This window comes from Macrobrachium nipponense, chromosome 20 (assembly GCF_015104395.2).
Source record: "Macrobrachium nipponense isolate FS-2020 chromosome 20, ASM1510439v2, whole genome shotgun sequence".
Taxonomy (NCBI): Eukaryota; Metazoa; Arthropoda; class Malacostraca; order Decapoda; family Palaemonidae; genus Macrobrachium; species Macrobrachium nipponense.
The window spans coordinates 56288443-56350942 of NC_061089.1; the positions used below are offsets into that span (position 1 = coordinate 56288443).

Below are 62500 nucleotides of genomic sequence, written 5' to 3' on the forward strand. Positions count from 1 at the left end.
TAGAAATCTGATCTGATAGGATCACATTACAAGACTGGCAAAGAATGACTAAAAGGGGCAAACTACAGTATTTCATTTGCAATTTAACTTCTTTGATTAGTCCTTCTGATTTATATGTGGAAATTTCTCTTCTTTGTAGTCTATTCTCATATCAGGGAAGGCTCTTCACAAACAAATCCCACTCTTGTACTAGTTGCTCATATGGAACTCTCCAATCCCTCCAACCCCGTAATGAGGTTATTTTCTCCTGTCTAATTGAGAAATACAGGATGGCAGTGACAAAATAGGGGATAAAATATTTTTTATAATCCCTCTTATCACTCACTCGCAGAATCTTGACTGCTCTGTTTTTTTTCAGTAATTCTTTAATCATTCATCCTTCATCATTTCAAGAGGTGTTTGTCATCTAATGAAGGGATGAAGTCCAATTATAAACTTTTGTTTAGTCGGAGTAGGATTATTTTGAGCAACCTTGCCTGTTTCAGTCTGTATGCCATTAAAACCAAACTTTAAATACAGTACTGCATTAAATGACTGCATATATTCTATGATAACCAACTTATAAATACAAAGTAGTATGTAGTTTATCAGCTCAAAAAGCTGGCTTGAAAAATTTAACGAGCAAAAATGTAGCAGGAACAATGGAAGTATACTTTTGAAACTGTACTTCACCAATTAATGCATACATAATTTTTACTCAAACAGTAGTACTATATCTATTTTCCATTTAACTGTAAGATTTGATATATATGTAAAATGTAACGCCTTTACCAATACATTCACTTTGGTTCACTGTAAACTTGATACAGTAGATTTGAAAGGCCATATTGGCTTTAAAAGATTGATATTAATGAAATTTAAAATTTAACATAAAAAATAATGGAAATATTCAATAAAACTGAACAAAATATACCATAAGACATTTATTCAATACCTTACATACTTTTGAATCACAAAATATAATGATCCTAAACACAACATATTTGATAAAAGATTTTAACTTTAACTGGTGCTTTGCCAAAGGTATAGTACTGACATAGTGTAATAGAGTAATGTATATGTGTTTTGCTCCAATCATCTGTATTTATTATCCTTTCAACGTATAACATGCACAGATAATCTTCAATATTCATTTAACATTACTTTTTTTCCAGTTTAGCATGAGGGAATATTATTTTATATAACAATCAGTGAAAGTCACCATCACAATATAATGACTATAATTACATTTCAAACTAGCAGAACAAAATGTTGATTTAAAACATGCATTAAAAATCAGAAGTAATATTTTGTAAAAAAACCTCACCACTGAAAACAATTCTATAAACAACACTGTCACCAATAATCTATTTTCACAAGTTATAAATCCTAACTTACATCAATCTCTGCTATTTTTTCCAGTTTCAAAATGACACCTGAGCCTGTCCTATACCATATCAGCTAACTAAAGTGAAGTTCATTGAGATTAAATTAAAGATGAAAATTTTCCATGCACTTCTAATCTTATAGCACTTTTTTCTCGTCCAAGATTTCTCTAACTGCTAAGCAAACCAAGTTCACTGAAACTTGGCAATCATCCAAGAACTTACGGTGTTATATGTAATAAACTACAATTTGGAAGATCATTTTTCCAGGTTCTCTCCAAATATTATAATAATAATAATAATAATAATAATAATAATAATAATAATAATAATAATAATAATAATAATAATAATAATAATATGATATTGTTATGATACAATAAAGTTTCATACATACTTACCTGGCAGATATATACATAGGGGACGACGGAGTCGATAGCTATGTATATATCTGACAGGTAAGTTGAATGTATGAAAAATAATAATAATAATGATAATAATAATAATAATAAAAATAATAATAATAATAATAATAATAATAATATTGCTGGGTAATTTTGTAAAAATTAAAATCTATCTTTCATGGATCTCTTTGCTCCTTATAACATCTTGAGATTAAATCTAAAGCATAATGGAAAGAAAATGTATCTCTCTGGCAAGAATCATAAGACTACACAAAACATTGCCAATATTCCTAAGAAAAAAAGACTTAGGATGTGATTTAAGGTAATAAAGACCTGTAAATGTTTATAAAATATACAGAATAAGGAAAGTCTTATGTATATTTTTTTTTCAAAAAAATGAAATTCTTTCATTTTAACTGGATTATGTGAAAAAGTAGGAATGTTTAAATGTGTTACACATTTACTTAGTGCAATCATGCATTTGAAAATATTGACCAATTTATGAAGAAAAAGCAATACATTTCTATAGGCCAAAGAATCAACTATCTGCTACATAACTAAACAAATGATATAAATATACCTCTCCCCATTCATTTAAATCTATCTGGTCTTCAGTTATGAAAATAGTAAGCTTGTAACCTTCCTCTATAGTTGTTTTCTCATGTACTTTCATTGGGATATCTTTAAAGAACCTTTTATAACCCTTTTACTAAAATACTTGGCCAACAAGTGCAATCAACTTAGCTAGCAAGAAAACTTTGCAGCAACAAAACACTACAATTAATTTTTTTTACTTTTTTTTTTACATTATTTTGATGGTCTGATCAGTTAAGAGTTTAACCTTTAAAATTTACAGTTTAAAATAACTACAGCATGAGAACAATTATGATTGGTAAATATCACCTCACCCATGAAATATTCATCATCAGTTACCCTGTTAATTGCCATGGCAGACAACTTGCCAAGCAATTGCTGATGAAATAAGAGCAATAAAGAAATGGGTAAAGGAAACAAACTCTTGAGAACACATTTCCATAGCATGAATTTTTCAGCCTGCTCAAGTTACATATCATACTTTTGAATGGTTTTTAAGTTACTAGGAACACTCACAACATTATTTACATCAGTTTGAAAAACTGACAGACTTCTCCTCAATAAAAGATTATTATTTATTTTTTCCCCTTCTCTACATATACATTAATCTTTCTTTACTACCATAAAAAGGGGTACAAATCAAAGTATACTACTGTACTGATAACAGAGAAATGCAAGGAATTATCACATGAGACAAAACCCACCCAATAATTGTTATTATATAGCTATCTACAAATTCCATATTTCCTTTAATATAGTGGGGTTATATACAAGTGAATACAAGAAATTATACATAATAAAATAAAATTCTAAAACAGCATCATGATATGAAAGTGCTGGTTTCTTATACAATAAAGAATACCTATATATTTGCCTTTACATACGTAAGCTGTACAAATTGTTCAATTGATTTCATTATCATTAAAACTCCTCACAAGCAACTTAACAACCATTTAGTTTCATACCCCTTTCAACTAGAGTTTCACAACCATTTGGTACTAACCCTTAAGCCAAGCTAATTCACTTAGACTTAGATAATGGCCTAAGCCCCCTTGAGACAAACCAAACAGCACCATAAATTCAATCCACCATACCCTTCCAATATCTGGTAATGAAATCTAATCAAACAGGATCCGGAATACCAAGAATGATTGCACAAACCTCAATAAGGATCAAAATAATGATGTAACTAATGCATGAAATGACTCACTGACGCCAGATGTCTAACAAATGTGATGGTGAGGAGAACTGTTTCACAGAAAAGAAAGGCTTCACTGGGACTTTTTGGTGGCAGCATCATATGATGGTGGTGATTCAGACTGCAAAAGACAATTACTACTTTATTCCCCAATGTGAGATGGCATGTAATATGACAAACATTTTTCCTATGCTCTATATAGTGTACAATGTTACAAGCAATGAATTATATAATTGAGAAAAAGTTAATAACTTTTCATTTTCATTATTATTAATACTTTACTGAACTGGACTGCTACTTTGCTCTTGTTAATTTTTTCAAATGCTTTTTATTTTTCTCTACCCTTGTACAGGAGGGGTAAATAAGGCCTCTCCGTGCACTTATGTTTTACTTGTGCTACAAGCTAAGCTTTCATTACGCAGTAGTCATTTTTCATTGAAAAATAAGCTAAAGGAAGATACACAAACATTTACATGAGAAACCTGGATTAAATATGCTAAAGGAAGATACACAAACATTTACAAGAGAAACCTGGATTAAATATATGTTCATTTGAAAGAAGTAACAAGAAGATAACATTAAATACATAAATAAAAGATCTAAAGTTATTGTAAAAGAAAAAATAATTTAACAAATTAATAAATAAGTACATAAAAATACAAATTACTAAAATACAAAGAAAAATAGTTTTGAAGTAGTAATATGTTGCATCTTCACCTGGACCTTTGAGGTTCCAATTAATTGAAATTTTACTACTTTTAAGCATGATACTTGAAAGTATTAACTCTGATAAAAAAAATAAAACTAATTACAATGACAATACAAATAAACGACATCTTCCCATGAAATATAACTTTTACACTCCAATTATTATACAAACTGTAAATATAAACAATACAATTACTTTCAGTATTATGACAAGGACAACATTCATCCAAGCAAAAATTAGGGTATTTGCAGAGAAAATCTACCATGGCCTGAGTGAGACGAACACAGGATCTACATAGTATTTATGTAGATCCTGATGCCACAACTGAAATTTCTTCATGATTTTTTGTAGTTTCCTACCAGTCTTTAGCCTAATATTTTCATGTCTACTCATTTTCTTTATGCAGCTGCTTCCATTACTACTATTCATTTTTTTGCCTTGCTACTTTCATTTCTACTAATTTTGTTCTCTCTGCTTATTTCTTATCTACTCACTTTTATGCCCTGCTACTTTTAAATATACCCATTTTCTTCTCTCTGCTACTTTGGAAGTCTAATACCTTCTTTCCCATGCAACTTTCATATCTACCAATCACTTTCTTCATCCCAATAGGTAGTACTTTCTTATCTACACTCTTCCGGTTTCTTGCTACTTCCATATCTACTCACTTTCTTCATCCCATTACTTTTATTTATTTGTCCTGCTACTTCCTGATCTACCAATTTATTTATCATTCTACTTCCATACCATCTAACTTATTACCTATGTTGCTTTCAAATCTATTCAATTCATCTGTTGCTTCGTCATTACCTTCTAGTTTTCTGATGACTTGCTCTTCTTTTTTTTTTTCTTATCACTTGTCCAAACCATCTCATGGTGAGCATCAATGGTACGCGCCATCGATTTCAAGGAATCAAGTGGGAAAGAGTTTCCATTACTTCTATAGACCATAAATTCACTAATGGCAACTTTTAGATTGGCTAAAATCAAGAAGCAGGTGGCTCTCTCTCTCTCTCTCTCTCTCTCTCTCTCTCTCTCTCTCTCTCTCTCTCTCTCTCTCTCTCTCTCTCTCATGGTGTCTTTTGTCTTTTTATAAATTTGCTTATAAATACTGGTTTTAGTTCTTGTCTTTTATGATACTATGTCAATTCTAAGCGTAATTTACAAAGAAAAGAGCAAAGAAATATTAGAAAAGACATGTATAATCTAAAAAAGGTACTGCAGCTTTGATCTCAGTAAATTTGTGTAGATATTTTACTACAAATATACTCAGAATTTGTTACTAATTTTAGTTCTTATATGTTTTGATACTGTATGAGCTGTAATTATTTTACAAAATAAAATTGATTTCATTATTCTAAAAAACTTTTATGTATAAATTGGTAAAATTTACAAGTGTCTTGTAAAAAGAGGCCCCACAAGGGGTTGTAAATACAGTCATTTTCAACTACTCATAGAATGTAGGGACATTTTTTTAGAATTTTTTTCTTACACCTGTGCATTTGCATATCATCCTCTTACCATTTGTCTTTTTTTTTTTTTCAAGATTGGCCAACCTAAAAGTTTACCCAGCCTGGGGTGCTGCATATTGATTTTTAAGCCCAGCTCATAAGGGTTAATGTAGATTAAAATTTTCATAAAGGAATGCCTATTATAAGGCTCTTACCCATATGGTGTAAAAATCTACCATTTTGTCCCTTTCCCTTTAGTGATAATTTGCAAAGATTTTTGTCTGAAATATCAGTAAAGTGGCTGGCAAGAGTACTTGCCTCTATTTGAGATTTCAGCCAAGTTTTCACTGCACATCATCAAGGGACAGGGGAAAAGTGAGAGCAAGTCTTAGTTAATTTAGCCAGAACTACTACTGTACCTTCACCCAAGTACTACTAATAATCAGATTTCAGATGCAGTGCTCTGATGCTCCCTAAACATAAGGAACTAAAAATCTGGGGTTATAAATAATAAAACTCCATGATGCATGTAGTACAAGATTTCAAGGAAGCAGATACACAAGCATTTACAAAGCAAATGAGAAGATTCTGAAGAAGCATGTACCTAAAAGCGTAGCAATTCATGGATAAGTCATTGAGAAAGCCACAAATGTGAGAGAAGCAATTAGTCAGAAAAAAACAACAGATATGAAAATAACATGTAGAAAATGAGTATGAAGAGAGCTAGAAAATCACAGGAAAAGGGCATAGACAAATTCTGGACCACATGGGATTCTGTTAGAAAGTGCACATGACGAGTGGAGAGAACTCATTAAACATCTTGACCTGTAATATTTTGTGAACTAAAAGGCCTTTTCTTCAGAACAAAACTACTGACAGACTAGTACCTAATTTTAAAGCAAAGAACATCACAAGACTGTTGAAAAACTTACGTAAGCTGGAGGAGGAACATACGCGTACTGAGGGGCAGATGGATCATAATAACCACTCTGAGCTGCACTTTGAGCTGCTTCCTGGGCTTTGGCATCTGGGGGAAAAAAAAAAGTAAACTGGGATATACATAATATATGCCCTGATGATATCAATACGTTATATATATACATATACCATTTCAGCAAGTTTACATACTGGAATTTATATATATACTGTATATCTAATCTAATTAGTTGCAAACTGATGATTTTGTTACTGTACCTGCATCACCATTTCTTTACTACCTACATCCAGGACAATTCAAAATTTATACCTGCTTCATATTTTAACTTGTAGAAAGACTTCTTGGTCATTCACTGATATTATGGATAGTCTCTAGCAATTTATTTCTTGCTCATAGAGGTGCTCTATACAGCAATAACTGAACTGATCTAACAATGCCCATGTTGGATAAGAGCAATTTTAAACATCTTACCTCTGCTTTTGACGATCATTTTTGCTGTGCATAAGTCTTTCCTGTTCACATTTAAATGATCAAGTCTAAAACTTTAGTCTGACAGAAAGGTATCTGGTATTTTCTAGTGTTTGGTTTAATATCTGCTATTATAAGTTTTGTTTACATTTTATAACCTTGTAAAACATGACTGCATTTATTTTTTTTATTAGAAACTGGAAGCCTACTGGTGATGTTGCAAAACCAACATAAATTTTCATAATAAAATTTATTATTTGGATACTAACCTACTGTTAAAGTTAGCATGTATCTCCATGCTGACAGGTGAGTCAGTATTCAAACAAAAGATCGAATGGCTACCTGGATGACTGTCTAGTTCACCTGTTCTCCACCAGGTGTTCTGAATGTTTTAGCTCGTCAGACTTCTCCTTGACAGACAACTAAGTTGTGAGGAGGCTGGATGGGGTCTACTTTAACAGTATCCAAATAATAAATTTCACTGAAAATATATATTATTTGGGATGAATCTTACCTACTACTAAAATGAGCTGCTTCCCACATTGAGAAGAGGATGGTGGGTAGTGCAGCTAGACAAAAATCCAATCAGCCAATCGAGCTAAAGTTTTCTTGCATGAAACTCAAAACATTCTACCTGATCTGGAATCAGAATCCTTTCTGGATCTTACTACAGTTAAACCTCTAGTAATACCAACAGTGCAGTATAGAGCATTTCTTAATAAAACTGCATGTATAGTACATAGTATATGTCCATTCCGTACGAAACTTATGAAACGAAAGCATAAATTAATATCTTATGTTGAAAAGGTGGAGTTACTGGAGATATGGAAAAGAAACGTCTATAAAGAGTTTGTGTGTGCACTATGGCATAGGAGCGTCCACTGTACTATAAGATTTAAGTGGCTGTATCGCAAGAGGCAGACTCTGCAACGTCATAAAAAACCCGAGGGGAAGCCCCGCCAGACCTAAAGGGAGCTCTGAGCATCCGAGTACGAGAAGTTATGAAATGCACTCTAATTGAAGGAGAAAGCTTGGGTTCTTTTCTCCAAATACTTAAAGGGCACGGAAATACTAAAAGACAAGCGAGATATATTCTCTATGGGGCCTCTTTCCTTAAATAAATGAGGATAGAGTGAAGGGCAATTTTCCAGCAAACACTGAACAAACTGAAGGAGATCCTCTGATTCAAACTCCTCTCCTGCCTGAGATCAACAGGAAACAGCTGGTGACACATGGCAAAGGGAGGCAACAGCAGCTGAATACTGCATCGCTTCCACAACTTGATGAAAGGGCGAGTCTGAAGCGACTCAGTTGAGTTGACACGAGTACACTAAATGAAAGAAAACAAGGAACCAAAAGAAAAGGGGAAATGCAGGGAGGTGGGGAGAAAAGGAGTTACGACGACTCTCCCATCTCATTCGAAAGCAAGTCAACATACTTGATATTCCTATACAACACATCCTTTGGAAGCTATGTAGCTAAACAACAGAAGACACTTTAACAATGGTAGACTTGGAAAAAGAAACATTAATTGAGGCAGAAGTAAGAGAATTACCAATAGCTGAAGAAAATGCATGCAAAGAACGAACAGTGCATTTCAATGAATAGAGGAATATGTAGGCTATGACAAGGATTTAGAATGAGCAAAAGATGAAGATTGGTTAAACAACTAAGATGACATAATATCAGAATAAGTAAGACTCGCTACAGACATTATTTGTAATAAAGATGTCTATACCTATATAATTAAGTCCTATAGGTACTAAAACCTTATACTATTAGGTGCCGATGACGGCAGAAGTTGCATATATATCGAAGATAAACATTTGCCAGAATGATCTCTTGGCTAACGCATTATACGAGATCAAGAGTGTGAAAAATGGAGACACATGTGACATGAGAACACAGAACCACATTCCCTCGAAACCAACCCACTTCTCTGGCAGCAGACTTCTCCAACTGTTGCAGGGCAATCCTGGGCTTGGGCACCAATACCTTATCTCTTATAAGGGAACACAAAAATGATCGCACACTATGGGAGAACCCAGAATGGTTCTCTAAATAATTCAGACAAATGTTGTATTGACCCAAATAAGGTTTACAACCAGTTCTAAATTCTCAATATATTTTCGTAAACCAAAAGGGGAACAAAAGGCGGAGCTAAGGAGGAAGCCTAAGTATTAACTAAAGAATTAGTGAAGGAAAATTTTAGGAACCCTCTCTTCTTTTCCTGTATTAACGAACTTAAGCAGAAAGTCCTTCAAAAATCCCTACTTCCTCACATCTATTCTCAAGATCACACTTATACCATTGCAGCCAGTGAAAACAGTGTACCGTATACACTCGCATATCATGCGACTTTTGAAGCCCCAATTTTGGAGCTTATTTTAAGGGGGTCGCATCTTATATGAGATAAAAATCCAGTATGTAATAATCACATATTAGTAGTATCGTATGATAAAATACAAACATAATGGATATGCACCTTTGGCATGGATCTTTTAAAAAGCTATTCTCTACTTCACTGCCTCCAATAATATTATATGTATTTTCATATTACTATTTGTTTGTATTTTATATAATATAAAAACAGCAATCAATGTTTTAGTTTAGAAATCAGCTGAGGGCGATTGCAAGGTAAAATACCAAATTTGTAACTAATTTGTATTTTTCATAACTAACAAACCTGAGGTCTTAACAGTTAAAGGCCCACCTCGAACCACCCCTCTAGCAGTCTAAACTGGGTTAGAAATATAACTGATGGGTCACAGGTAGCCGTGGGCATTCTGGGTATACATGCCCCGTGACCTGGTATAGATGCCATTAGTCCCTGGATCTCACAAGTGTAATTTTAATTATACCGGTTTCCAGCTTGGCGCTAGTAAATCCTAATGTTAAGACCTCAGGTTTGTTAGTTATGAAAAATACAAATTAGTTACAAATTTGGTATTTGTTCATACACGAAACAAACCTTCGGTCTTAACATTAGGATAGACTTACTATTGGAGGGAGGTAAGTCTCTACAACTGACTGGGAGTTTGCCACCTTATCCATTTCCGAATATATAGGGAAATTCTAAGAGAATGGACAATGAACCTAGGACCAAAGATATAAGCGGATCTATTGGTTTTCTCCCACTGGGTGTAGATACCATTCTACTGTTTACTCTTGTCCCTTGCAACTGGATCCACCTTCACCCCTCTTTTCCCTATTATCCAGAGGGGTGTGTTGCTACTGAAAAGTATATCATCAGCTAAGATAGCTTCACAGTATGGCTGACCATCTCACCTGCATCTAGTCCGTTCCAGCACATGACGGTACTCTCCTTCATATTGCCCGTAGTTAAAGGAGTAGGAAGAAAGTAGTAAAGAAAAAAGACCAGTCATCCCATTCATTCTACTTTCATACCTTCATCTTAGACTAGACGCAAACTGACCCGCCAGGGGCACTGGATGAACTATATCACTTGTTGGGCCGCCACCACTGGACCCAAGGAAAAGGTGTCCAAGGATCTATGGGCAACATCTTTCAAATAAAATGAGGTGAAAGTTGTTTGGCGCTTCCACACACCAGCTTTCAGAATTTTATCCACAGACATGTTCTTCTTAAATGCCAGGGAAGCACTCACACCCCTGATGTCATGAGCTCTAGCTCCCACCTGGCTATCTGACCCTCTGTCTTCTGCCGTATAAGCATCTCTGATCGTCTCCCTTAGCCAAAATGATATTGTATTCTTGGACACTTCCTTCTTGTTCCGTCCTGTACTTACGAACAACCTCTGGCACCCCGGTCTGAGGTGCCTTGTTCTCTTTAAGTACTCCCTTAGTGCCCTGACGGGGCACAGGAGCATCTCAGCTTTGTCGTTGTCTACAAAGTCTGCCAAGGAAGGTATGGTAAAGGAGTCGAATCTGCCGTCTACTATTGTTGGATTTTGGGTCTTGGCCACGAATTCTGGGACAAACTCACATACCATTGATCTCCAACCTCTCGAGTGCTTTATGAGATATGAGAGGCCATGTAGCTCCCCCACCCTTTTGGTTGAAGCCAGGGCCAATAAGAAGACTGTCTTCAGGGTCAGGCTCCTATCCGTGGACTGCCTTAGTGGTTCGTAGGGGGGTTTTGTCAGACTACTCAGTACCTTGGTCAGATCCCAATCTGGGGCTTTTAGCTCCTTTGGTGGGCATGACTGTTCAAAGCTCCTCATCAGCATGGCCAACTCCCATGAAGACGATATGTCCACTCCTTTCATTCGTAAGACTGAGGCTAGAGCCGCCCTGTACCCCTTTACTGCAGATACAGACATATGTTTTTCTGTTCTGAGATATATCAGAAAGTCTGCTAACTGCTGAATAGTGGTACCGAGTGGAGACACGTTCCCTCTACGACACCAATCACAGTATGCTGACCACTTTCCTTGGTATACTGTCGCAGATGATTTTCTGATATTACCTGCCATCTGAGTTGCTGCTTTCTGCGAAAACCCTCGCTCTCGGAGGAGATACTTGACAGTCTCCACCCGTGAAGCGATAGGGACTTCACCGACTGGTGGTACCTCTCCACGTGAGGCTGACACAGAAGGTTGCTCCATGGAGGTAACTCTCTTGGCACATCTACTAGGAGTTCCAGTAGGTCTGGAAACCACTCTGCTTTCGGCCATAACGGGGCTACCAGGGTCATCTTGAGGTTCTGAGACCGCATTACCCTGTTCAGAACCTGACGGATTACACAAAATGGGGGAAATGCGTACACGTCCAGATTGTCCCAGGGGTGTTGTAGCGCATCTTCTGCTACTGCCTCTGCGTCCGGAACTCAAATCAGAGCGACTTTCTTACTTCTAGTTAGCGCAAATGAACCTCAATATACATATACTCTATTTATATGGGACAATGTTATTTTACGTTATATGAAGTGTTTTCAAGTGGAAATATCACTTAAAAATGTATAGTTTGTGAAAGAAATTTTGTTATTTTTTCATTAGTAGATGTTGCTGAGGGCATGTTTATTGCGCAAACAAAAATCAACAGATTATGTTCAATATTTTCCTTTCATCTCATCAGGATACTACGAGCTTTACATATTTATCTTTTATTGGAGTGAAAAGAAGTAAAACATGTTCGTTCATGTCCAATAGTTTTGATTATAACAAGTTTCTCTCAAATTTTGTTTACGGTCGAGTTTACTGGTACTACCGAAGTTTGCTTGAGTTTCATCCATGTTGCCGATGCAGGATAACAGTCGTTAGCAGATCAACATATTTTCCTCAACTTCAGCTAAAACTAAAAGTATAATTTAGCAGTATATGCCCTTGCCGATTTTTTATCCATTTCGAGTAAGGATATACAGCTAGTTGTCAACTTACGACCTATGCGAGTTACGACTGATCGATTACGACCATCCACAACTAAAACGACTGGGAAGCGACTTGAGCAAGAAAGAATAGTGTCCAGCTGAACATACGACAGTTTTTCCCAAGTTCCCGCCACTCCACACACGCAGCTCACTTTTCATGCTGCTAATGACTATTATCATGCATCAGCAACAATGATATAACTCCAGTAAACTTCAGGTCTTGAAAAAGAACACAATTTCCTGTTGTTTTCACGCCGATAAAAGATAAGTAACGTAACTAACTGTAAAGCTCATACTATGAAGAAATCAAGTGAAAATACCGATTGGAATCACGTAATATTTTTACACAATAAACATGCCCACAACGCATTCTGTTAACGAAAAAAATAATTTAGTTCATAAGACGTATTAAATTCATATTTCGACTTAAAAACACATCGTTTAATGACAAATTACCTTGGCTCACATCAGTAAAGTATCTACATATTTTATACTAACTAGAAGCAAAGCAATTCGCTCTGAATTGAGTTGCATACGGCAAAATAAAACGTAAACAAGGCGATCTAAACTCGTATTTGCCATCAGCTAATTTCCAATCCAAAACATTGACTGCTTTGTTAGTATTTTTAATAATATGAGAATTCATACAATATTATTAGATACAATAATGTACAACTTTTTAAAAGATTCACGGAAAAGTTGCATGTTCATTGTATTTTTAATTCATAAATATACGTAGCTGTCAGCAGCCTGACATTGGATTATAGAATACATCCCTAAAAAATGAAGCCTTTTGGAAATTCCACATACAAATAGCCTAGTTTCCTACTTAGCCTACTACTCGCTACATTCTGACACTGCTTTTTATCATTTTATTATTCATATATTTTAACTTCATCATTTTTAACTTTATATAGTATAAATTTCTTTAAAATAGTGTACTTTTACACATTTACCCGACATTCCCGAGTTAGCCTTCCCAATCAAGTCTAAATACAGTACTAACTTCTCAGAATCTGCACTTTATTATCGGTCACTTTCATATCCGAAATTTTGTAGCTTCATAATTATTACTATTAGTTTCTTAGTTGATTTTTATTGTAGAGGATAAAGAGATGAACAAAATAATGAATGAATTTCAGCTTTAACTGCATTTGAATGTCATCGTCAATGTCGCCGTCAAACAATAAACAAAGCACACCAGCGCCATCTATTGAGGAAAATGAACAGTAAACTATTCCCTAATGAATAAAGATTTTCTAGCATGGATAAAGATTTATGCTTCCACTTTTTGCCTCTAGCATCATACGTATAATCTCATGGATGGCATATTGCATAGGTAAATACAGTTACATAAAAGACATTATCAAAATGGTCTCTCAAGCACATACAGGGTAAGGAATTTGTGCTTGACAAATGTCTATTTGTTTTGATTAAAAGTTAAAAGGTTTGACTTTGTTGAGCATTCTCAAGTGGAATATTTAAAATATATATTTTTTCTTCCAAGGTAAATATCAAAAACATATTTGACTTCACATATTTACATTACTAACAACTATTTTCATACAAACAAAGGATATATGGCATAATTTTTGGGGCCTTGAAGTTGAAAACAATACGTGGCACATCCCAGGTGGCGGCAGAACAATTTAATGGCTGCTGATTTAAAATCAAGCCAAACCATGGGAGTTTCCGGACCATAGAATGCCGGTTTTAAGATATTCAACTGCATTAATAAATTTCTAAATTATATTGTATATGTAGCATACAGTATACTGTAGGCTAGGTTACTGTATTCGTATATATACGATATATGTACAGGCAGTCCCCGGTTACGACGGTCTCGGCTTACGACGTTCCGAGGTTACGACGCTTTTCAATTATATTTATCAGAAATTATTTCCAGGGTTACGACGCATGTTCCAGAGTTACAACGCCTACAAATGCTGATCTGGCAGATGCAAAATAATCAATATATAAGGGTTTTTTTTGATGAAAAATGCAATAAGAATGCAGTTTACATAGTTTTGAATGCACCTAAAGCATTAAAAGTAAGGTTTTCTTAGGATTTTTGACAATGTTCCGGCTTACGACGCGTCTCAAGAACGGAACCCCTGTCGTAACCCGGGGACTGCCTGTACCATGAAAACATCATCGTATATGTGAGGCTAACTTGTTAAATGTTATTCTATTTCTCTTTGTACTGAATTATCATAAGCCAATGTGCATTGAACCTGGAGGATTAACTGAAATTAATAATTACTATGCCATGTATGTATGAAGTAATGCTGTGTAGTGTTGGCTAGGCTACTCTATTATATGTAAAGATGGTACTGATTACCCTAGTGTAGGCTAAGCTAGTATAATATTCTTACGGTCAATTAACATGGGCCGACTTACGTCCAATTCGATTTATGACCGGTTGGTCGGAACCAATTGCGGTCGTAAGTCGACAACTAACAGTAGTAATATAAAAATATATCAGTCCCATTATCCCGAACGTCATTTGTAACATAACTACGGTAATTTTTTACTATCGTACGATGGTTGAAATGCAAGCAAAAAGGCTGTTGTTATCGGACTGGTTGTTCATAGCAAATCTGCTGTTTCTGGCTGCACGCATTTTCAAAACAAGTATATCATTACTAACAATACCTTTAGCATTCTCTTACTTTTTTAAACTTGACTAGAAGATGGGATAGATTAAGAGATGGAGGAAAAGGCTAAACAACTAAAAAAGGAATAAATAAAGAGGAGGAAAAGAAAAGCTAAACAACTAAAAAAGGAATAAATAAAGAGGAGGAAAAGAGGTTAGTCTATTGTTATTTGGTCTCGTAAATTTAACTCGCATGATATGTGAGATACGTGATAAAGTAATTTTTTAGGGGTTAAAATTTGGGGGTCTCATGGTATGAGATCGCTTGTTATGGGAGTATATATGATATGGTACATATCTCTTAATTTATCAGCATCCTGCTAACACAGGCTGCTGTTCATAGCCTTGATTCCAAAGGAGCCATCCTAGGAAAAATAAATGTACAGTACTGTGATAGTAGCAAACAGCCATGAAAAATACCAAGAAGTGCCTACACACAAAGGGGGGCAAGGAGAATTCTGACAAGCTAAACCTTCGAAACACACCTGGTGTTGAACAGGTGAATAGACAGTCATCCAGGCAACCATTTGATCTTTTGTTTGAATGATGACTCACCTATCAGTGCAGAGATACAGGCTAACTTTAACAGTTGGTAAGATTCATCCCAAATATTGAACTTTATTCTTGTAGACTAATCAACAAAGAAGAACTAGGAATTTGTCTTTGAAATGGAGACAGAAATAAAAGGATTGCAAAATGGGTTTCTTGGGCAAAAACTGATGTACGTGATTTTCTTGATTTCTGGTATACATAACTATCCCATTTAAGATTTTTCCTTCCAAGAGTATCTGGGACACTTCAATCAACCACTCCAAGATAACCATTAAATACACACCTGCAGCAGACATTCCAGTTGCACCAGTAAAGCCATACCCATTTTGGCCGCTGATTCCAGGATATGGAGGTGGGGCATCATACATGAATACACCATCAGCTAGGAAAAACAAAGGAGAACATTATGAATTAAATCATCTAAATCTAATAATTTTGATCTTGACTAAAGATAATTATTTGTTGCCAAAAAATACATCACTCCATTTAGTATAACACTAACAACATCTGGTGTTATAATATTAAGGTAATACAGATCCTCTTAATAATGGCAATGGTCAATATTCTTCATCATAGTCCTCAACACTTATGGCATTCAATAATTAAGCACTCAAATAGCTTCACCATATAACATAGGCAGGAGATTAAATATGCAAAAATTTTTTTATCAAGACCCACAACATTTACTTAACTAACCTAATGAAATGTTATGGAATACAGAGTTTAGGCCAAAGGCCAAGCACTGGAATCTATGTGGTCATTTCAGCGCTGGAAAGGAAATTGAGTAGGTCGGTTTGAAAGGTATAACAGGAGGAAAACCTCGCAGTTGCACTATGAAATAAATGTTAGGAAAGGGTGGCTGGGATGAAAGAAAGATGACATGAATGGAGATACAGGGGTACAATCCTTTACCCAAAATCCTTAGGGCTAAATACATTTTTTTTTTCGGACTTCGGAACTGGGATCATGAGCATGATCAAATATCACTACTGAAGCAAAACCATAATTTTTCCTTTTTCATTTTTTTCTTAAATATACTAGTTATTTATTCATTATAGTTTACTATTACGTTTTTATATTAATATATACAGTTAAATGAATGTGATATAAAGATCATCAATCATAAAACAGTGAGAAAATTAAGACCATATGCTCACTAACACATTTTATTTTTAACATTTCATAAAATGCAAAAAACACACAAAAATAATTGCAATTTAAATTACGAATTTTAACAATAAGTACGACAATAAAATACATTTCATCATATCAATCTTGGAGAGGATTGATCTTTATTGTTACTAACATCATCATCAGTTTGCTGTTGTACATTTGAGGATGGTCCAAGAACAGAACAAGATTCGCAAGTGATGACACATCACTACAACAAACTGTGTGGGATTTTTCATACCACTATATTAAAGTTGAAATTATTGTTAAATTCTTTTTTTCACGAATAACTATAAAGCAAATTATTGAGTAATTTTTGCCATCAACAGTCAAATAATCACAACCATGGCAACATTCAAAATTACTTTGTGATCAAAATATACCTATAAATAGAACAAAAAAGGGCTGTTGTTGGCTAACAGCTCTTCATGGCAACCAGCCAGACTATGAGGTTTTAGCTGTATTCTGCCTGAGAAGGAATGTTTTCTCATGAGAAGCTGACAGTAACATAAGTACAAGTGTTTTGAATACATTATGTACTTTTTAACAGTGTATGTATTTTACTGATTACATGATTGGAATGAATTCCTTCCCATTACTTTGAGTGCAAAATTATTGGTTCAGAGATTCTTCAGCAACAAAATAATTTTTCTTCTGCTTCAGAGGATATTTACAAACTCTGCGTTGGGACACACACATCTTCAAAACAAAATTCATCTCCGTAATCTCTTGAGGAATGTTAATTCATTTCTGTTTACCTATTGGTCACAACCTTTATAGTCAATGTAACTTATAATTTTTTTTGTCTTCCAAAGATATATTACCTATACTACAAATTTTAAGAAAAATTATGAACACAAACAGTGTGTGCATACATATGTGCTATTACCTACTAGTTAAGGGGCCTGGCTAACCCCCCATCCACCCAAATGATCAGTGCATTCATCTCCCATCTTCGTGAGTATCCATGGATACATTAAACATAATCTCTTGGAATATTTTTGGCCTCAAGCGGAACATTCCACTCCTAAACATGTTCTGCAAAAACTTCAAAGGCATAATTGCATTGCAAGAAACGCTCCTCTGGCCACTTGACCTTGTCATCTGCGATTCAATACATGAAGACTTCAGAACCTTCTCGACTTCATCGATGCAAGTTACAGATCAAATCATAGCCACTCGCCCGAAAGGGGGTCTTTCTTTCCTGTGGTACAAATTGTTAGACAATATGATAAAGGTGATGACCTACAAGAGTGACAGTTTGCTGGGGCTTCAAGTGACAGTAGGGAACTCTAAAATCATAATAATTAATGTTTACATGCCAGGGAAAATAACAATAATTTTGATCATTACTGCATGATCCTAAGGGAGTTACACAGTATTATTCGCGATTCTCCTGCTGATCATATTTGTATAATTGGGGACCTTAATTCCCACCCCACAAAAATTTTTTATAATGAACTTACTCGCTTCTGTCAAAATCATGCTCTCCAAATTAGTGATGTAATGCTCCTCCCTCCCTCCTATTCATATGTACATAATAGAGCGGACGCAATTACAGCCTCCAGGCTGGAACACTGCATCATATCTCCACAACTTCATGATTCTATTATGACCTGCAATATTCGCTACGATCTTGCAACAGGCTACGATCACATCCCATTACAGGTGTCATTCAGTAACCCATCCCTCCCTACCGTGAACCCCGTAACTGACCACCCACCAGCAGTAAACTGGGATTTTAAAAACCAACAGAATTCCAGATACATTAGGGTGACCACAGAAACCAGGTTGCAGTCAATAGTTCAACTGGCAGACACCTTACTTTGTACTAACACAAGTTGTAGAAATGACCACCACAGGAGGGATCTGAATGAATTCTATTTTAACATAATCTCTGCTATACTTGCTTCAGGCAGGGCTGCCTATAGATTTCATCAAAGTAATTCTCGTAATATACCTGGACAGAATGACTTTGTTAACGATCTGTATACATAGTTACGAGAAATGTTTTTAGTGTACAGGCAAAATGGTAGCCCGAGGGAAGGACACACTGCATTACTAATGAGGCAGGCGAGAGCGCAGTTCAAACTTGCTCTTAAGCACTGCAGATTAAATGAAAAACAACTATGAGCCGATGCAATGTCTAGAAACTTAGAATCTGGTGATTATCCTCATCTCTGGAAAGATATCCAGTCCTGAAATCCCAAAACTAAAAAGCTATCATAGAGATTGGGGGAGGCAGTCAGAGACGAGGCTATCGCAAGTATGTGGGGGCGATCACTTCAAGAACATTCTGGATTGCATAAATGATCAACATTCCCGAAGGGATGTAGATAATCTCCTTACTGACAACATTCAATTTCATTTTGCAGACCGTTTTACGCCAGGTAACATCAGCGATGCCATAAACAGCCTACCTAATAATAAATCGCCCGGTTGTGATGGTCTTCCCACAGAGGCTTTCAAATTCTGCCATCTGATAATTTACATTTTGCTAGCTGGCCTATTCAACGCGTGCATAATTCACCAATTTCTTCCAGACTCCCTACTCTTAGTTCACTTGATATCATTAATCAAAAATAAGCTAAAGGATGCAGCTGACCCTGGCAACTACTGACCGATTGCAATCACAACGATCGCATCGAAGATACCTGACCAACACCTACATCTACATACTGAAAGAATTGCTGAACTACTACCTATCATCAGCCTCTCCTGTTTTCCTTTGTTTTGTGGATGTGAGAAAAGCATTTGACAGAGTAAACTACCTGAAGCTCTTCCTGAAGCTGCATAAAAGGGGCACACCCCTATATCTAATTGGCATTTTACATTGCTGGTTCTCCACACAGCAATTCTGTGTCAAATGGGCTAACGTACTATCGTACACCTTTGGCTCCCTAAACGGGCTTCAGCAAGGGGGCATTCTCTCTCCATATTTGAATGTCAAACTGAACTCACTCCCAATTGGATGTACTATCAATGAAACAATTATAAACAACCTCTGTTACCCCGGTTCTGATTTCCCCATCAGTGCAAGGTCTCCAACAACTCATTGACACTTGCCGCCAATATGCAGAGGAAATTGATATAATTTACAACGAAACCAAGACCCAGTGCATGTCGCTGCTCCCAAGATTGCTTAAGCATATCGCAGAACCACAAATTTTCATTGGAAACCATCGGCTAGAATTTGTGCACAAATTTCAGCACTTGGGTCACATTATCACCGACAACCTAAAAGATACAACAGAAATTGAACAGAGGCATCGTAAGCTATGTGCAACTGGCAACATGATTGCAAGGAGGTTTGCCTTCTGTCACCGAGACGTGAAACTGCTGCTCTTCCTCTCATACTGCTACAGTATCTATGGGTGTTCCCTCTGGACAAACTATACCCGAGAGACCATGAGATGTACCACTGTTGTGCACAATGACATTTTGCAACGCCTCACAAACACTCCCTGCTACCACTCCATCACACAGATGTTCATAGAAAACCACCTGGACAATTTAAAAATCATTGTAAGGCGAACAATGTCCACTCTGGTAACCCGAGTGAGAAACAGTAGCAACTAGCTCATACAAAGCATCCTAAGGAATGAAGCAAGATCTAAATTGTGGGAAAGATGGGAAAATGAGACCTTTGTCCCCTAAAGGACTTAATCTCTGTATTGGCAAGATGTCATCTGCAGATTCTCTCATTATTAATATATTTATTGCTGATATTTTACTTTTTCATAATTACTGTGAATACTATCAAGTTAAAAGTTTTTTTGCACTCAATTTCCGTATTTAGCCCTCTGGACCTGACTAAGGTCTCTAACTGAAATATAAGTTATATAATTTGTGCACTAACTATTGTAACTCTCAATGCATTTTTTTTCCTCACCAATATTATTACTGTTATTACCAGTATTATGATTACTATCTTTTATGCTACCTCAGCTATTTTGTGGATAAGTGCCGACTATTAATTTTTTTTTATCATGTTGTCACAAGTACCTAGATTGTGTATGTTACTGTCTGTATTTTGTATATTCCATGTATATGGCCCTGAGCTGAAATAAAGGATATTATTATTATTATTATTATTATTATTATTATTATAAGGCCCCATTATGTATAAGGTAAGTGCTTCATTCTATCTTATGATTGAAGGGATTTGCTTAAAATTTTTACCACTTATTATAAACTAATCCCAAAAATAGAAAATACAGGCAGGGAAACAAAGATATTCAACCTCTTAAGTTCATAAATTTTGGAGTTGAAAATACAATTTAGACATTTTTCTACAATAATACAGTAATGCACCTTGCGTGCATTCACGGATAGACAAACTTTTCATTGGAACCTAACTAATTGTCATGTGCGAGTTTTTCCACAGACACGCTAACATTTGCAAATCCTTGAGAAGCCTTGCAAAAGTGTTTGTTTAATTTTTGTATGTAATTTAGAAGTTTTCAAGCTTTTATATTTAAATTAAATAACATTAATAAAAATAATAATTTTCTCTCTCTTTTTTACTAAATTAAATAATATTAATAAAAATAATTTTTTCTCTCTTTTTTTACATGTATCGTTTATTTAGTTTTGTATAATAAATAAATGATTTACATAATAATATTACTAAGATTAAATACAATAATAGTAATCTAACTACTAATTACAAAATTCGTAAGATACATAAAAAAAAAAAAATCTTTCTCTCATCTTTTGATGACTGTTGAAGAAAACAATCTTTCTCTCATCTTTTCTTAACCGTTGAAGAGAAGCATGAAGGAAAAGCTGTCAAGTATGTTAATTTAATATGACAAGACGGTGAAGTGTTATCTACTATACAGACATATACGTACAGTGTAAAACGTGTGTGTAAGTGCTAACAGAGAGAGAGAGAGAGAGAGAGAGAGAGAGAGAGAGAGAGAGAGAGAGAGAGAGAGAGAGAATTATTTAGGCTTGGCAGCTGTACAATTATTTTATCTTGGGATTGTTTTATAATCTTTGGATTTTCTATGGTGAATTCTTGGGATTTCATAAGAAAAATAACTTGAGTAGCAGCACACACCCAAACGACTCAGGTCAGCAATTAGCATGCCATATCACCAACCTTATGAATTAACGCTCTTCTAGTTTTTAGAATTTTGGAAAAAGGATTGCGTACCTGTACAGTAAGAGGAATGAAAGGGGTTGCAGCACAGCTAGGGGATAAATGGACACTGCAAAGAAGTCTTCGAAACTACACCCCTACAGGGATAATTAGCCTAATGATGGTCTTCCCATAAAGGCAGACTCCTCCAATAACTGCGAATGACAAAGATTCCATATGTGACCCAGGGACACTCTTTACAAGGAGAGAGAAAAAAAAAACTCACACATACAGGAACAAGGAGGCCTGTCTAATAGCCAGGGAACTATCTTGAAGGTACCCTTCCTAAACATCAAAGGACATAATCAAAGCAGCAAAACCAAGTTTCCTCAAGATCCTGGATACCTGAATACTTAGAAAAGGGTCAGTAACATGAACAAAACCCTGTTAGGGTATAGAGTACCATCATACAACAGCAGCATCATGGTAGAACAGTTAAAGACCACAAGAATGGTATGCTGTTCTATGAAACGTGCGCGCACATTCAACAACAATTACAGCTGTAATTACACTATTGAAACCCGGGTAAAAAACAATGACAAAAACTAAAGCAGAGATGAGCCCAGTAACTGAGTCATGTAACTTGATGCTAAGCAATAGTCGAATTCGAATGAATATCAGATTGAACAATATGGGACTGCGACACATGGGACCAATAGCTAACAACAGCATACACACTAAAACATCTACATGGTAACAGGAGTTGAGGCAGCAGCAATGTAAACTGGGAGCAAAACACAATGAGGAGTGACACTTGTCAAGATACATAAAACGGTGAATCACCAGCACAAGCACAGGTAGCTGTATATGAGCAGCAACAAGCAAAAACACACACAGACATGGTAAGCTGAACAGTAAATAGAATTTAGCTGAGCATCTTAGTAAAATGTAATCCAATGCCACCCAAAATTTTGGCAGACCACTTAAGACTATAGCAACAAAAGTTACCATATTTCTGATTAAGAGGGGTATGGTAGTCTGAGCCTATCTTTAAAAGGTATCATTCATGAACACAAGTAGCCCTGCAAAAGGCAACTGTAGTAACTACTTACAATTACAATTCTGAATCCTAACCAAACCAAGCAAAACTGGAGTTGTTCTAACCACTGAGAAGAGGTTCATAGGTGTCCCTATGAATGGCAACAGTCCTAGCGACTAAACACAGCGCAAGGGCTTGGACAGATGCTGAACCTAGAGGGAAACATTAAGTGGGTTAAAGAACCTTAGCTGCTCAGTAACCTACCATGAAATACTGAAATCAGAACTGGGTGATTGAGAGGGAGATCAAAGACTGTAACTACATGTGCCTGAGGACCTAAACACTACGGTTGCATATGGAGCCAACCATTGCTAAAATACCTCTGAAGATACACCAAGGAAAGAACAGGCCCAGGCCACGAGAGAGTTCTAGTCAACAGTTAACCACAAAAACTGATGACAACTATCAACAGCTCGCTTCTGTTCAGAGCAAAGACAGGAGTTCCTCCTTCAAGAGAAAAGACCCTACCAGGGAATGCTAAAGGATAACCCCGAGAAAACTATGAACACTCAAAACCTTAATACGCAACAAGCCATCATAGAGAAGAGAAGATGAGAAAGTCAGAAAAAGACCTTGGAGATGACAATGAGGGAGAATGTTGAAAAACCATTCCCATTCCATCTCCCTCAAATTCCACCCCTCATGCATCCATCACAAGTAAGACATCCTGAAGAGAGGCAGTAGTAGGTGTAACAAATGGGTTAACTAACAAAGCAAGCCCTTGAAGGTAGAGTTCTTGGCTGAAACATAAAGAACCCCGGAAGGAGAATTACTGGTCTGCCCTACAATTCACCAGAGAATCCAGCAACTCCCAAGATTTTTTAAGAACATAATCAAACTGGTGTTGTAGAGGCACAAGCAACTAGACAGATAAAATCATATTAGTGTCAAGCATGGAACACATTGTGATTAAAACTGGCAACCCTATCCTGGTGCTTGGATCCCAAAAGTGAAGACCAGTGCCTTGCCTACAGGAGAAGGAACACTAAAGGGGGTCCAACAGAAAAACCCAGGGAAGGAATCCCCCACCACCTTTAAAAGCTGAACAGTTCAAAGGCCAAGGGCTCCTACTGATGAACACAGGTGGTGCACAAACACACAATACACGAGAAAAATTTACTGTAAACCGCATTTCTCTGATATACAAACCTTTCTCAGGAACTATAAAGTATTGTCTTAAAAGTAGAAAGGCAATGGTTAAATATACATCTGAAGTCTTCAAGGCTAGAGACAAAGGTTACATATATTGTATGAACAACAGTGCAAAAATTTTGAAATAAACCAAAAGAATTATTACAAGTGTACTGGCTTTCAAGAAATACAGGTGAGAGAGACTCAAACCTTGTTCTCATAGACAGAACACAAAATGGATACAATAATAGTTTCGCAACCAAAGTCATAATCCAGGAACGCATCACAAAAACGGATAGTCAAATTTGCTAAGGACAGCCAATTCTACCAGGTAAATGGGAGGGGTCTCTCCCTCACTCCTTAACTAATATGTTAATGGGCTTCAATTAATGAATCAGTAGTTATCATAAGACATCCCCTTGTATCACAAATATCTAAGGACTGCACTCTCATAGGAACAAATTAAACTGATACACTAACCTGGAGGCCTGTCAGGGAATGTATTTGTTGGAGGTACCCAGCCATAATAACCACCAGCAGATGGCGCATAGGCAGGTGGTGGAGCCTGTGACCACCCGGCTGCAGGTGGTGTGTATGGAGGGGGAGCATCTTGGAAACTGGAGTTCATGTTGCGAGAAGCTGTAAAACAGGTTTTGGTTAATATTTCAAATGCCCAAAAAGATCTTGTACAATTGTCAATACAAGAAAAACAAAGAACAGCATTTTCAATCTCAAAAAATATGACAAATTTTTTTTATCAATTTGTATTTTTAATAATTATCAAACCTTCGGTCTTAACATTAGAATAATCCTCTAGTGACAGCTGGAAATCCGGTAAAAAAAAAAAAAAAAAAAAAAAACAAAAAAAAAAAAAAAAAAAAAAAAAAAAAAAAAAAAAAAAAAAAACTTGGGATAATCAAGGAACTAGCATTGGCATCTGTGCTTGATCACGGGGTAATTGGGAGCTCCCACAATGCCTTGGGCATCCTGTAAATGCATCAGTTACTCCTTTCTGCCTTTAGGAGAGGACGTGATTACTCTTATCTCTTTAAAGCAAGCTTAGCTTGCCACCCCCTTTTTTTTTAAATCTTTTCTCTGGGTGTGCTCAGTGTGTGAGATCTGTAGGTTTGTATAAGTTGTGAGATATCATGGAGTGTTTTGCCTCACCAACAAACCTTTATTCGGGATCTTGCAAGAAACAGGAAATGCCCTGGCGTGAGTCAGTTTCCGTGTTCGAGATTTTTATCTTCGATATCTACGGATCCTCACCAAAACATGCAGTAGGTGCAGAGAAAACGTATGTACAATTACTAATCCATGTTCATTTAGTCGTCGTTGGTCGGTGAAACAATGGAAAAATGACAATTTGTCGAAAATTGCATTTTCCTAACTATACAAACCTGAGGTCCTTTAACAATAGGAAGTAGCTAGCGGCAGCTGGAACGGTCGTAAGCTTCGAACAAGGGGAGAACGGTAGTTAACTGCTTGTCCGATCGTCGCGCGCCGCGCGACTGGGAGGTAAACAAATCACTTTTGCTTTTGGCCCATGCAAAATACGCAGAGTGAGGGGTGGCATGAGGAGGGACTTTATGTTAAAGGACTCAGGTTTGTATAGTTAGGAAAAATGCAATTTTCGACAAATTGTCATTTGTTCCGATACGTTAATACAAACCATCGGTCCTTTAACAATAGGAAGACTCACTTCTTGGTGGGTGGAATCTGAGTCTTTGATGAACAGACTGGTGTTCGTCCATCCCTGGAATGCCTCCCTGGTCGTAAGAGCGAGGGAGGGATCCAAGCCTCTGTCCGATTGATCGGGGTGTGCACCGCAGGATCAATGGTCAGACCTCTGGGCCGAGTACTAAGAGAGAGGCAAGCGTATCTCTTCGTACCAGCATTGTAAGAACTTTTTCCTTTACATGAGCCAATGTAAAGTAATGGGTTTGTCTCATGTTGGCATCCACTTCTCCCCTTGTTGGAGAAGTGGTGGATATTTACTCCTATCTCTAGTTAAAGAGATAGGATGGAGCTCTGTTGAATAGCTTACCTGCATCTGACTTCCTTTCCAGCAAGGTAACGACCGTATCCCTCTGCCCACAGGTAGAGGTAGAAAAAGATGGTGAAGAGAAGCCAGTCACTCTCTCATTCACACATGCATTCTCCCAGTCATACCAGGAATCGATGCTGTTCTGCCTGCTCGGGTGCTGGGTAAGCTTACACAACGTGTTGAGCAGCCACCACAGGTCCCAAGGAAAAAGTATCCAAGGACTTGTGGGCAATATCCCGAAGGTAGAAGGACGTGAAGGTGGTCTGGTTGGCCCAGACACCTGCCTTCAGGACCTGCGCCACGGAGAAGTTCTTACGGAACGCTAAGGAGGGTCCGATACCTCTGACTTCGTGGGCTCTCGGTCGGAGCGTACGGATGTCGTCGCTACCATCAGCTTCGTACGCTCTCCTGATCACCTCACGTAGCCAGAAAGAAAGCGTGTTCTTGGAGACTTCTTTCTTGGTGACCCCAGTGCTAACGAAGAGGCGTCGACACTCAGGCCTGAGATGTCGAGTTCTCTTCAGATAGCGCCGTAGCGCCCTCACAGGACAAAGCAGCATCTCATCCGCATCGTTATCTGTAAAGTCCAGCAGGGAGGGGATCGTGAAAGACTCGAACCTGTCGTCAGGGATCGACGGATTCTGAGTCTTAGCTACGAAGTTCGGGACGAAATCGAGCGTCACAGATCCCCAGCCTCTGGTATGTTTAACATCAAAAGAAAGGCCATGTAGTTCCCCTACTCTCTTCGCCGATGCCAGGGCCAGCAAGAAGAGGGTCTTGAGGGTCAGATCCCTGTCTGACGACTCTCGGAGTGGCTCGAACGGTGTTCGAGTCAGACTCCTAAGGACGAGAGTCACGTCCCACGCAGGGAGGGGGCCATGAGTTCCCTGGGTGGGCAAGACCTTTCGAAGCTCCTCATTAGCAAGGATATCTCGAACGAATTCGTGATGTCCAGTCCCCTCAGTTTTAGGACGAGAGCCAGAGCGGCTCTATATCCCTTAACTGTGGGTACTGAGAGGAGCTTCTCTCGGCGAAGAAACACGAGGAAATCCGCTACCTGCTGAAGAGTGGCTCTGAGAGGAGACAGACCCTGTCTACGACACCAACCACAGAAGACGGCCCACTTCCCCTGGTATACAGCTGCAGAGGACTGTCTGACGTGTCCAGCCATCTCTGTTGCTGCGCTACGAGAAAAGCCTCTCGTTCGCAAGAGATGGTGGATAACAGCCAGCCGTGAAGTTGAAGGGACTGGACTGCTCGGTGGTACCGTTCTAGCGTGGCTGGGCTAGAAGGTTGTGCCAGTTTGGGTAGCTCTCTCGGTGCGTCTGCAAGAAGAGCCAGCAGGTCCGGATACCAAACGGCTTGAGGCCGTTTGGGAGCCACCAGGATCATTCTGAGATTGGGAGTGACCAGCGCTCGACTGATCACTTTCCGAATCAGACAGAAGGGAGGAAAGGCGTAAGCGAAGAGGTTGTCCCAGGGGTGTTGGAGAGCGTCCTCTGCAGCTGCCCATGGGTCCGGCACGGCCGAGAAGAACACCTGGATCTTCCTGTTGTGCCGGGTGGCGAACAGGTCTACGACCGGTCGCCCCCACAGGTTGAAGAGCCTTTCCGCCACATCTTGGTGTAGAGACCATTCGGTCCCTATCACTGATCCCGACGACTGAGCTTGTCCGCTACTACATTCCTCTTGCCTGGAATGTAGCGTGCTGACAGCTCTATCGAGTGAGCCGTGGCCCACTCGTGCACCTGCACCGTCAACTGATGGAGCGGAAGAGACACTAGCCCCCCCTGCTTGTTGACATATGCCACTACTGTGGTGTTGTCGCACATCAACACCACTGAGTGTCCCACCAAGCGGTCCCGAAACTCTTGGAGAGCGTTGAACGCCGCCTTGAGTTCCAGGACATTGATGTGAAGGTGCTTTTCGTGATGGTCCCCACACACCTGCAGTCAGCAACTCCTCCAGGTGTGCGCCCCATCCCTCGGTCGATGCGTCTGAGAACAGAAGCATCTCCGGGGGGGGAGTGCGTATGGGCACTCCTCTTAAGAGGTTCTTGTCGTCGAGCCACCAGGCTAGGTCCTGCCTCACCTTGTCCGTGATAGCCACGGGAAAGTAAGGAGGATCCTTGGCCTGAGACCAACTCTCCCTTAGCCTCCACTGGAGAGACCGCAGGTGAAGACGCCCGTGAGGGACTAACTTCTCGAGTGACGACAGATGGCCGATCACGACTTGCCATTGCTGTGCTGCCTGTTCCTGCCGCGACAGGAACCGGCCGGCTGCCTCCCTGAATTTGCTGATACGCAAGTCTGCGGGAAAGACTTGCCTGCTACCGTATCTATCAGCATACCCAGGTACTTCATCTTCTGCTTGGGTTCGAGATCGGACTTCTCGTAGTTATCACGATCCCCAGATCGCGACAAAACTTGAGGAGTCGATCTCTGTCCTGTAGCAACTGCGAGCGGGAGCTCGCCAGACTAGCCAATCGTCGAGATACCTCAGAAGACGTATCCCGTTCGAATGGGCCCAAGCCGACACCAGAGTGAACACTCGCGTGAACACCTGTGGGGCGGTTGAGAGACCGAAACAAAGTGCCCTGAATTGGTACACCGTCCCGTCGAAGATGAAGCGGAGGTACTTTCTGGAGGACTGAATGGATGGGTATTTGAAAATACGCGTCCTTCAGGTCCACCGAAAGCATGAAATCGTTCCCCCTGATCGAGTCGAGCACTGAGCGTGCCGACTCCATCGTGAACCGCGTCGTGCGAACGAAGCGGTTCAGGGGAGAGAGGTCTATCACCGGGCGCCAGCCCCCGATGCCTTCTCCACTAGGAAGAGGCGGCTGTAAAAGCCTGGTGACTGGTCCTCCACGATTTCTACAGCTCGTTTCGCCAGCATGGTCTTGATCTCCTGTCGAAGAGCGTTGTCCTTTGCTGATCCCCGGACATAGGTCTGTAGATGGACCGGTTTGGAGATGAGGGGGGCCGAGACTCGAAGGGTAGTAGATATCCCTCCCGAAGGACGTCTACTATCCAGTTCTCGGCGCCGTAGCGCTGCCAAGTCGCCCAATGGCTCGCCAGGCACCCCCCCACTTCCGGCAGCAGGTGAGGGGGAACGCCGTCCCTAGCGTTTCCCTCCTCGTTTCGACTTCTTTCCAGCACCTCCTCGGGGAAAGGAGGGCTGGGAGGAGGGCTGATTGCGGCCTCCTCTCGCAGAAGTCGAAACAACTGGAGTCTTCACACGGGGTTTGGACGGTGCAACCGTCTTCGCCGCCGTGGAAGCGCTAGCCAAGCTCTCTTTGGTTTGGCCGCAGTTACTCGAGGTTGCCCAGAAACCTTCGAGACTGCCTGGTGGACTAAGCGGTCACTCTCGTCAGTGCGCCGCCGTTCCACCGCAGCGTCCACCATCTCTCCAGGAAAGAGAGCTGGGGAACTCCTAAGAGGTCCATTTCTTAGCCCGAGTGCCGCCTCACGCCCAGCCCCCTTGGTCACTCGGGTAAGGACTGCGTCCCTACGCCGAAGAACCAAGTTGGCCCACAGGTTAGCAGTCTGATGGGCGAGGTAAGAGATTGCTCTTCCTCCAGACTGGCACAGTCTCCTGAAGGAAGCGTCGTCTTCGAGAGCAGAACTCCCGGAGCCGGCCGCCACCTTGGATATTGTGAGGGACCACAAATCCAACCAGGAAACTGCCTGGAATGCTGCCATAGCGGTAGATTCCAGGGCAAGTGCCTCCTGCTGCGAGAACCATAGGTTCTCCGACAGGAGCTGCTGCAGGGACACACCTGGAGTCAGCCTCGCTAACTCCGGGTTAACCTGTTTCGGCAGTATCGGGTCTTCTGATGGCACGTAGAAACGCCTCTGCCGCTGTAGAGGAGGAGGAAGCAGCTTAGAGGACCGTCCGGATTTTAGCGAGTCCTCCCGTCCTGAGACGAGATTCTCCACCTGATCCAGGACTGAGTCCGCAAGCTCTGATCGTGGCAACCCCATCATCATTTTGGGCTCCCTCTTGGGACCCCAAAATGACTCGAGCCGGGACGTGGGCTCTGATGGTGGTAGCGGCGATCCTTCCGCGAGGCCATTATGCAGACGCAATCAGCTTAATGACTTCCGCGAAGTTCCTCTGTATCTCGGGCGTCACAGCGTCCTGTGGAGTAGGACCGTCCAGTCCCTCCAACAAGAGCATATCCCTCGATACTCCTCCTTCAGAAGGAGGAACAGCGACAGACCCCTGACGGTCGCCTCCAACTACTTGCGCGTACGTCCTGGTCGGTCCTAAGACCGTGCCTGAGCCGTACGGCGTCATAGCTGGGTCACGAGCGGCGCACCTCTCGTGATCGCTCCTTGGTACCTCGCTCCTCCCGGTATAGCCCGAGGAGGTTGAAGGTATAGGAGAGGCAGACCTGACGCTCCCCCCGCGCTCGCTGGCAGGACCAGCGTGCGCAGAGGGCTGCTGCCGATCGTCAACCCGCGGTGACGGTCTAGCAGCAGGCCTAGCGTCGCCGCTCGCCTGGGGCGATTGGCTCGGCTGAGAACGTCGAGACCGCTCTCTAGCGTCAGGCGAGCTGCCGCTGGTCACCGTCTCCGCCCGGTCCCATCGGGAGCGGCGGACGGGTGACCTGCTAGGCTCCCTTTCGCGTCGAGACCGGCCAGCGTCCTCTCGCGCGGTCAAACCGCTGGTACTAGCCGTGGCTGGTACCGGCGGCCGTGGGGACTCCTTCCTCGCCTCAACCCGTGGCCGGTCAGTGACCGTCACGTCAGCCCGAGCAGCCGGCTGGTCGCTGCGAGAGCGTCCAGTGGCCTGGCGAGAAGTCGTGTGCACGACTCTCGCCGTCTTCTGCTCCGTGCCGCTGTCTTGACGGCGAGCGAGCTCGGTGGTCGAAACTTTGGCTGGACGGTCCTCTTTAGAAGAGCGTCCACTCGGTGCTTCTCGCGAACGAGAAAGGCAGCCGAGACCGGAACCTGGCTTAGCGGCAGAACCACTAGCACCAGGTGAGGACGCACCAGCCGAAGCTGATGCACCTCTGGTCCCCGTCGACTTCTTCTTTGCAGAAGAAGCGACGGGCCCCGCACCCGAAGGAACAGGAGGACCAGCAGAAGAGCTCCCCAGCTCGCCTGAGCGAGCCGGGCCCTTAGAAGATCCCGAAGGAGTCTTCTTAGGGGGGGAGGAGGCAACCTTCTTCTTCTTCGGCTGTTTGGCCTTAGAAGTCGAAGGGGAAGGAGAGGCAGCAGACGACGAAGAAGACGATGAAGACGATGACGACACCTTCTTCCTCTTCCTCTTCTTCTTCGCCAGGCTCCGCAGGACAGACGTCAGGGTCTTCCCATCCAGGAGGGAGCCGGGGCAGTTGCCGAAGCAACAGGGCCCGACTGCACCTGTCCGGAAGGACCTGAGACTGTTACAGCAACACCAGCAGCGGGAACGGCAGGAACAGGTCCGGGAACAGCAGGAACAGCAGGAACATCTGAAATTGAATGTGCACCTGAAAAGGAAAGAGTCGCTGGAGCGGCCACAGGTACGGCAGGCACGGTAGGTACTAAGGGAGAGCCAGGCGTCCTGTCGACAGTCACCGACATCCGTGGCACTGGCGGCAGGTCCAGGGGGGTACTCTTGGGGCAGCGGAAGTCCGGGGTCGGCAAAGGAAAAAATCCAGGTGGTGGTGGTGGCATCGTCCTCTTTGGAACGGCGGCAATTGGTTTTTGTACTGCCACCGTGGGTGTCACCGACATTATGTGAGGCGTATATACAAGATGTGGTTGGCATCTCATACGCAGGGGTAGTTAATGTGGTCGTCGTGGTGGTCACCGCACCATGAGTGACCACGGCCGACCCCGCCAACCGCTGTATCAAAAACACCCCTTGGATGCTGGGCACTCCCTGCAGTCCCCAGCGACTCCCACACCTGTCCCAAGTCGTCCTTCGCTGCTGACACACCTGCGGAAGCAAGAGTCGGGTTAATAGGAGGGGCTTCCCGCGCCTGGGGGGCGCAAATTCCCCCCCCAGAGCGGACAGAAGACCCCGAATACAACTGTACGTCCGTGGGTAACTGGGCGCCCCATCCTCCACCACCATCGACGGATCGAGAGAGGAAAAGGACTCCGCTACCCGCAGGGGAAGGCGCAAACCGTGGGGGCTGCCGGGAGGCAGGACCACTGCGCCTCGGACCAATTCATACAAACCATACATGGCTCGTTACGAGAGCACTCTCCCCCGCCCTCGACAACGAGAACAAACCTCGTGGGGGTCCACCTCCACAAAGGACCTGAACCCCCCACATTTACGTCCCTCCAGCCCGGGACACACTCTACGGGCGACTGGAGGGCGCGGTGAAATTTCAATTTCCTCTGATTCACTCATTGTAATCAATTGAAATAGAGAAAAAAGTACTTACTATCACTCCTGATACACAGAAATAGAAACCAAATACTCAAGAATTGAAGCAAACGACAAGCGGGCAGAGCGATGGCGAACACGTCCTTCCCACACACGGCCGAAAGCAAAAGTGATTTGTTTACCTCCCAGTCGCGCGGCGCGCGACGATCGGACAAGCAGTTAACTACCGTTCTCCCCTTGTTCGAAGCTTACGACCGCCCTTCCAGCTGCCGCTAGCTACTTCCTATTGTTAAAGGACCGATGGTTTGTATTACGTATCGGAACAAAGTTAGGTTTATGCAGAGTCAGTACAGGAGAAAGGAGACACTGCCATCTTTGGATGACCAAGTGTCTTAAGCTTCTTTTGTTCCAACTATGCATGATGCTGTTCCATATGTTTCGTCACCTATATTTGATGCTTCCCATACCCTTTTGGGTTCTTAGTGGGGGAGGAGGTGGGAAGGGCATATTAGCCCTGAAATGAAAAATACTGAAAACATGAATAAAAAAAAAGTTTAAGATTACTCACCTAAAGAAGCCACCTTGAGCATAGCCTGACCAAATTCAATGGCACCACCATGTTTGAATGTTAGCTTAAACTTTGCTTCTCCTGTCCATCCCCCGCCAGGCTGTGCTTTCACAACCCCTTTGATATAATTTGCACCAAACACTGGCTGCTCAAGCTCCACCTAATTGGAAAAGAAAGCATTAGTTTAGTCAAATAAATATAATTCACAAGGAACAAATTTGAATCATGAAAGCTAAGACCTAAAGGAATTGCTAATACTACTTGGAGAAAATTTTCATCACGCTACACTGAAATAATGAAAGCCATACATATAAATTTACTACACTGAAATAATGATAGCCATACATATCAATTTACAGAGGTTATGAATATACAAAAATTTGTCTAATTCTTTCCAGACAAATTCTCTACAAGTAATATCTTAGTAACAAAAGATGCATGAATTTACAGAAAATCATAAGGAAAAATTGAATACATTTCCCTAGTCTCAGACTTTAAAGCTTGATTAAGAGAATTTTTTTTTTTTTTAAAGAACTAACATGCAGCCACTTTTAAACGTGCTTTACAGTTAAAATTCATCCAAAACTGCAATAGATCCCTCAAAGTTAAGTATACCTTAGTTGAACCAGACCACTGAGCTGATTAACAGCTCCTCTAGGGCTAGCCCAAAATGGTTAATTTCTTTCATGTGGATAGGAACCAATTGGTTACTTAGCAACAGGACCTACAGGTTATTGTGGGATCTAAACCACATTAGTACGTATATCGGAAAATGAATTTCTTATCACCAGATATAAATTCCTCTGATTCTGCATTGGCAACAGCAGGGAGCAAACTCAGGGCTACCAAACTGATAGGCAGGTATGCAATCCACTCATCCAATGAGGAACTAATAGCTCCCTCAACTGCCAACAATCATTACTTGTGTGGGAGAACTAATGCAATTATGCACAAAGAAATAATTACAATTACATCTAGAAAGCCATTCTTCTGTTGCAATAAAATTGTAAAGAGCAGCATTTAGATATATACAACATAAAATGAAGCCTTGTATCTTGAGAAAACATGAAGACTTTCATAAAAAAAAAAACTTCAGAAAGCCCTACATATAACATGTAAAGTACCTTAGCATATGCTAAGGTAATTTACATGTTACAATACTGTATTACCTAAAGATTAACAATTTTACTAGACAGTTTTATAACTAATTAGACTTTGGCTGAGGTTCAGCCACTTTAACTGTATGAAAACCACCTGCTCATGAATCTACCTACTATTTGAAACCCAGGAGTGTGTACAGAAGTTTTGTCTTTCGTATGAGTGAATTTGTAATCAAAGTACCACCAAGTTTTTTTTACTTAATAATGAATAATGTTCAACTTGAGGATAAATTTTGCATTCATACACCTTCTGTAGGCAGGTAATTTCCAGATATAGTTAGGGGTGAACACACTGATTAGCCGTCACTACACGCATTTCTCCCTATAATGAACTATGACCTAGAGTACCTACTTCACTTGCACAATCACAAACCACCACCCTTCGCCTCTCACTTTCCACTCTATGTTCCTATAAATGCTGGCAACTAGGCTGCTTATCCCACTTAAATTTGGCAGTCCTGAGTATCATACTGTGGAACTAGGTATCTTGTATATTAAATTTAGCCTTAGATTCTTTCTCAGTATGCAAAACATCCAGACAGCCACTTCCCAAACTGCACCTTCTTTATTCAATATTTACCAAAATTTATTTTCACACAGTTTATCTTTTAAAATGCTTCAACAGCGTTTTCTTTTGACTTAGTTGCTATCAACTGGACGGGTGGTTTTTGCGCTTGGCTGCCAATCCGGTGGTCCGAAGTTCGAATCCCGGCTCGAACAACGTGGAATCAGAGGAATTTATTTCTGGTGATAGAAATTCATTTCTCGATATATTGTGGTTCGGATCCCACAATAAGCTGTAGGTCCCATTGCTAGGTGACCAATTGGTTCCTAGCCACGTAAAAAAAAAAATCTAATCCTTCGGGTCAGCCCTAGGAAAGCTGTTAATCAGCTGAGTGGTCTGCTAAAACTACCACTAAAACTAAGATATACTTTTTTTTTTGCTCAGTTATTTGGATAAATAAAAACAAAGTGCAAAGATAATGGATTGCCAAGTGATAAAGGCCAAACCAATGAGTCCGGCTAATACCAAAACAATAACCAACAACTGATTATGTAATATTCACTGTTTTGTAAACAATACGTATGACAATTTTCATTAAAGTAAAAAAAAAAAAAATTATATATAAATTCCCAAAATGGAAACAGATTAAGTCGAATTAAAACCAAGGGCTTTTGCTATGCTTCCTCATAGTGAACCTCATGTGGCATTTGAGATGGAACTCTACCCAACAGCACAAGATAAAAATTGGCTTTAATCCCCACCCTCTTTCTCTTGACTACCAGCAATAAATCACCATGCACTTTCACAACCATCATGAATCTATTAACTAATATACAGAGAAGTTTGTTTTAAGTTTTGAAGAAATAACTCAACTTTAGAAATTTCAAGGGAAATTCCTATAAGTCAGCCTGCAATGCATGCCCAAACTAATAAGAGCAAGTTCTATGTAGTACATAAAGAGAACAGGTGGGGGATGCAGACTGCAACTGCTTATTCCAACTGCAGTAAATTTCCCATTACCCAGATACTGCCAACATAAAATCGAAGAATTGGGCCTGAAACTTACACAAACTTTTTTGTATAATTTCTTAAGTAACTTAATCCTCTTTGTGTCTCATGTATAAAACAAAAGATAAAGGTTTAAACCCTATCAAAAATACATTTGTATTGTACAATTTTAAGCATCATCAGCATTGTTCCTTAAAAAAGAATAAAATCAAATAAATCATATTTAAACAAATGCAAACTAAAATACAGTACTGTCCATGCTTTGTACAGCTTAATGCTATCACCTCTTGCAGTCCTATTTTCATAAACACAACCACCCAGTGCAATGTATCTTGGCAACTACAATGCTACATACAACTAGAATATTACACTACTTCTTAAGAATTATTTGATCAAATTGTGCAAAGTGCTAGTTATCAATAAGTTAACAGTTTTCCAGCTTCTATGCCGTCATGCACCTAAAGAAAATCATGTCTAGTACATTAGTGTAAGTTATACTTCACGTGAGCCTTAAATTAGGATACAAATAGTACTGTTCATACACACTGCCTTCAATGAAAAAAATGGAGCTGCAAATGACTGCAATGAATCTTTGCTCTCCTTGTTGTTGAAAATCATTCTATGAGTTGTGAGGTAGAGACGACCAGTCTTACTTCCTCTCATTTCAGCAGGGAGTTGCCCCCCAAATTCCATTGTAACATGATCACAGAAGAGAATAATACTGAAAAAAAAGGGAGCAATTAATAAATGATAAGTATAATATATAAACTGTGTTAACTGTATCAGAAATCTTACACAAATATTTAAAAAAAAACGGCGTATTCTCATACACATTCCCCATTAGCTAAGTGGTCTACCAGGCAATAAATTTCTTTTTAGTTTTTTTTTTTTTAAATGCATTTTCACTAACTAATACTCCCTAAAGTTTGTAATGCAGAACTATACTTAGATGAATAGGTATAGTACATCTAAACCTTACCTAAAACAAGGACAAATAATCCTTCTTGGCCAAAATCAGTAGTTAAAAGTTGCACATAAATTGTATTTTACAGTAATAAGTTTAATACAATGCAATGCATATATAAACAGTATTATAAATCAAGATGGAAAGAAAAATCAGTATTTCTTGGACACTTCCATTATAATTCACTCAATCCCATCCTACTTGGGAGGAAAGCTTCGAATTGGGTGTAGCAGTTATAGTAGATATGGAGGATGTAAGCTGAATAACAGTACAAAGGGAAGGGAAATCACGAAGAATGGGCAGGCTGGATGGCACCTCAAATGGGGTGGAAATAAGATGTAATGGTCTCAGGGTTGCCTACATTACTAGTTACCACCCAGTCTACAGTTTTACTAATACATATTGGTAAGAAAATATATTTCAAGGTCAATGGCAAACAATGAATGACCACAAAGATACAATTATCAAACAACTACACTGAAAACAGGTTAGAAGACTTCTAAATACCTAATATGAACCTAATTTTAAATGCTAAGATCAGATTTTACCTTACCTTCACTTCACTTTAACTTAATTTATCTCTCTCTCGATACCATGAACTACAAATGAATAAATGTAATGTGCACAGTCATCAATGGTATAATTTCCCTATTTTTTTTATACATGATAGCGTTCCTAGTACGTATTTTAAAAGCCAGAACAAAGTAAGAAACCTACATAAAGCTGAGGGTGTGAGCCTACGTACAATAGGCATGAATTAACGTGGATAAGTTATAATAAAATAAATATGATTAACTGTAACTCACAAAGTTAGGCTAGCCCATGAGTTGTTAGGTATTTTGTATTCTAATATAGTTTACCAGGATCTCATCAGATACTATAACAAGTAGTATTGTGCAATTAACATAAAAATTATAATACTATGCAAATGTATTTCACAAATCTCCTGGTAAAAGTAATCTATATCTTTTAGTCTTAATTATCAGCATATACTGTGCATTTCAACTTCCCATATCTCAGCATGGCCTAGCAAAGGTAAAATGAACCAGTACATAAGCACCAAACAGCATGTCATGTCCAGTAAATAGGCCTGGTCTATCTATTTGAGCCAAGAGCCTTACCAAAAGCTACCAACTTATTAATCCAAGACACAATACAAAAATTTAGGTATATTTAGAATGGGTGCCTTACAAATTTATAAGATATAGGAAAGATGCCGGTAATTCTAAGGAAGAGGTCCACACAGAGATATTGTTTATTAATGAAATTTTTGACTGAACAATATAGAAAAAGGTGTATGTGATGTACTATATGTGAGATTACTTAAAAATTTACTGAAACGATGTGACAAAATTAACTTTTAGTTTTTAAATAGAAAAGCTCCACTGGATATCACATTTATGTTTAGTACTACATTACAATGAAAAGTGTTAAAACCAAAAACAAACTGTCAGTTTGATGGTTAATTTCTCAAAAAACCGCCGATTTGATGGTTAATTTCTAAAGTTGTCTAGCCTCCACTGCATCACATAGGCATACACCCTTTTCTATATTAATCAAAACATTTTATTAATAAACAATGTATCCAAGTGGAGTCCTTCTTTTATGTTCACAAAATATGTAAGATCATAAAATATAAAAAGTATCTTTTGGATATGTTACAGATTTTGAATGTCAAATAGCCTAACATTTTTCAATAGTTTTGTATATATACATACTTAACAACTCTGACATGGAAAAGATGTATTTGAATGCGTAGCTTTTGAAAATGATCATGAACGTAAATTTTTTTCTTTGCATGTTTTCAATGTTATTTTCAGGAATGTAGTACTCATTTATGTCAGAAATGGTTGGTCAACCCTACACCCTAGGTTAGATTTCATTAGGCTGCATCCCTGTATGTTGCTAGTTTTGTATTTCCAAGTGATAGGCACTGATTTCCTACTGGGATCCATCATTACTGTTTGCCTAAACTTAGCCTACTGGGTATGCTAATGAAATATCCAAACCTACAGTAAAACTATTTTCCTCAGTAAAACAAAGACTACTACAGTGCTACAGTGGCCTAGTCCCTGCATGTTGCAGACTGGAATATTTCCAAGCTTTTTTTTTTATATGGTAGATCTAAGTAACTGCTCTGCATCGGGTTATTTAATTGAAAATTTACTTTATAGTATTTTGGTGTTGCTTATTAAGAATTTTTTATTATTTGTCAGTTGATCGTAATTACCCCACAAGGAATAGTACTACACATGGCAAAATACATTTGACCCCCTGATCCCTAGTGGCTTTCATATTTGCGAGACTGTTCCTTGCAGTCCGTGCAGAGTTGTTACTTGGAAATACTGTTTATAATTATGGTAAATGTAAAGGACAACACACCACAAAGATACTTAATATAATTTTTTGGCTAATTTATATAGAAAAGGGTGTAACATAAAGCAACAGAAATGAGATACTATAGGAAATCAACTGAGGCAATGAGACATTTAACATCTACTGTTTATGTTTTTAATTCATCCCCTAAGGTCTGGTACTAAACAAGGTGGAAGTTCCACTGGGTACAGAGTTTGGTAATTCTAGGCAATAACTCTGCACGGACTGCAAGCAATGGTTCCACAATTGCAAAAGCCACTTAGGAATGGGGCATCCAATGTATTCGTCATGTTTAGTACTAGCCCCTGGGGGTTAATTACAGTCGACCCCCAAAAAATAACAGTAAATTCTTAATAAGCAACCCAAATACTAAGGTAAACAACCGAGTGGACTGGCCAACTCACCGACTACCACGGTTTTGCCCACCCTCAAAAATGAAGTTTTTATGTTAAAACAAAGTTTAATGTATACTTACCTGGCAGGTATATATATAGCTATATTCTCTGTTCCACCTGGCAGAAAATTTTCAAAACTCGCGGCAAAACGCTAGTAACCTATAGTAGTCAGGCAACCACCACCCCGTTACCGTGGCGCTAGCGCTAGGAAAACCGTTCCCAATTGGGCCAGATTTTCTCTGAACCCTGTCTCCTGAGGGGAGGCGGGTGGGAATTAAATTATATACCTGCCAGGTAAGTATACATTAAACTTTGTTTCAACATAAAAATGTTATTGTTATTGTACAATTAAGTTTGTTCATGCTTACCTGGCAGATATATATATAGCTGTATTTTCTGACGTCCGACAGAAATTTCAAAACTCGCGGCACACGCAGTGGGCGGCCAGGTGGTAGTACCCATTCCCGCCGCTGGGAGGCGGATATCAGGAACCATTCCCATTTTCTATTCATATTTTTTATTAATGCCTCTGTCTCCTGAGGGGAGGAGGGCGGGCACTTTAATTATATATATCTGCCAGGTAAGCATGAACAAACTTAATTGTACAATAACAATAAACATTTGTTCATGCCACTTACCTGACAGATATATATATAGCTGAATCACACACCTTTCGGATGGTGGGGGGAAAGACAGAATAGGATTTTTTTGGGGAAACTAAAATTAAGTAGATGATATACATCTTGGTTCCTTACCTGTTTTTGCAAAGTAGACTATGTGATTACTGTCACGTAAGGCTGCTTTTGCTTAATTACAGAGTTGCCAGCCAGGTGGAGACCTGTAGTGCTGGTGCGCTCTGGATGATCTGTCAACGGTGCGAGACCTCAGCGTGACAAGATCATCGAGGCCATACAAATGAGGGCAACGAAGCAACTGACCACCACCTGACCAACTATACACAAACCCCTTAAAACTAGCTAACGGATGGGTAGATCTTCACATAAGACTCACCACAACCTAAAAACACAACAACCTAACTTAACACCTAACTTAACCTAATAAGGAATGGGAAAGAGCTACTCCGGACCCCAATACTGTGTCCGCAGAAACGTATGGCCCCCAGTGCATTACAATCGTCATAGATCGTTCTCACATCCCTTAGGTAATGTGAGGCGAAGACGGAGTTGCTCCTCCAAAAGGTACAATCGAGGATGTCCTTGATTGACATGTTCTTTTGGAAGGCAAGAGAGGTAGCGACGGCTCGTACTTCGTGCGCTTTTACTCGGAAGAGGCTCAAATCAGTCTTCTGGAAAGATGAATGAGCCTCCCGAATGGTGTCCCTTAGAAAGAAAGCCACTGCATCTTTGATAAAGGTAACTCTGGCCTCTTCACAGAGCACCAGAGGTTACCTGAGGGACCTCAACCTCTTTAGTTCTATGCACGTAGAACTTGAGAGCCCTTACCGGGCAAAGGACTCTCTCTGGTTCTTGGCCCACCAGACTTGACATACCTTTGATCTCAAAAGTCTTCGGCCAAGGGTTCGAAGGATTTTCATTCTTCGCCAAGAAAGATGGGTTCAACGAGCAGAACGCATTGTCCCCTTTGAAGCCCATTAACTTGCTAAACGCTTGAATTTCACTAACTCTCTTAGCCGTCGCAGAGAAGTTAGGAAAAGAGCCTTCCTTGTCAGATTCCGAAAGAGACGCTGTCTGAAGCGGTTCGAAAAGTGTTCGACATAAGGAATTTCAGGACTACATCCAGATTCCATGAAGGGGGTCTCATTAGAGGAACCTTCGAGGTCTCGAAAGACTTCAAAAGGTCATGAATATCCTTGTTGTCAGACAGGTCTAGGCCTCTGTGCCTAAAAACCGCTGACAACATGCTTTTATATCCCTTGATGGTAGGGACCGCTAATTTCTGCACATTTCTGAGAAATAGCAGAAAATCAGCTATCTGGTTCACAGAGGTCGAGGAAGAGGAAACTCCCTCCTTTTTACACCATGCCCTGAAGGAAGCCCACTTCGACTGGACTGAAACAGCTCTTGTGGAAGCACGTCTCGCATGTGCGATTGCTCTTCGCAGTTGCCTTCGAAAACCTCTCGCTCGGCCAACTTTTCGATAGTCTGAAACGCAGTCAGACTCAGAGCGAGAGGTTTTTGTGAAACCTTTCGAAGTGAGGCTGTTTGAGTAGATCTTTCCTCCAGGGCAATGTCCTTGGAAAGTCTACAAGGAAAGACATGACCTCTGTGAACCATTCTCTTGCTGGCCACATCGGAGCGATCAGGGTTAGCCTTGTCCCTTCCGAGGCCGCAAACTTCCTCATGACTTCCCCCAGAATCTTGAATGGTGGGAAGGCATAAAGGTCCAGGCCCGTCCAATTCCAAAGCAACGCGTCCACCGCGATTGCCTCTGGATCCAGGACCGGGGAGCAGTAAAGAGGAAGTCTCTTGTTCCTTGACGTTGCGAATAAGTCGACCAGTGGACGTCCCCACAGCGTCCACAGGTCTCGACAAACGTCCTCGTGCAAGGTCCATTCCGTCGGAAGGACTTGGTCCCGACGACTGAGAAGGTCTGCCCTGACGTTTGCACACCTGCAATGAATCTCGTCAGGATCGTTACCTCTTTCCTTTTTGCCCACAGCAGAATCTCTCTCGCTAGGGAGTACAACGCTCTGGAGTGTGTACCTCCCTGGTTTTTTAAATAAGCGAGTGCTGTGGTATTGTCGAGTTTATCTGAACAATCTTGTTCTCCAAACTCTTCTCGAAGAACTGCAGGGACAGAAATACTGCTGCCAGTTCTTTTACATTTATATGCCAGGCTACCTGTTCCCCTCTCCAGGAGCCTGACACTTCCTTCCCCCCTAGTGTTGCTCCCCATCCTGTGATGGAAGCGTCTGAAAACAACACTAGGTCGGGGCTCAAAAGACTTAGGGACACACCCTCTTGCAGCTTCTGAGGGTCCAACCACCATCTTAGGTGGTTCTTGATCGGAATCGATACCTCAATACTGCATCGAGATCGTCTTTTGCCTTCCACTCGTCTGCCAAGAAGAATTGGAGAGGCCTGATGTGCAGTTCTTCCCAAGGAAACAAACCTTTCCAGACTTTCCAAGAGAGGAAATGGTCCCCAGCAGACTCATCCATTCCCTCGCCGAGCAAGTCTCCTTCCTTAGAAAGGCTGAGATCTTTTCTAAGCCTAGCTGCTGACGTTCCTGGGACGGAAACGCTCGAAAAGCCACTGAATCCATCTGAATCCCCAGATACACGATGGACTGTGTTGGGGTCAGATGCGACTTTTCGAGGTTGACCAGAAGTCCCAGGGACTTCGCTAAGGCTAAAGTGAACTGCAAGTCCTTCAGACACTTCTCTCTCGACGCGACGCTCTGATCAGCCAGTCGTCGAGGTATAGGGAAACTCTTATTCCCCGAAGAGTGTAGCCACCTCGCTACGTTCTTCATCACTACTGTGAACACCATCGGAGCCGTGGTCAGTCCGAAGCACATCGCTCTGAACTGCCACTTTGTTGTTCAAGACAAATCTTAGATATTTTCTAGAAAGAGGGTGGATCGGGATGTGGAAGTACGCGTCCTGCAAGTCCAAGGATACCATCCAGTCGCCCGGGTCTCAACGCTCCAGAACAGAATGAGGCGTCTCCATCGTGAATTTGATCTTTTCCACGAAAAGATTGAGCCTGCTTACATCTAGAACTGGACGCCAACCTGACGACTGCTTTGGTACTAGGAAGATTCTGTTGTAGAAACCTGGAGACCCCAGGGTCCGCGACTTGTTCCACCGCTTCTTTTGTCGATCATCTGTTGAAGGAGATCGAACAAGACTTTCTTCTTTTCCTCCTTGGTAGGATGGAGAAAGGTCTCTGGGAGTCGTAGAAAGAGGAGGAAGATCTAAAAAGGGGATCTTGTACCCCTGCTCCACGATCTTGAGAGACCAAGAGTCCGTGTCTCTCTCTCTCCACGCTCCCGCAAAATACTTCAGTCTGGCTCGACTGGTGTCTGAAGGACATGCTTTTCAATTGGAAGGCTTTGGTTTAAAAGAAGCTCTTCCCTCGTGAAAACCCTCTCCCCTCGAGGAGCTGCTCTCGAGGGGGGAGCCCCACGAAAGGGCTTCTTTACTTTCTTCGGCGGACGAAACTGCAGCCGAAGAGGTTGAAGGTCCGGCCGACCGTCTTGTAGACTGGGCCAAAAGATCCTGAGTAGCCTTCTCTTGTAAGCTGTTCGTCAGGTCCTTTACCAAAGTCGGTGGGGGAAGAGATGGTTCGAAAGAGGCGAAAACAACAAGTCGCTTTCTGAGCTGGCGTCACTGAACGAGCTGTGAAGTTGCACAGCAAAGTCTCTTTTTAACAAAGCTGTTCCAAAGTGAGATACTAGCTCTTCCGAACCATCCCTGACGGCTTTGTCCATACATGCTAACACGCTGGGACAGCTCCCCAGACTAAGAGATTTCTGGGCTTCTCGCTTGCAAATCCAGAACTCCCAAACACCAATCAAGGAAGTTGAAGACTTCCAGCGTCCTGAGCAGACCTTTCAGATGATGGTCTGTCTCCGACGCGGTCCAAGTTACCTTGGCAGAGGGTAAAAGTGACCTCCTCTGTAAGTCTACAAGGCTGGAGAAATCTCCTTGAGCCGAAGAAGGGATACGAACTCCCCACTTCGTCCGGTGGGTCTTATACCAAATGCCTCCTTTACCACTAAGTTTAGTAGGAGGCAAGGCGAAGGTCGTCTTGCCTTGGTCTCTCTTCTTATCATCCAGTCCTGGAAGCTTCTTGAAAGCACGTTTCGTCGATAGAGAAGTCTTCATCTCTACGAACTCCGGGATTTTCCCCGTTTTCGATGAAGAAAACTGTGAAGGAGGAGACTGGGAGCTGCGGGCTGAAATTTGTCCTCAAAAGAAGAACGCAAGAGTCTAACTAGGACTTTGTAATCCGAGGTAGAAGGGGCTGTAGCAGGTTCCTCTTCACCCGATTCAGCCGAACTACCTAGTTCTCCTTCTTCTCTAAACGGAAGAGGAGAACGTCTGTCAGGAGAAGGCGTCCTATTGGCGGGTCTTAGCAAGATCAAAGGACCCCTATCCTTGCAAGATGCAGCCTTATCACGGCTGTCTTCTTTCTGACGCTTACTGCTCGCTGATGGAAGAGCGTCCTGAGGCGGACGAGCGTCTTCCGCGCCTTCCGCGGCAGTCTCACCTGCCCGAGAAGCGTCTTTACCTCTCTTCGCTGGCATACGTGCCTGAGCGCGTAAAAAAGCGTCTGGGGGTAAGACTTCTTGTTCAGAATCCCCGAAAGCGTCTTGAAAGGAGGCCTGAACGTCCTGGCGAGCTTCCTGCCAAGCGTCCTGTCTAGCGTCCTGGAGAGCGTCCTGCCGAGACGTCATGTGTAGCGTCCTGCCAGGCGAGCGTCCTGACGAACGTCCTGCCTAGCGTCTGCCAAGCGTCCTGACGAACGTCCTGCCTAGCGTCCTGCCAAGCGTCCTGACGAGCGTCCTGACAAGCATCTTGCCGAACGTCCTGCCGAGCGTCCTTGCACAAAGCGTCTTCAAGCGTCCTGTCGTAACGTCCTTCTAGAACGAACGAGATCGGCGAAATCGCTGAAGGAGAGCGATCGCGAACGAGACGCAGGAGGAGAAGGAGACGGAGACTGCTTAGCCTCTTGACAGGCAGTCTAAGGTCCTTCCTCCGCTTAGGCTCGACTGCTGCTGGGCGAGTCCTCTGAGCCATAAGCGAGGATAGCTGGTCCTGAAGGGACAAAAGAATGTTCTTCGTTGGAGAAGAATGAGTCGAGGAAGCAGGACTGGTCCTGTGAGAAGACGAGGGGCGAGGGGACGCCTCCTTCCTTCTCAAAGGAACAGCTACCTGTTTCTCAGGTGTACGCGCCTGTGCGCGCAACCTAGCGTCCTCATCGGAGGAGATCCTACCTCTCTTCTGAGGCGGAAAGACATCATAAGCGTCTTCCGACGAAACAAAGCGGCGAAAGAGGTCGTGAAGCGTCCTCGCAAGAAAGCATCCTCTTTAACGGACGAGAGTCTCTCCGAGCGCATCCACCTTGCGCGGGGAGGACGCCTCGGAGGACGAGAAGCACTCCTTCATGACGCGTGCTCGTGCACGGTCCTTGGCAGCCTGGGTCTTTGCTACATGGTCTGCCGAAGGGACGCCAGATCGGTGGGAAGCCCCGTAACTTGCGGCTTTCGACATACCTCCTCCCTGGGTCTTGGGAGTCTGATGATATAGGTCTAGGCCTAGAGGCATTATGGGGCCGATCTGACGCCCCCTCCACAACACTGGGGGCACGATCACACACTTGCACCGAGCCAGTTTCTAAGGCTTTCACTTTGGTCTCCAGAGTGCGAAGGGACTCCAAAATCATAGAGAGAGCATCCGCTCCTCCCGACACAGAATCAGAGCCCGAAGGCAACACAGGTTTAGGGGTTGTAAACACTACAGGTGTTAGTGCAGGAGAAACGTTAGTCTTACCTTTGGAAGAACCACTTCTTGAGGAAGACCTCCTGATCCTATCGCGCTCCAATTTAAGGCGATAGGACTCATATGCTCTCCATTCATCATCAGTCAATTTCTCACATTCCTTGCACCGATGATCAATCAAACAATGAAGCCCCCTACAAACTCATACATACTGTGTGGGGGGTCTACCGATGCTTTCGGTAGCCTCACCTTACAATCAGCACTCACACACACTCTGAAACTCACACCACTTGATCCAGACATATCTTATAGAGAAAAGTCAATCCAAAATCAAAAAACGGTCCTCCACTATCGCGCATGCCAATTCAACAATCCAATTCAATACCAACAAAATCAATCAGATACTTAAAAACGAGTCAATTTCCAAAAAAATCCTGAGCAGAGGTCTGTAAACAGATGTTTACCGACCGGCGACAGAAAAAAATATAAATAGAAATGGGAATGGTTCCTGATATCCGCCTCCCAGCGGCGGGAATGGGTACTACCACCTGGGCCGCCCCACTGCGTGTGCCGCGAGTTTTGAAATTTCTGTCGGACGTCAGAAAATACAGCTATATATATATCTGTCAGGTAAGTGGCATGAACAAAACTTCATTTTAATGTATGACACTTACCTGGCAGGTATATATATAGCTGATTGACACATTTGGAGGTGGGTCAAAGACAGCAACATTATTAGAGTATAAAAATATTATTAAAATATTATTAAAACTCTAGGTTCCTTACCTGCTAAGGTAGCTGACTTCATAGGTCCTGCCTCTAAGCCTGCTTAACCTTAGTAGCTCAACAAGGAAGTGTCCTGTATGTTGAAGAAGCTAAGACTGGAACTGACAACTGGACGTGACCAATGTGTTGACAGAACCGTACAGCCCTCTTATGCCACGGCATTCAGCTAGTAATAGATCATTTACCTGAAACTACACACACACCATCACCAGATAATACTAACAAGACTGATAAAAGTACCGAACACTTTCTCAGACGACCAAAAACACAAAACACCATCACCTAATAAAATCAACTAGCTTAAAAGAAGGTTATGGGGTAGTAACTCCTTTGCCCAATACTGTACCAGAGGACACGTATGGACCTAGCGTCTGACAATTATCAAAGGTTGTCTGAACATCTCTAAGATAATGAGACGCAAATATTGAATTAGTTCTCCAATAGTGGATTCAATAATTTCCCTTGAGGGCTAAATCTTTTTAAAAGCTAATGAAGTCGCAACTGCCCTGACTTCATGAGCCTTCACTTTCAAAATACCAAAGCTCTGCTCTTGACACAACATATGAGCTTCTCTAATTAACTCTCTCATGAAGAAGGCTAGAGCATTCTTAGTCATGGGTCTACTGGGGTGCTTTAACTGAACACCACAGAGCATCAGAATTCCCTCTGATATCTCTTGTTCTTTCCATATAAAACCGCAATGCTCTCACTGGGCAGAGAACTCTTTCTTGCTCGTGACCCACTAACTCAGACAAGACCCAAAACTTCAGATATACCAAGGATTAGCTGGATTCTCATTCTTGGCCAAGAAACCTTCTTGGAATGAACACACTGCGTTGCCATGTCTCCATCCCACCTTCTTCGATATAGCCTGAAGCTCACTAGCTCTTTAGCGGTTGCCAAAGCTACTAAAAAGATATGTTTTCTTAGCAACATCTCTCAAAGAGGATTTCTCTAAAGGCTCGAATTTGCTAGAAGTTAAATACTTCAAGACCACATCGAGGTTCCAAGCAGGTGGCCTGCATTGTGGTTGTTCTTCGTACCAAATGACCTAATCAGATCTCTAAGGTCTAAGTTATTCGAGATGTCTAGATCTCTGTGTCTAAACACTGAGGTTAGCATACTCTTATAACCTTTGATTGTCGAAACTGACAAGCCCAATTCCTTCCTCAAGTATAGAAGGAAATCTGCGATTTGGGTCACAGAGGTACTGGATGAAGACACTTTCCTGTTCTTACACCACTTCCGGAAATTCTCCACTTCGACTGATATACTGTGATTGTTGAGGTTACTTCTGGCTCTAGCCACTTGCCCTGGCCACCTCTCTAGAATATCCCCTCGCTCTGACAAGACTTTCGATAGTCTGAACGCAGTCAGACCCAGAGCGAGGGTATTCTTGTGAAACCTGTCGAAGTGGGTTGTCTGAGTAAATCTACTCTTAGCGGAAGAGTCCCTTGGCGTATCTATTGTCCATTCCAGTACTCTGTGAACCAACTTTGGGCCGGCCAAAACGGGGCTATTAAGGTCATCCTCGTCCCTGGCTCTCCCTGAACTTCTTATCACTTTCCCCAGTATCTTGAACGGAAGGAAAAGCGTACATCTAAGTTTGTCCAATCCATCAGGAATGCGTCGACCGCCACTGCTTCCTGGTCTGGAACCGGAGAGCAATAGGTTGGTAACCTTTTTGTTCTGGCTGTCGCAAACAGATCTACTACCGGACGGCACCCACAACTTCCACAGGCTCTGGCAAACCTCCATGTGCAACGTCCACTCCGTCGAGAGAAGTTGTTCTCTTCTGCTCAACAGGTCCGCACTCACATTTTTCTCTCCCTTGTATAAACCTGGTGGAGTAGCACGACCCTTTCCTCTTCCGCCCAAAGCAGAACTTCCTTTGCCAGATTGTAAAGGGGAAAAGAATGAGTCCCCTCCTTGTTTGCGGATGTATGCCAGAGCGTGGTGTTGTCGAGTTGATCTGCACTGTCTTGTCTCGAATCAAACTCTCTGAAGTGCTTCAAGGCCAAGAAAATTGCCATCAGTTCCTTCATGTTTATGTGCCAACTTGTTTCTTTCTTCTTGCTCCAAAGTCCCGACACCTCTTGAGGGCCTAATGTCGCTCCCCAACCCAAGCGTCCGACGCGTCGGAAAACAAGACGAGGTCTGGGCTCTTTCTGCTGAAGCGACATCCCTCTTGCTAACCTGCCTGGAGTTAGCCACCACTTTAAATTCCTCCTTTACTTCGGCAGGAATTAGAAACTGGAAGGAATCCGGTTGCAATTTTCTTGGCCATGAATCCTTCAGGAAAAACTGTAGAGGTCTCATGTGCATCTTCCTAAAGAAATGAACCTCTCTAGCGAAGAGTGTGTGCCCAGTAGATCAATCCACTCTCTTGCTGAGCATCGGTCCTTCTTTAGAAAGTCCTGCACCTTCCGAATGCATTGGGCTTGCCTTTCGGGGGAGCGGAAAAGCCCGAAAAGTCACTGACGATATCTGAATCCCCAACCCCAAATAAACTATCTGTTGTTGGGGATCCAATTGAGACTTTCCCATGTTTACTACCAGACCTAGGTCTTTTGCTAAGTTCAATGTTTGATTCAAGTCCTCCAGACATTGACTTCTGATTGGGATCTTATCAACCAGTCGTCCAGATAAAAAAGACACTCTGATCCCTCTTAAATGCAACCATCTCGCCACATTGGACATCATCCTCGTGAACACTTGGGGGGCTGTGCAAAGGCCGAAGCACAGGGCCTTGAACTGAAAGACCCTGTCATGAATCACAAACCCTAAATACTTCCTGCTTCCTGGATGAATCGGAATATTGAAAGTATGCGTCTTGTAAGTCCAGGGTCACCATCCAGTCCCCTGGACGTACCGCTGCCAGTACTGAATCGTTCGTCTCCATAGTGAACTTGGTCTTTTCTACGAAAAGATTCAGTTGACTTACGTCCAAACTGGCCCTCCAACCTCCTGAGGCTTTGCAACCAGGAACAACCGGTTGTAAAATCCCGGAGATTCGTGATCCAGAACAGGCTCTATGGCTCCTTTCTCTAGCATGGAAGCTACTTGCTCCCACAGAGCCGCTTTCTTCACTAAATCGTTGTAATTTGCCCCGAGGGCTCTCGGAGATGTTGCGAGAGGAGGTCTCTTCAAGAAAGGAATCTTGTACCCTTCCCGAGCTACGTTGACAGCCCAGGGATCTGCCTTCATGTTCTGCCAAACTTCCCAAAAACCTTGAAGTCTGGCTCCCACTGTCGTCTGGAGGACTGAAATCTCATTCTTTAGAGGTGGTCTTGGCTCCTCTTTTAGTGGGTACTCTCTTACCCCTAAAGGCGGGTCGAGCGAATGTTCTGCCTCGAAAGGGCTGTTGCGAAGTGCTAGTTTCCTTGGAGTTTTCTTAACCAACTTGGATGGTAAGACTTCTTAACTGAAGACGAGAGAAGATCTTGAGGGTGGCTTTTTCTGAGAAAGGGAGAGAGCTATATCCCTAATCACCTCTGAAGGAAACAGCTGTTTCGAAAGGGGAGAAGAACAGCAACTCCGATTTCTGAGAGTTAGAAACTCCTTTTGAAGCGAAAGAACACAACAGCGATCTCTTCTTTAGTACTCCTGCTGTGAACAAAGAAGCCAGTTCATTCGTTCCGTCTCTCAGAGCCTTGTCCATGCAGGACATAATGCTCTCAGCTGTTTCTAAATCCTGCGAATCCTCTTTTTCTCGGGAGTTCGCCAGTGCTCCAAACCCAAAGACCAATCCAGGAAATGAAGACTTCGAAAGTCCTAAAAATCCCTTTAAAAAGATGGTCAAACTCTGAAGACGTCCACCAGACCTTAGCAGACTGTAACGCCTGTCTGCGTGAGCTGTCTACTATACTGGAGAAGTCCCCCTGGGAGGAGGCAGGTACTCTCAGGCCTAGACTTTCTCCCATAGCGTACCATACTCCTGACTTCGATGCTAACTTAGCTGGTGGAAAAACAAAAGAGTATTTTCCCGCTTCTTTCTTATCCTTCATCCAGTCATTCACGACGTTGAAGGGCCTTCTTCGCCGAAATTGACAGAGTCATCTTAAGGAAAGAGGACTTCTTTGGAGTCCTAGTCTTGGAAAACTGTGATAAGGGAGATAACGGAGCTGTCGGTTTGAATTCCCCTTCAAAAATAGAAAGAAGACGTGAAGTCAGAACCTTATAATCTGAAGAAGGTTCCGTATTCTTTTCCTCAACTAATTCCAATTCCTCTTCTGCTGAAGAAATGTTCTTTGAAATCATTGTCGTGTTGACGCTTCGCTGACGGAATAACGTCCTGCCGCCTGCGTCCTGCGGCTAACGAGGAATCGGCGTCCTGCCGCCTCTCGATGTCCTGCCGCCTGCGTCCATCGTAGACACGTCTGCTTCCTGTCGCCTGCGTCTTGCGTCCACAATTGATCCCGAGTCCTGACGTTTGCGTCCTCGTTCTGCGTCCTGAATAACCAAGCGATCGCCTGTCCTCGTAGCGCCAGAGCGCCCTGAGTCCTCGGCGAACGCGTCCTTGTCTTCCCTCTTAGAAGACTTAACGGGAAGGAAATCGTCCTTCCGCCTCGAAGATGCCTGCACAGGCGCATCCCAAGACTTCACAAGAACTGCCAGCTTGGACTGCATTTCCCTTAAGAAAACCCTTCGTACTATCTTCCTGAATGGTTAGAGGACGAAGGAGGAGGATTACGAGCGGGACTGCGACGTAACGGAGAGCGATCTTGTACTCTACCCGACGGAGAAAGACGAGGGGAAGATACACAAGAAGATGGAGGAGAGTCTCTCATCGAAATCCAAGGACGAGAAGGACGTATAGCGCCAGTGCGCCCTGAGTCCTCTTTAGCACGAAAAATCCTTTTCCTCTGATCGGAACTGCGTCCCCGTCTTCCGAGGAGGACAACACCTCAGGACTACTCCAAGCCTCACGATCTTGAGCATGTCTCTCGAGAGCCGTTGATGTCCTGAAAGTCCTCTTGAGGGGGCGAGATACAACTGCATACCGACGTTCCCGCTCGGAAGTCGAACCATCCGAGGACGCACACTTCCCAGTTACGCCTTTTCTGCGGCGAACTGCAACAGCCTGGGAACTTTCAACAGGACTGTTCGAAGGGACGCCTGACCGCGACAAAACCTCTCTCGCCTCCCTTCGACTGTCGACATGCCTTCTCCCTTGGGTCTGGGAGCTTGACAGAGGTCTAGGTCTAGGAGCACGAGAGAGACGATCAGACGCCCCCTCCACTACACTTTCACTGACATCAAAAGCACTAACTTTATCCGTAAGTCGCTGTATCTGGTCGCCATGGCGGACGCAAGGGCAGCAAACATTCTTCACAATATGTGTATCGTTCGCCTCCTCCAATACAGCAGCGGGCGCAGAGATACCTGGGGAGAAGGAAACTACCAATTCTACGTTAGAAGGAGCTGGAGAGGAAATACATTCACTCCTTTTACTAGAAGAATTCGACTTCTCACTACGAGAAACAGATCTCCTTACACGATCTTTCTCAAGTCTCTCAACATATTTCATAAATATCTTCCATTCCTTCTCTGATAAATTCTCACATTCAAAGCACCTATTCTCCAAAGTACACACATTCTCTCTACACTTCTTACAAATGGTATGAGGGTCGACCGAAGCTTTCGGCAACCTTACTTACACCCCTCTTTACACAAACTCTAAACATACTTCCAGTATCAGACATCTTTAAAGAACAATCCAAAGCGAATGCCAAGCTAACGTTTCCGAGTACAATACCAAAGATCCATGAAAAGTCAGCAACGAGAATGAAAATCCTAAGCAGGGAACCACCAACAATGTTGCCGGTTCGGCTGGCAGAGAAAATCTGGCCCAATTGGGAACGGTTCCTAGCGCTAGCGCCACGGTAACGGGGTGGTGGTTGCCTGAACTACTAATAGGTTACTAGCGTTTTGCCGCGAGTTTTGAAAATTTCTGCCAGGTGGAACAGAGAATATAGCATATATATACCTGCCAGGTAAGTGTCATACATTAAAAAGTACTTTAACATGTCCTGACACTGGAGATGGTCATCAGTCATGAGTTGTTGGTGGTGATAGCAGGAGCTCAGGACCTCTACTCTCCTTTCCAAGTAAGTATTTTCTCCAAAGTTAGAAATTAAGGCCATATTTTAAGATTTAAACAGAGGGTAATGAAAAGTGTGGCCAACGCAGTGCACACTATCCGAAAAAGCTTACGAAGTTTTTACTTACAATTCCAAATATTTTGAAGATTGTTGCCATCTTGATGTTTGCGGAGTCGCTTGTTTTAACAAACTAACCATTTCCTGTGCTAAATCTGCACACCACTTGTACCCAGACACTGGGACACTTTCTTCGCAACAATCGTAAACCCGACCTCTAACCAGTACTTATCCAAGGGGACTACGGCATTCTTTGCGGCGTTTTGTGCTCTTCAATTGTTTATCAGTGTTGTCAATTGTTATGTGTTTACCTTCCAAACTGGGTATAAGACTTACACAAAACCGGGGAAATAAGTGAAGTTAGCGCATTTATTTGTAGTATATATACATATTACAGCAATTTTATCATTAATGCATTATCAGGACAGCTAGAATTCATGGAAACAGTTTGTAAATGCATCGGCGTATGTGTGAAGCTCCACTAGATTGGCAATGATGAGTCATTTTCCGTCGCGTCGTCTGCTCATAAGTATACATCAGAATTATTTGTAATTTTTCGGGGTTAATTTGGTTGCAAAAAGGGATAATAGACATGAATTAAATAAACATTTTGAAGTAAAGTTAAACTAAATAATGAGTAAAGTAAACAATTAACGGAATAAAGCTTTGCACCTCATAGACAGTGTAGTCGTCTGCTGCTCGTAACTGTGTTTGCGGAGCGAGTGCTTAGGAACCAGGAACAGCAACGAGGTTCAAGTGCAATTTGGAGTGAATTAAGACCAAACCAAAAATGGTATAATTACAAAAAAATCAAATAAGCACTGTGGAGTTTCAGTTGTGATGACAGTAAGGATAAAACCACCGATTACAAGGTAAAAATGAATTCAGTTCAAACCATGACCCCGGGAATAAAAGTTTCATACTTTCACTAATATAGGCAAAAAAATGTTGTTTTACTGTGCTGATTACAGCTGCAATCTGAGTAAGATCAATAAACGTTACATATATACGCTAACTTTGTTCAAATGAGTGCTGGGAAGGCTGGGAAAGATGGTGGATTGTCTGTGGTTAGAATGGCCAGCCACGCGATTGCCACCATATTGGATTTCAAAACTGCCTCTCAAACAATATTTTACGAAGAGCTCACATGCTTATTTTAGTTCGTATGGGCTTTCATGTATCACATTATATTGACGAAACTTCAATCTTTTGAATGGTATGCTTAAAGTTGTAATTGTATTCTTGTTTCACCAATTAAATAGAGTGAATAAGGCCTGGGCAGCGCGATGACGATGGATCGTCTGCGCTTGTTTACCCTATACAAAACTATAATCTCCAAAGAAATACCAGACCTAGATCTACCAAGGGTTTAGTATCAGACCCTTGGGGATAAAGTTAATAACAAAAAAGAAGATAAACTTCTCATTGTTTCTGTAAAATTTATCAAATGATCTCCCATGTACAGAAGTTGACTACTCCATCTTCTGGTCTTCAGTAAAAAAATTTTTACATTTACCAACCTTTATTTTCCCGATAATAATACTAAGTCTAACAATAGGCAATAATTCTAGGCAATAACTACGCACGGACTGCAAGGAATGGTCCATTGACTATAAAAGCCACTAGGGATTGGGGCGTCAAATGTATTTCGTTATGTTTAGTACTAGTCCCTGGGGGTTAATTACATTCAACCCCCAAAAATAAAAGTAAATTTTTAGTAAGCAACCCAAATACTATAGGAAACTACGATTTCTGAATAAATACCCCATGTGGAGTTGGGGTAAAATACCAAATGGCCAGCCTCTACCATACCGCGACCACCTTTCGGAAAATCGGAAATTAGGGTAAACAATCACGGACAATCCATTGTCATCACGCTGGCCGGGTCTTATTCACTCGATATTTAATTGGTGAAACAAGAATAGAATTACAACTTTAAGCATACCATTCAAAAGATTGAAGTTTCGTCAACATAATGTGACATATGAAAACGCCATACAAACTAAAATAAGCATGTGACGCTTTTCATAAAATGTTTTCAAGGCAGTTTTGAAATCCAATATGGCAGCAATCGTAAGGCTGGCCGGTCTAGCCACGGACAATCCACCATCTTTCCCAGCCTTCCCAGCACTCATTTGAACAATGTTGCTGTTCCTGGTTCCTAAGTATTAATGCATACACAGTTGCGAGCAGCAGACGACTACACTGATTATGGGTGCAAAGCTTTATTCCGTTAATTGTTTACTTTACTCATTATTTAGTGTAACTTTTCTTCAAATATTTAATTAATTCATGTCTATTATCCCTTTTTTGCAACCAAACTAACCCCGAAAAATTATGAATATTTGGGATGTATACTTACGAGCAGACAACGAGACGAAAAATGACTCATCGTTGCCAATCTAGTGGAGCGTCACACATTCGCCGATGCATTTACAAACTGTTTCCATGAATTCTAGTTGTCATACTAATGCAGTAATGATAAAATTGCTGTAATATGTATATATACTAGAAATAGATATGCTAATTTCACTTATTTCCCCAGATTTGTGTAAGTCTCATACCCAGTTTGGAGGGTAAACACATACCAATTGACAACACTGATAAACAATTGAAGAGCACAAAATGCCGCAAAGAATGCCATAGTTCCCTTGGATAAGTAGTGGTTGGAAGTCATGTTTACGAGTGTTGTGATGAAAGTGCCCCAGCGTCTATGGGTACAAGTGGTGTGCGGATTTAGCACAAGAAATGGGAAGTTTATTGACACAAGCGACTCCGCAAACATTGAGATGGCGTCAATCTTCCAAATATTTCGAGTTGTAGGCCTAAGTAAAAATTTTGAGAGCGTTTTGGAGAAATTTGCACTGCATTGCCCACCCTATTCACTAACCTCTGTTTAAAGCTTTAAATTTGGCCTTAATTTCTAACTTTGGAGAAAATACTTACTTCGAAAGGAGAGTAAAGGTCTTTAGCTGCGTCTCTCGCCAAAAACGAATCGCGACTGATGACCATCTCCGGTGTCAGGGTGTCCAGCCATGACCGTCTGTGTGTTGGCCATCCATGCGGTGTTTTACCCTAGTATAAACGATATCTTCGTGGATCTCTCTCCTTTACATTTACCAACCTTTATTTTCCTGATAATATTGTCTAACTATAGGGTAATCACTGGCCTACTGCTTAACCTAACCTTCCCTACCTTGTTAATTAGGCTTACCAGTTGGTAGCTGGGCTAGCCTAGCCTATGTTACAAATGACTACTAGGTATATAGCTACATTAGCCTAACAATTTGTTGGGTACAAAAATAAATTTACGTAGAGAAATGAGGGAGAATTGGACCAGGAAAGTTTCGGATATCAGAACAAGCCGGTATGAGAGTGGCCTTTGGCCAGGCTACTGGAATAAAGGAGCCTGCTCTAGCTACGCCTAAACAGAGGCTCCTGGTCATTCAGGACACGCCCTCCAGGACGCGTGACGGGTTACCTAGGCCTTCAAATCCACAGAAACAAATCCTATTAATGCTAGAACACCCTGACCCTATGTTACCTGGGGAATCGTTCATAGCCTGACAGCCTACGATAAGCCCATTCAGAAGTCTAGCATATTCTACCACACGCCCAATTCATATTTAGGATTAAGTTTCACTAGATTTATCCGTACCTTTCTCCGGAGTAAATTAAGACTCCTTTCCCAGCATGGGCGCTGTTGAGTGCCATGGTCCTCGTTGCGTGTTTGGAGAATTTTAGGAGTAGAGTATTACACACTACGCAACGACAGAGGTCCTTTTGACAGTCACTCTAAGTGGACCTCCTCCTGCAGTATTGCCAGTCGAGGACTCGAGGCTTATCTCGTCTTTTCTTTCATTATACCCCAAATGCTAACAGGACAGACATTTTATGTATATTCCATAATTATTTATAATCATTTAAAATATTTTGGTGCGGTTGTGTACATCTAGTCAACTTTTGTACTGACTTTCATGCATTGCATATACTACTAATACTCGTTAGACTTTGAGGTAAGATGCAATGATTCGCAGTTATTTGCTTATTGGTATTAACCTAATCAGTATCATTATAAAAAAATATATTTGTATAGTCATATTAAGCATATGAATATATTTTAATAAACACAAATAAGAAATATATTCTTGGATACATGTAAGTTGCAACTGGCAATAGTGTTCGCTAAAGCTAATGACGTCATACGGAATGATAGGAGGAAATTTTCTGCTGTGTATACACAGTAAATATTTTAAGTCAAATGGAAGTGGCAATATGTACTAATTCCATATATTTATATACCCTAAGATATAATAGTTAGGAAATGCCTCGTTAAAACGCGTAAACTAAATGGCTCTAAAAAGTATTTTATTATCCGTTTGGATTCTAGCATGATTTTGGTAACCTAATCGATATTATGAATAGTGTTAACATGAAGCATCTAAAATTCATATCTGTGATCAGACTAAAATATTGAAATCCATTAATGATTGCCTTAAGAAGCTAACGTAAAGTTCAAACGTTGTGTTCGGATTATTGAAGACGTTAACGTGCATTATGCAATTCTAAAAGATATGTTACTCATTTTCTTGTGACTCCAGATTGAATGAGGAATAAGATATTACTTTAGATTTAATGTAAATATTAACTTGCATCATTCGAAGATCTAAGTCAAGACGAGTTCCTGTACCAATCCATCCATTCCGGAAAACAAACGAACACAGTCAGTCAGCTGACTTTGATGTCATCTCACCGATTCGTAAATAAGCCTATGCTTGCACCATTTTACCTCGTCGAAGATTATTTGTGGTAAATACTACCCTGTCTTGTGAAAATACAGTCGATATTTCCCCTTGCTATGTTGATGAGAAAATGACTACTGTATATTAGCAATTGCTCTCAGACTGTAGTGATCCGGTCTCTCCTATTCCAAGCAGCAATTATTATGACTAAAAGAGCTGCCCTGGAATCTGTAAACTACCCTCTATAACTATTTTTTTACATAATCCTAATACAATAAGCTTGTGCGAGTAATTTGTAGTTAAAACATATTTATATAGCGCAGAACATGAAACCACATGAAGACAAACAAATAAACGAAGCAGCGATCGTGAATTGACTGCGTAGTCTGTGCAACCGGAAATGTACATCGATAGCAAACCAGGTTCGTTCAATAATCAAATATAGTAGATCCCAAGAAATAAGTGCAGACTACCTTTATCCAGGCCAGTTGTTTACAAAGGTGGCAAAAAAGAAAGAACATCTAGCTAGCTGATCTGGGCCATTGGGACATTTATCAAGAGATGCAAAAGAATCTATATAGTACATGTACAGAAACCCTTGGATAAAAAAAAAATTAATAAAACACCAGATTATGTGGATTGCACATTCTCGCCAAGAAAAATGTAAAACGCGATTAAAAAATAAGCTGTTCTCACTAGAACTGCGACGTAGCTTCAAGAGAGGCCTCCTCTTATTGATTTCGGAAGTTTCTCTCATATTTAGAGGCAGATGGAAGCAGCAAAAGCAATATTTTGCGAAATAAGAAAGAGAGAATGAGAGCTAAATAACGTTTAGATAAATAACAATAATGAACACAAATAAGATAACACACGTTAGGATAAACTACGAGGAATGGATGACTCATCCCTTTACTAATCTGTCTTTATCTCTAAATGTGCCTTCCATGTTTGCTTTTGAAAACTGTTATCGGTCCTCGCTTAGCGAATCAACCAGGTTCCTCCTTATTTGACGGTTATATTTTAAGACCTCCTTGAATAAATTTTCTCATGGTAGTAAATGTCTTTTTTTTTTTTGCAATATATATTCATGTAATTTAACTCTTTCTATATGTTTCCATCCATTCATAGCTAAATTTTGATGTTCTCTATGAAAATACTTATATTCAGAGCTCCTCTTCAGATATCGTGATACATTTCTGCATTTTATTGGAACAATTTCAACATATAACATTTAATTCAGTGATAAATGATTCATATATATTTTTCATATGTTATTTTCAATGCGTACAGTACTATTCAGTACTATTAAATTTGTATCATTACTCTCATGATTTGTTAGTTTTTAAAATAAGATATAATTGAGTACACCCGAAGAAAAGTAATTTCTCGCTGAAATATTTTCATTTTCAAAAACGTATAATGAGAACAAGAATATGATGTAAAATAGTACAAGAATATCACCATACGGACTGAATTAAACTGGTATGTGGATAGCTGAGCATGCTGCTTCTGTTACTGATAACAATTTTAAGATTCCACGCACCGGAGACATTACCGGAAACCACTGAGAAGAAAATTAAGCACGAATCAAAATACACGAGAGATCCTCAGCCTCGAAAAGGTCATTTTGTGCCTGACTTGAATTACAATAAACCCACCTACCTATATAGTCCTGTTGTTGTTGTGTCAATCTGCGACAAGTATAAACGAAAACAGGCAGTTGCAACTGATTCTGTCAAAGCCTTAATAAAAGATTAGATCCCTTGGTTTAAGAGAAGAAACTAGCAAATGGTAAAGTGATAAATTGTCAGAAATTATCGGTCATCATCGAAAAATATCAATTTTAGTTTTTGTTGTAGGTGGTTCAGAAAAACGGAAATCGCATACTTCTAGTTGCAAGAAACAAGACAGAAGTCATATTGGTGCAATTCTGTCATTAGGGAATAATGTCCATTTGGGAAATGGTAAAGCCTATTTATTACATGCAGAATGATAAGATGCAAGACAAAGCTCTGGCAGCGAGTGTCAATTAATAGAACTGTTCACCTGATGGAGAAGATAAAATATACACTTCTCCCTATCTTAACAAAGTTCACTCTACTGTAATACATTACTCAAGCTCACTCCCATGGAGTAGCAATCATTCATACCGGCAAAAATCAGCCAAAAACCCCACCCCACCCAGGATCCCATAATGTTGTTGTACCTCGAAACCCATGGGTCTTATATGTCACCAGCCAATCATGCTTCAAAAACTGTGCAGGTATGTGCATTGTTTGCACCCTCTAGACTAGCCCAGCATTGCTGACTGTTGACAAGATAGAAGGCCAGTCCTCAAAGCACTGAATTCCCACTTTTGATAAAACTGGTTGACTGGCCTATAGCCTAAACACGTTCACAATACGAGATTTCACTCGCTGAGTAACAAAAGGCCTCTTGCGCTAGGGAGCTTCGTAAGACATCTTGCACGTACATACGAGACATTCATAACAACAAGTTTACAGCGGATTTGAGTAATATGGCGATGAAAATGAAATTTTCATGAATTAAGATTAATTTAATTTGGGAGATGAGTTTGGAGTTTCGGGTGAGAACTCATTCAAGTAGCTAGTACCACTAACAATGACGTTGCATTAATTGTAATGGTATCTTAAGTCATAATGAGAGAGTTTTCAATACAAAATAACTGTTCCTCTTACGAAGTCTCTTATATGACAAGATGAAGAAAGATGGGTAATATTAATGTAGCCAACATGTATCTGAAGGGTATGGGTATCGCCAAGTGCTGTATTCATGTAGAAAGGTGGTCAACAACACAGGCAGTGGTGCTTGTTAAATTGCCACTCACCACAACAAGTCCTCACCTGCCTGCTTGGTAATCCATCTGGCACAAGAGGGCATTCCTTTCTTCTCATTTACTTTAGTGACGGACTGTACTGAGGTAAAGTCCCTAATGTCAAGTGTTGAGAAAATGCATTATTCCTTGTAAGCTCAAATGGTCAGTTCCCGTACATTGCCAGACTATCTTTAATTCTGCGAAACAGAGTCTAGTAAGGTATTGAGCCTGCGTATATGACAGTAACCAGCAAATAACTTAGTACACAGAAGCTGGCACACCGTATCTGTTATAACAGCATGAAATACAGTCCTAAATTTTATTATCAGTACTGTCGACTTCTAGGGCAGATATTGGTGCAGTGGCCATGATAACCCAAAAGCTTTTCTTTAGTAAGGTATCTTCATTATCAATGTGGAACCTGAATGTTGATAGTTGGGTGCAACATATAAATCACAGTTCCTCACTGTGAACCTGTCATACAACCTCTTTACGTTGAGAGCTAACAACCACTAGGTCAAGATGTCAGATCAAAGTGTTCTAATCTCAAAAGTATATATAATGTAATCGTTATCAAATAGAACTAACGGTAAAAAAGGAAAGAGTTAATGGGCAGATAAGGCATTAGTAGAGGGAAAAACTTTTTATTTTAAAGTTTGAGGTTTGTGGAAGGGAAAAGAATGAAAAGATGAAACATGAAATGTAGAGAGGAAAAAGCAATGATATTATCGGGAGATGAAAATAAGACATTGGATAACTCATGTTTACAATGCTGCTCGAACTCGAATACAGATAAATAAATTAGGCTAATTATTATTATTATTATTTTTTTTTTTTTTTTTTTGCTCTATCACAGTCCTCCAATTCGACTGGGTGGTATTTATAATGTGGGGTTCCGGGTTGCATCCTGCCTCCTTAGGAGTCCATCACTTTTCTTACTATGTGTGCCGTTTCTAGGATCACACTCTTCTGCATGAGCCCTGGAGCTACTTCAGCCTCTAGTTTTTCTAGATTCCTTTTCAGGGATCTTGGGATCGTGCCTAGTGCTCCTATGATTATGGGTACGATTTCCACTGGCATATCCCATATCCTTCTTATTTCTATCTTCAGATCTTGATACTTATCCATTTTTTCCCTCTCTTTCTCTTCAACTCTGGTGTCCCATGGTATTGCGACATCAGTGAGTGATACCTTCTTCTTGACTTTGTCAATCAACGTCACGTCTGGTCTATTTGCACGTATCACCCTATCTGTTCTGATAGCATAGTCCCAGAGGATCTTTGCCTGATCGTTTCCTATCACTCCTTCAGGTTGGTGCTCGTACCACTTATTACTGCAAGGTAGCTGATGTTTCTTGCACAGGCTCCAGTGGAGGGCTTTTGCCACTGAATCATGCCTCTTTTTGTACTGGTTCTGTGCAAGTGCCGGGCATTCGCTTGCTATGTGGTTTATGGTTTCATTTTTCGTATTGCACTTCCTACATATGGGAGAGATGTTATTTCCGTCTATCGTTTATTGAACATATCTGGTTCTTAGGGCCTGATCTTGTGCCGCTGTTATCATTCCTTCAGTTTCCTTCTTTAGCTCTCCCCTCTGTAGCCATTGTCATGTTTCATCGCTGGCTAGTTCCTTTGTCTGTCTCATGTATTGTCTGTGCATTGGTTTGTTGTGCCAGTCCTCTGTTCTGCTTGTCATTCTCCTGTCTCTGTATATTTCTGGGTCTTCGTCTACTTTTATTAGTCCTTCTTCCCATGCACTCTTTAGCCACTCGTCTTCACTGGTTTTCAGATATTGCCCCAGTGCTCTGTTCTCGATGTTGACGCAATCCTCTATACTTAGTAGTCCTCTCCCTCCTTCCTTTCGTGTTATGTATAGTCTGTCCATATTTGCTCTTGGGTGTAGTGCTTTGTGTACTGTCATATGTTTCCTGGTTTTCTGATCTATGCTGCGGAGTTCTGCCTTCGTCCATCCACTATTCCTGCGCTGTATGATTACTGGCACTGCCCATGGTGGTTTATGGCTGG

At 41.2% G+C, this 62500-nt stretch overlaps 1 protein-coding gene across 2 annotated transcripts; it reads right to left on the minus strand.

Moving 5' to 3' along the window:
* Positions 1–3460: 3460 nt before the first annotated feature.
* LOC135226213 (WW domain-binding protein 2-like) lies at positions 3461–56717 on the minus strand. 2 transcript variants are annotated; one of them, XM_064265658.1, is made up of 7 exons: positions 56557–56717; positions 36333–36507; positions 33114–33273; positions 24649–24807; positions 15966–16064; positions 6653–6747; positions 3461–3681 (listed from the first exon to the last, which is right to left on the minus strand). In XM_064265658.1, exons 1-7 carry the CDS (start codon positions 56610–56612, stop codon positions 3634–3636), a joined length of 792 nt encoding a protein of 263 aa, XP_064121728.1. In that variant the 5' UTR covers positions 56613–56717; the 3' UTR covers positions 3461–3633. The 2 variants fall into 2 exon arrangements, with proteins under 2 accessions (XP_064121728.1, XP_064121734.1); XM_064265664.1 differs by having other exon boundaries at positions 3484–3681; positions 36336–36507.
* Between the last annotated feature and the right edge of the window lie 5783 nt (positions 56718–62500).

What these genes read in the sequence shown, in the direction of transcription:
- LOC135226213 (XM_064265658.1), bottom strand. Translation starts at nt 56,612, where the DNA reads ATGGCACTCAACAGCGCCCATGCTGGGAAAGGAGTCTTAATTTACTCC. An exon ending in TTAATTTACTCCGGAGAAAG is followed by an intron (nt 36,508 to 56,556) that starts GTACGGATAAAT and finishes CTTTTTTTTCAG; the next exon opens with TATTATTCTCTTCTGTGATC. An exon ending in AACTGGAATGTCTGCTGCAG is followed by an intron (nt 6,748 to 15,965) that starts GTGTGTATTTAA and finishes TTTTTCCCCCAG; the next exon opens with ATGCCAAAGCCCAGGAAGCA.